Source organism: Papaver somniferum, chromosome 11 (genome assembly GCF_003573695.1).
Source record: "Papaver somniferum cultivar HN1 chromosome 11, ASM357369v1, whole genome shotgun sequence".
NCBI classification, from domain to species: Eukaryota; Viridiplantae; Streptophyta; class Magnoliopsida; order Ranunculales; family Papaveraceae; genus Papaver; species Papaver somniferum.
The window spans coordinates 112177259-112235745 of NC_039368.1; the positions used below are offsets into that span (position 1 = coordinate 112177259).

At 36.9% G+C, this 58487-nt stretch overlaps 2 protein-coding genes, 2 long non-coding RNA genes and 1 other non-coding gene across 5 annotated transcripts; 1 reads left to right on the forward strand and 4 right to left on the reverse strand.

Annotated features, from left to right (window-relative positions):
- The first annotated feature begins 31222 nt into the window (after positions 1-31222).
- On the forward strand, positions 31223-34481 carry LOC113320825 (sodium-dependent phosphate transport protein 1, chloroplastic-like). The gene is made up of 10 exons (XM_026568716.1): positions 31223-31684; positions 31761-31868; positions 31985-32140; positions 32220-32435; positions 32536-32748; positions 32859-32996; positions 33096-33197; positions 33280-33345; positions 33570-33654; positions 33793-34481. The coding sequence occupies exons 1-10, from the start codon at positions 31283-31285 to the stop codon at positions 33888-33890; spliced, it is 1584 nt and encodes a 527-aa protein (XP_026424501.1). The 5' UTR covers positions 31223-31282; the 3' UTR covers positions 33891-34481.
- Positions 34482-34609: 128 nt separating this feature from the next.
- Positions 34610-36441, reverse strand: LOC113320826 (cytochrome P450 86A1-like). Its single transcript, XM_026568717.1, has one exon. The coding sequence runs from the start codon at positions 36353-36355 to the stop codon at positions 34805-34807; it is 1551 nt and encodes a 516-aa protein (XP_026424502.1). The 5' UTR covers positions 36356-36441; the 3' UTR covers positions 34610-34804.
- Positions 36442-38087: 1646 nt separating this feature from the next.
- LOC113321676 lies at positions 38088-38736 on the reverse strand. Its single transcript, XR_003346831.1, has 3 exons — positions 38689-38736; positions 38205-38581; positions 38088-38118 (listed from the first exon to the last, which is right to left on the reverse strand). It is a non-coding gene; the product is annotated as an uncharacterized LOC113321676 (long non-coding RNA).
- Position 38737: 1 nt separating this feature from the next.
- On the reverse strand, positions 38738-39605 carry LOC113321677. The gene is made up of 3 exons (XR_003346832.1): positions 39517-39605; positions 39320-39429; positions 38738-38855 (listed from the first exon to the last, which is right to left on the reverse strand). It is a non-coding gene; the product is annotated as an uncharacterized LOC113321677 (long non-coding RNA).
- Positions 39606-45861: 6256 nt separating this feature from the next.
- Positions 45862-45965, reverse strand: LOC113325590. Its single transcript, XR_003348057.1, has one exon. It is a non-coding gene; the product is annotated as a small nucleolar RNA R71 (small nucleolar RNA).
- Positions 45966-58487: the final 12522 nt, after the last annotated feature.

Below are 58487 nucleotides of genomic sequence, written 5' to 3' on the forward strand. Positions count from 1 at the left end.
TGTATCTGTAAGTAATTATCAATTTTTAGTTTTTTTTTTCTGAATAATTCATAGGGTTTCAATTTTTAACATTGCAATTATCAATTTTTAATTTAAAAATCGTTGAGTAGTCATAGGGTTTCGATTTTTAACAATCTATGTTTTTAAATTTTACTATATCATTGTTATTTATGTTTATCATTTCAAATTAGTGTTGATCTATTCAAAATTCAAAAATCCTTACTCTGTCATGTTAGGTTGTTGTTCTTCCTTTGATTGTTGTTTGGAAAATTCATTTTTGCTTTCTTAGGAAGCACCCACCTCCAGTTGTGGAATTCTCATCTTGGTATCTTAGTGAAGCAAGATGTTAGCGAGATGGCTAAACTAGATGACAATATGGAGGTGTTGATTCTCATCATTAGTAGTAATTAGATACTCTTTAGAGATTTAAGACCATTAGATATGCAAATTCATGTACAAATCTATAAGAAAACTCTCAGATGGAGATGGAGCCATTAATAGTGTTTTTTCCTATGGACAAAAATCTAAAGGAGGGTCAAGATTGTTGCAGTTACAAATATTATTAACGCTGGATTTGTTCTTCTATATACTTCAATGCAAAACCGTTCCGCTAATATATTCATAGTAGAAAGGAAACACCTATTGCCCTAATCCATTTCATAATAAAGAAAACCCTCGGACGCTCATCCACTGCACAAATCTATTATCCAAGGTATGATTCGTAGTTACTTTGGTTGATTAATAAAATTGTTTTTAATTTTTCCCAATTTGTTTTAATATTTTCCCTCGGGTATGTGTGATTGGATGGTTTCAATCAAGGCACTGAATACTATATTTTACTTAGATGGTTTTAACTTTCAATAGTCCATATTGTAATAAGCTATACTACACTGGAAAGATCTGCTTCACATTTTGAGTATGTTTTTAAGAGATTTAGAGTACGTGAATGACCATCTCAAATATCTTTTTATCACCGTTATTAGTTTCATGATAAGCTTGATATAAACTCATCTGCTCTTTCTAGTGGTTATGTAAGCCTTGCATTTTGATTAATAAATGTTGTTTTCTGCCTTTTTTGCTCTTACCATCATCAAGATTACTAAAGACGTTTGTTTTCTAACAAAATCTTCTATTGTTTAGGTTCTAGAATGTGTCACACAACACTTCATGACAAGAAAATGTATACATATAACCAACAAGCCATTTGTATCAGCTTCCTCTCGCAACTTAATTTTCTACATTATCTGGATGGGGATCAATAAATGAATTGATTGTATTTTTCATTTTTGTTCATTTGTATTGGAGGATCCATCATATTATGTAGATCGAAGGATCCCTTATATGTTGCCTATCTTTTTATGCAGATTTATCTCCTAACACCAATAATAGGCTCCGGTAAAGCTTCGCTAATACAACAAGCCGTATCCATGTATCCTATGTTCAATCAGGGTATTGAATAGACGTAGTTACCAAGGATTACATAACCAGAAAAACCTCTCTGAAATTTTGATGGAAAGATGGGACCCAAACTTGGTGCGTTATCCCGTCCAAATTGGTTGTATGTGATTGCACATTTTTACAACCATTTCTGAACTAATGTTTACCATTTTTGGCAGTGGGTCCAAGATATAGTTTGCAGAGCCTATGCTACCAAAATAGTTTGCGAGAGTGTGTAGCACTATCAAGGTTGCCGTATCTGCCGTATGGAAGTATTAGCGGAAGAATGTTATCTTTGGTGCAATAGGTGCGAAGCTAGAGTCCCTGATTCACCCAGGTAACACATAAGGTGTTGATACTCTAATTTGTAAAACCATTTTTGCCCTCTAAATCCAGTGTTACCTGCACATAAACTGTTAAAATGACTACACTCGCCTTCAAGGTACCTAATTCGCTTTGAATTCTTACACCACGCTAGCACTCCTGCTATACTCGGGGCCTTTTGACTCCGTCACTAAAACGATTATCTACCGCCCAGAAATGGACATGGTTTTCTATATTTTGGAGATAGATTAAATGGTTTTTGATTTTGTTTTCATTGATATCTTTTGAATGAATATTTCAGAAGTCTGTACTATTAATTTAGATTTATATGTAATTTGTAGTACATAAATATTAGGATGATTGTAATTAAAGAAATTTAGGAGCCTGTAACATGTATTGTGTGTTTTCTCATGAGTAAACTACAGATCTTTATAAACTGAAATTATTTCTATACAGGGTGGATGTCGGGCAAGAATGGAATAGTTCCCTATGCATATGGTTATGATCTTCAAGCCATATAACATTTTATTCTATTTGGCTGGATGGCAGGTAGGTTTAAGTGTGGTTAACAAAATGATGGTTTGGTTTCTTACAATTATTATGAATACAAATCCTTATTTTCTCGTTGCTAATCTTTTTTTTTTTGTCCTTTAGATTACTGCCTTATGACAAATTCTTGGAAGTTGCGGTATGTTAAAGAGACACCTGAATGAGCTATTTACATTTTTTGTACCACTTTTTATTACTTTGGCTGGCTTAATATAACAAAGTTTTCGACTTCTGAATCAATTCATTAGAAATATGGAGAGCAAGGTAGTGTGATTCATACAAAGTACAAGGAATGCAAAGTGTGATTCTTTTGCATAGGCAATCTATATATAGCCTTTTGTTTTTCATGTTTTCGGTATCTTTCGTGGTTTGTGGTTCTTAGATTTAGCTGGTACACACGGTGTTATCATCTGTTTATTTTTGTAGTCGGGTCCTTGGATTATTACTTGATGTAGCACCAGGATTCCAGTTTCTTTTATCTTTACTGCAACGACTATGGTTGGATTGATGTCATTAAAATTCTCTTCCTAGCACATTCCATGCCATCAATACCTCCATCATCAAGTAACTATGTATGTGAAAAAAAGTTGTAAAAAAAGTGGACTCGAGCATACCCGATTATTATTTTTAGAAACAATACGCATAGCTCTTTAGCTGAAATGCAGCTGAAATTTACTTTGTGCCAAATTTATGTAGTTCTTGGGCCAAACAATACCTATAGCTCTTTTGTTGATGGCTCTCTTTCTTCGGGTTTTAGTTTATGGTTTATAGTGGAAAATGAAGCAGCTTTGCTAATTGATTTTGGGAAAACTTGGCCAAAATTACACCTCTGGTGTTCATAATTTCTCTTCGATCAAGTAATCTACAAGGAATACTTTCAAAGAAACAACTAAGAGTTATCGAATTATATTGCTGAAATAACTACAAATTACTAAGCATTTTGTTAATCCGTTTTTGCAAATGACTTACACTTCTATTTTTCATGCGAACTATCTATCCCCAACGTTGTGCCATTTTGGTCAGACAACATACTCGACTACGTCAAGTCCAAACAGGGACATGAGAATTGAGTTCGAGAGAAATCCAAGACAGCGGAAACTTAACTTTCAAGAATAAAGAGTCACTATAATCATACGGGAGTACCATCAATATTTTAAGGTGTGAAACATGGGTGACTTTTAACAAAGTCTCTTGCTGATTTACTGCTTTGGTGAGTGGGGTTCGTTTGATATATATAATTCATCAACTTACTTTTACAATCTTACGGAAAATCCAGTGATACATAAATATGTGGTGTCTATTACTAAATTATAGGTTTATGATCTTGATTTTTAAACAAATACATGGAGTGAAGTATCTTGAACCAATATAGAAACATCCGATAAAGTCACACTTTGCAAGAGCAATAACAATCACGTGCCGTCACGATACGGGTCACATCCTAGTATATATATATATGAGTAATGAAAATTATTGCTTAATGTGAAAAAATATCAGCAATGTAAAATTCAGAGAAAGCCAACATACTCCAATTTCTTTACGCAAGTAAAACATGTATATGCAATACGCACCACCTTTGAGGTAACAGCAGTTACATTGACAAAGAAACATAAGATTTGGAATTATCATAAGGCTGCAACCAGTAACACCACAAAGGGATGTAGCCAGAGCAACACTACATACAGAAAGTACACAAAGATGACCAACCATCATCATCGATACAACTTGTAGTAGATACAATGATAAGGTAACAACAACCATTAGACCAACAATACAACTAGAAACGTTTGGTTCTTGCGCAAATACACCCGACGCTAATCCAACCTCTCTTCTTGATGAACCCTCGCTTACATTCAACAACCAATCCTCATCCTCCATATCTCTGTTTCTTGGAAAAAAAATGCAAATGCATGTTTTTATATCTTTCGTTTCTCGACGAAATTTCTTTTTATGAGGCTATCAATTTCTTTATCGTTCAACTCTCTGCAATTTTGTGCTCTCTGAAAACAAAGTTAAAATTCTGTTATTTATACACAGTAGCTAGGATCACGGGATGTGTTGTTTCTTTGCTTTTAGTGAAGCTTGGAACCGGTGTAATTGTACTTTCCCGAACAATGCTGTCTATCTAATGATTCTAATCGGAACAGACTGATTAACTTAATTTTTATTGTTAATAAAAGAATGAATTTTACTAATCGGGAGATTTTTCTAAACTTAATTAATACAAGTTCTCTATCTGCCAGTTATATAGCCAAATATACTGTAAAACTTGCAATCAACACAGCAGGTAGGGATGGAAATTATCTTCTAACTTCCAACCTTAAAGGCATCATTACGGGTTGGGCCACCTCCCATTTTCTCTTTATATGCAATATGTCGTCCCACTATCCTCCTAGCATCATTTTGAAAAGGATTTTAGTCACCAATTAAGAAAACTATGGTGATGTATCTATCACAACAACACAAAAGGCATGCAACTATTGGATTCGTCATCTCCACCAATATGGATCCAATGCTCACCCTGGTCCCCATGATAATACAATATATCACGTAAACATGTTTTTTTTGTGTTTTTTGTGTTTTTTGTGTTTTTTTTTTTTGTTATATAAGAGCAATAAAAATTATTGCTTAATGTGTAAAAAATGTCAGCAATGTAAAATTCAGAGAAATCCAACATACTTTTATTTCTTTACACAGGTAAAAAATGTATGTGCAATATGCACCACCTTTGAGGTAACAACAGTTACATTGACAAAGAAACATAAAATTTGGAATTACCATAAAGCTGGAACCAGTAACACCACAAAGGGACGTCGCCACAACAACACTACATAAAGAAAGTACACCAAAAAGACCAACCATCATCGTTGATGCAACTTGCAGCAGATACAATGATAAGGTAACAACAACCATTGGACCAGCTATACAACTAGCAACGTTTGCTTCTTGCGCAAATACACCCGACCTTAATCCAACCTCTCTTCTTGAAGAACCCTCTCTTACGTTCAACAACCAATCTTCCTCCTCAGTATCTGTGTTTCTTGGGGGGGGGGGGGAAGCAGAGGCATGTTTTTATATCTTTCGTTTCTCGAGGAAATTTCTTTTTGTGAGGCTATTAATTTCTTTACCGTTCAACTCTTTGCAATTTTGTGCTATCTGAAAACGAAGTCAGGCAACATTATGTTATCTATAATCAGTAGCTAGGATCATGGGATGTGTTGTTTCTTTGTTTTTAATGAAATTGGGACCCGGTGTAATTGTACTTGGCCGAACATAGCTGTCTATCTAATGATTCTATCTGAACAAACTGATTAACTTAATTTTTATTATTAGTATCGAAAGAACTACTTAAAAGAATCGACCATGGTTTCAAGTAACATTTTATATTTGTCAAATCAGCAAGTAAAAAGAATTTAGAAGTTTCATGTTTTAAGACCAACTCAATACAATCAGCTTTATATAGTTCTGAGGAAGAGTATTTCTCATCTGAGACAAGTTGGTAGAGTTAAAGCAGATGTAAAATCAGAACCATATAATATTACAAAAGATATTAAGTCTATTAAAGATTCATTATCTTCAGAAGATGAGTTCGATAGTAGTACAATTCCATGGTGGGAAGAGTTTCTGAAGCGTTGGGTGATTGTTATTCTATGTTTTTTTAGCTTTTCTTTTGTGTAATATGGACAGAATAAGTCAATTTAATTTGTCATAGTTAGCTTACAAGCATTTTCATAGTTATCTTTTATTAAATTATATATTCATCAACATGAAGAGAATGGGACACTACTGTAGCACACTTGGCAATTGATACCCCAATTATATCTTCCTTATTAAGACCCTTGTTCATCATTCAAGATGATGCCTCCATGCAAATAATGAACAATAAAGGGGATAAAGGGTATGATGCCCTAGTCCATTAATAGAGCTAAAACTTTTGTTAGTCCATTTAGAGAAAATGAAACAATGTTAATGCGTCGTAACTCTATCCAATAATGAATAAAACCAGCATCAAACCCAAAATTTTAAGAAACCTATCTTGAAGCATACCGATCTTTTTTGAGGCATATCAAATAGGAGAAAAAAAAACTATATTGAGGGAGGTTGCTTCTATAAAGTCATCATTTTAATTGGTTAATATCCAAGAAGGAGTTATGGACTCTAGATTATGGATGGTCGGGGATAATAATAAGTCAGATGCATATTCGGTAAAGAATGGAGTTATTTCTCTTAGTAAAACAAATGTTATAGATTCCCCAAGCGAGATTATTTGGAGTCAGTTATATCCTTATAAATTTAACTTCTTTCTTTGGCTTCTCTCTCATGAAAGTTGATGACGACCGATAAACTTGTTCGAAGGGGAATTGATGTGGATAAGACATGTAGATTTTGCGAAGAAGGAGATGAAACAAGCTCTCACTTGTTTTACGAGTGTTGGAGAACTAAGAGAATTTGGACGTATTTTGTTGTAGGATGTGATTTCCGTTGGACCTACAATGATCATATCGCCACAATGATTCAAACTCGGAGTCATGATTGAGGTGATAAGCACATTAAATGTATATGGAACAATTTTCCTACCACAATATGGTGGTGTATTTGGAAGAAAATAAAATGTAAGGATCTTCAACAACAAAAGGAAAAGTCTAGCAAGTATAATTAGAGATGTCAAGGTTCAAGCTTTCTTTTGGCCGGAATCAAATACCAAAAGGCTAGGCTTAACGGCTAAAGGGGAAATCTTGTATGCGCTCCTTCGATGTCGTTCTCGTCCTTATTTTTCTTCTTCTTTTTTCGTGGGTGACCGATTCCCACATTGGTTTCCATTTTTTTCGGTTGTTTTTATTGGGTTGAGGTACCCACAAAAGTACATATTATCCAATAAAATTTCTTTTTACCGATCAAAAAAAAAAAATAGAGACAAAATAGTGTAACTAAGTAGTATTCTGAAAGCCCATTATCCATATATTTTGTTAATAGAAAAACTTACATTATTCATATATATATATATATATATATATATATATATATATTTTATTTTTTTTACTGTTTTTTTTTGTAAAAATATTAACAGATAGTTTATTACAAGAAGCTAGTCGGCATCCTAGCTACAAGTTGCGTGCCGACCGCTTTTTGGGTGACTAGTCCTATTATATGGAAAAAGTGGTTTCTTTTTTAAACTGTATTTTTTTTTTGGTATTATTTATAGTTTGTAACGGGTATTCTTCATAGATAATGAGAAGTTCGGTTGATAACTTGTTAGTTGAACCAATGTGTTTTGAGAACATACCTAGGTTCGACTGAAAAGTTATCATCCCAATTTCACTCTGTAATTGCCAAACTTAGGTTCGGATGACATATTATCAGCCGAACTTCAATATGTAACCGCCAATCTTAGGTTCTGCTGGTTCGAGCAAAAATGAAATCCAATTATCTTTTCTATGTTTAATTATCAGCCAATGTAATTAAGGGAGAATGGGAGAAAAAAATTCCTTTTTATAATTTAAGAAAAAAACAGAAGTTCAAAAAGAAAAAAAAAATTAATTAAAAAAATAAGTATGATTAATCAAGAATAACTCAATAATTTACCTATCATAGGATACCCCTTATAAACATACCCTAGATAGGCATATCATTTTGTATGCCTCAAAAAATTAAGATATGCCTCAAAACATGCTTTAAATATAAATATTTTAAGAAAAAAGGTTAACTAAGTCCATCATTGCCCAGATAATTGTTCTATAATCGATTCAGATGGTTTAAAATTGACGGGCCATCTCATCATGGCTAGATGATGTTAATTGATAAACCATGGGCCATCTCATCATAGCTAGATGATGTTAATTGATAAACCATGAACCCTCTAGTAGAGCATGTTTGGGATCTTCTGGATTTCCAAATTTGAACAAAAAGAAATCACAACTAAAATCAAGAATTTTAATGTTGCCTATAATTTTTTTATAATTCACGAATTTTTGAAGTAATATGTTTAAATCCAAAAGTTTTGCCCATAACGTTACCGGGTAAATAATACTTCCATGGTTGAATTATTCTTCTCCAAGTTTGAGCATCAATATTTACAACCAGAATATCTTTACTTTTTTCATCAGCCAATCATTCTCCCCAATCTCCCGCCACTGGTTTGCCTTTCATATCCCAACTCTAAAAGCATCCATCCCAGTCTTTTTCTCCCTATAGTTTGCAACATATCTATATAAGAAAAATGAGGGTTCATCCTAAATCAATCACTTCTTTCTTCACTATGAATTCCGTTAAAACTTCTGATATCCCTTTGCTCCAAATCAGCGCCATCTACAAATCTATTCCAAAATTAAAGTTTCCCTTTATCACTCTGGACTCCTCCAGGATCAATTCTTTATTTTGGAAACTTGAACCTGGAAGATTGCTGCTATAGTTGAACATTCAATCAAAAAAATATCAACTCAGTTAGCCGATTTGAAGTATTCTGATTCGCAGTCTATTTCTCCCATTTCTAGATATAAATCATGTTATTTTGTGGGATTAAGATTTTAAATCGGGGTCTCATTTTTTTTCCTTCATATGCACATATTTGAATAAAATGGCGAAGTAACACATAAATTAAATAACTATGAATAACTCATCAATCAAATAACCAAATATTTACATGCACAAATAAAGAAAAGACAATTTTTTATATCTTTAGATATGTTTGCTCATCGTTGTTGTTTTTTCCCTTTTGTTTTGATCAATCGGCTGGGGTTAAAGGGACCCTTACAAGCCAAAAGAAAAAGCAAAATAGACAAAAGAAAAAAGAAGAAAAAAACTAATCACGCCGATATGGATACCAAAAGGTTGCGTGATCACAGTTCTTTTTTGATTTGCATACGGGTATGTGTACTGATCCATTTCACGAGTTAACAGATTTATATAGGATGTGCATAAGGATATACATACCAAAAATCTGTTTGTCGACATATAGTTACTCCACTATAATACGGCTTCAGACTTATAACAGTTTTCCCAGTTTGTAAGACTGATAACACTTTCTTATATTTGAATCTATAGTAGTTCTATATTTCTCTCTAAATATCGGTTCGAAACATTCCCGAATAACATCAATGACTCATATCACTGTTCCAGGCTATTTTCGAATGATAAAACATGAATCATGATTTTGATTGCGAACAATAAATTTTCCTTAAACGAAATTCATTAAGTATGAACAAATGTTTATTAAGCTTAGTCATTATGTTTCGAGAACTAATTACCAAGATAAACTTGACTCGAAATTCTTGTATATGCATAATAGTCTAATTAGTTATGCAACATTGTCTCATAGATAGAAAGATGAATATAATATGAGAAATAGGCGGTTCAGTCTTCACTTACCTTTTGTTGAAGAAGTTCTCCAAAAGCTTCGGTTGATCTTCGCCTTCAAACGGTAGAATGCAATGATGACTGCCGCGATATCCGTTTCTCAACTACACTTCTATGCTAATCCAAGACTTAACTAATTGTAAACCTGAAATCAAGATATAGTTTTGAAAATTAAATTTAACAACAATCTTGAGGTAACAACACTTGTGAGTTCAGCCGAGCAATGCTCTAACACATATTATTTTGCAGTTTTATGTGAGTTTGAATTAGAGTTTGCTAAGATGGGAAAATTATGGATGTTGACATAATTTGAATATGTGTCCAATTCTTATTAATAATTGTTCAAAGATATTCTTTTATGCTCAAGGTGATCCCAAACCAAAATATTGAGAAGCTTTTAATTAGGATTTTCGATTATATATGTTTTAATTTCCAGTAATTAAAACATAGCTCTGTAAAAGGAATATTAGTTAATGTGCTAAACTAATATTGGAAGTTTTTCTATGAGAGATTTCGGAAATATTGTTTGACAAAAATTGGAAATAGGAAAATCGAAATTAGGTACTTACTATATATCTTGAGAATATTTTCGTTTTTGGAATTTCCTTGTTTTCCAAAAATCCTTGGTCTATAAATAGTTGAGTTTGCATTTCTTGCAAACTATTCTAAGATCCGGGAAAACTTCATTCATGTTGTTTCTGATGGAGCCGTCTATCCGGAGAGGAATGTGCCCCAATTAGGTGAAATCTCTTAAAATTGCTCATTTAAAGATTTCTGTGGGATCAAGAAGCTATACGAATACCGTTGGTGGGAAAGTACATACTTGCTTTGTTATTTTAGTTTTCGATTATTAATTTGATTGACTAACGGTTGTTGAAACTTTGATTGCACCTAATTTGATTATTCATGAGAGTCTTCTTGAAAACGTGGGGGTAGCAAAATACTCCACCAACTTTTTCTTAGGCAACCTGTATGGACTAAACTCAATCACAATTCAGAGAGTTCAACTTATTGATTCTCAATCAGGAAAGATATGAAGAGCTTATATTTATTTTTCTCATCATCATAATGTTACAGAGAATAGTCCGTGAACCTGATTATACTGTGAGAGTACTTGAACGATTTCAAAGATCAATATCCAATAATCAATCAAGTCGTATCCAACAATTTCGATAGACTTATCTACTTGAATTGATCTCAACGTACAACCAGTGATATTTCAATTATAAAGATAAACAATATAATGCGGAAAAGAAATAACACAGACACCCGAAATTTCGTTAACGAGAAAACCACAAATGCAGAAAAACCCCGGTACCTAGTCCAGACTCGAACATCAAACTGTATTAAGCTGCTACAAACACTAGCATACTATCAAAACTTTGGTCTGGAATGTAGTTGAGATCGAATTAAACCGTCACAACAATTCAGTTATAGTCGCGCTCCTTACGCCTCTTGAATCCCAATAGGAATCTGCGCAATAGATTCCCTTAGTTGAAGTCCTTTGCATCCTAAGAGTTGCTTCAGCTTAATTGGAGACTTTAAACCAATCTGACTACCACAGATAAGCCTATATGTGATTTCCCTTCTGATCAAAGATCAATGTGAAGTAGGAAATCGATTGCAATAGACAAATTCTGGCAAACCTCAAAATCCGGTCTTATGACTCCTGAAGAGAAGCCTAGATTAATATTCACCTCACAAGTATAAACTTGTGGAATCACAAAGTCTGAGACGAAGAAACTTTGTGATTTTTATCTATTTTGTTTGTTGGAGCAAGACTCAACAATCAAACAAGATCAATATACACAAACTATCAAGATAAAGGTAGTTAGATCTGGCTTCACGAATCCCTAAGTGAAGTATTTTTAGTCGCTAAGCCCTAAAATGGTATTAAGGAGAGGAAAACCTAGTTTACAACTAGGACACACAAGAATAGTGTCAGGGATTTGAAGATCCCAGTTGTTTGAGTTTCTCCTTTATCCTCTCACCAATCTCAGGTAACTACATCCTCTTTCCGCCAATAACAGGAGAATTATAGAAACCCATTGAAGCATCACGAATCTTCTTTTTGCAAAAAGGTCAGACCAAACCAAAACAAAGAAAAACCTGAATTCTTCTTATTCGATCCACCCCAAACAGATCTATCAACTCTCCGAAAACAAGAACGAGTATGAGAGGACAAACCACACGGAATTAGTAATCCACCACCCTCATCCATGATGGTGGACAAGTTGAAATCAACGCAAAATAGAAACCTTAATGGCCTTGACCTTTGATCAAAATCACACGGCCAAAGTCAAGACTTTTCATTTCTTGTTCTTGAGTAAATAGTTCATTGCTCATTTGGTGTTGCTTAACTCATTTTACCACATAAATTTCCCATGTTTCCCCGTCCATCAATTGATTAAATAGTAAAAGTAATTTGTAAGAACGCGGAATTGGGGGATATAAATTACTTTCCCCAACCGATAGTGTCTGTTAAGGGGTGTTTTAGGGGAAAAAAATACTAAAATACCCTTCCCTCAAAATAAAAATTAAAAAACAAAATCATATCCCCCATTTCAATCTTCACCTCTTATTAATCTCTTTTACGGTTAGGACTTTGAAATCTGAATATTCCCCACTCCCTTTCAAATTCTAAATTTTCCCCACTCCCTTTCAAATTCTCTTCTCCTTCTCTGCCGGCTTCTCACTTTGCAGATGATTTTTTTTTAACATTCGGAAGTGATGAAGACCATGCCGGTAGTGATAAAGACCATGCCACAAATGATGAATACCATACCGGAAGTGATGAATACCATGCTGGAAGTGATAAAAACCATGCCGGAAGTGATGAATACCATGTCGGTAGTGATGAAGACCATGTCGGAAATTAATTTTTTTTCACATCGCCGGAATTGATGAAGACCATGCCGGAAAATGGTGCCGGCATGCTTGGTAACTAAGATTCAATGCCGTAACTAAGTGCCGTCTTGCTCGATAGAAATCTATTGATGCCGGTAGTCAAGTGGAAAAAAATTCAAGTTTCTGGATACTTTACATCATGTGCCGGCAAAGAAATTCAAGTAACATACCATGCCGGTAGCAGTATCGGCATGCTCGAGGATTAACTGTTTATGCCGGCAGTGGACTGAGAACCAGAAAAAAAATCAAAACGGAATAGGTTTTGAATTTCAAAACCAAAAAAAAATTCTACGAGACGTTGTCTCGCACTCTGCTAGGAGGCGCTGCCCCCTGGATAGCGGTAGGCAAAAAACAACTTTTGTACCGGCATAGTTATTTGGTTGAATACTATGCCGGCTTACATTTCAAAATGGGGATAAGCTCGGTGCCGACATGGATGTGGTATGAATACCATGTCGGTATGGCTGCTTCCGGCATTGTATTCATACCACGTCCATGCCGGCACCGAGCTTTTTCAGCTGCAAAAATAGTGGATTCAAAAAAAAAATAATCAACTTTTCAACCTCTTAGCAGCAATTCTCTTTTCACAATCATCCTCCATTTTCACCAAAATAAATTCCCTCTCAAATTTGTTTTCCCTCCTTCTACTCTCACCTCACTCACCCAAATACAAATACACACTAATCTTTAACAAATACTTAAGTATTTTCCTAATTATTACTAACCACTAAACCTGATTAGTGAGGGGTAGATTAGAATTATATAAATTACATAGATAAGGGGTGACCCTGATTTGATATTTGGATCCACTTTTTGTCCTTTTCCTATATCCCCCAATTAGTTTTACTATCCCCAATTGGGCGTTCATTTGTAAGGCCTAAAGTTAAAACAACTTTTTTTTTTGGGGAACCACTGTTTTTTTTGGGGGACCATGATTTTATATTGGGTAAAGACATTAGAAGTAAATCTAGGTCACCCCATATCTAAATATTTATATTAATACCTAAACTACCCTCTTAATTAATTTTAGGTTATGATTAGTGAAATGATTTAGTTAAAAGTAATTAGTGAGATTAAATAAAAAGATGGGTTTTTTTATTAGATGAGTAGAATTATTGAGAGAGTAAAGTTAGAGAAGATGAAGGAGAAAAATATGGAAAATAAAAAAAAATCCAATTCACTAGGTTTGGGTATTCAAGTGATGAAAACTCATCTGATTATTCATCTCCATCCTCTCCTAGAGTATTTGATAATCTTCACAATGATCCGGATATGAGTTATTTCTTAGATGGTGATTCTATTCTTACCCAGACTAAATCTCAAGATGAAAATGATGGATTTTATCAACCACAACCGGAGGAAGATTATTTGGGTGTCCAGGTATGCTCCAAACTTAGATAATGTATGTTGAATTGGTCAAAACTTTCATAAAAATGTAAAGTTTTCAATTGGATTTTGGACGGTTCGGTTACCTTATGTGAATAAGATGTAACCGAACTCCTCTGAAGGTGTAGTTCGGTTACATCGTGTGAAGAAAAGGTTACCGAACTCTCTATTAATGGAAGTTTCTAGGATTACCAGCGTTATGTTCGGTTGGTTCGCAACAAATTAACAAACCGAACTTTACGTAAACATTAGATCTAACCTAGTGTACAAAGTTCGGTTGGTTCGCAACCAAATAACAAATAACTAACCGAAGTTACGTACAAATAAGAGTTAACTTAGTGTACAAAGTTCGGTTGTTTCGCAAACTGAATGTTTACGAACTAGATAACCGAAATTTACATAATGTAAGAGTATACTAAGTGTATTAAGTTCGGTTGTTTCGAAAACTCGAAACAACAGCATAAACAACCGAACTTAACAAACAAACAAAAAAATATGAAGTTCCAGGGTTCTATTCGGTTACCTTAGTAAAATAGGAAGTAACAAAACGTTTTATTTGTTATTTGTTCGGTTACATGTTAACTTTGCTTTATGAATCGAACCTTGAGTTCGGTTATTGCGATAAAATGTACAAGTACCCGAACGCTAATGTAATTCCAATTGATGTTGTTACATTTCTTGTAGATGGAATGCCAACCTATACCAATGGATGATCAACCTTATCCGGTTAATATGTTGTTCGAAGATACATCTCATCACTATGCTAATGAGTTGGTAGTTGACTGACCTATTGATGCAAATAATTGGGCTGGAAAACATGCTAAGAGAGTCAAGTGCGTCTTAGTTTTGAATGGAAAAGAAAGCCAAACTCGCTTTGAAATGGTTTGTGAGAGAAGTGGAGATCCCGATGTTAGTCACAAGAGGAAGGGTTATGAGTATAAAGGAAAGACGACGAGGAAGAACACAACATGCTCAAAGAAAATTAAATGCCCGTTCAAGCTAGTATTTAGTAAGATCAAATTAACGTCGAAATGGTTTGTAGATATGGATAAGGTGGTAGGTCGTCATAACCACCATCGTCCAGAAGATATTGAAGGACATGCAATGGACGCAAGGCTCACTCCTCAAGAAATGGAAAAAATTGCTAAGTATAGGAAAATGAGTATTCCACCTTCTTTTATGCTTTGCTTATTAAAGGAAGATAACCAGGATAATGTATCATCTTTTTCCACCATTTACAATGCAATTGAGACAATTAAAAGGAATGAATGGAAGGATAGACAAGTAATGCAACAATTGTTTTTTTTTGGCTCAAGAGAAAGGCTACGCGGTTCAAAAGAAGGTAGGTCCGGAAGAAGAAATAACTCATCTCTTCATTGTCATCCGAAGAGTGTTTAATTGGCTCAATACTTCCATGAAGTTCTTATAATGGATTGCACTTACAAGACAAACAAATACGAGATGCCATTGTTGAACATTGTTGGTCGTACGTCGACGAAGTCACCGTTTACCGTTGCTTTTTGTTTTATAAAGAACGAGCAAGAACCAAGTTACACTTGGGAGCTACAAAAAGTGAAGGCGGTCTACCAGATGATGATATCCCCGGGGTTATCGTGACGGACAATGAAGTAGCATTGATGAATGCAATAGAGGAAGTCTTCCCATTGACACATAATATGCTTTGTACGTTTCATATATGGTGCAATGTGATGAATAGGTGCAAGCCTCAACTTTGTCCACCTAAGAGGAAAGGATTGGAAGAGATTAGCAAGCTACCGGAAGATGAACAAGCGGATGCAAAAGAGGCATTCAATAAACAATACACCATAAATCACGCTAAATGGGTTGCCTTCTCCGGGGAATGTGAGGCATTGACTTGGTCTCTCACCGAAGAAGAGTATTATCTAAATCTTGTCGAATTTAGAGAACATTGGTCTAGCCCCGAATATCCGGAGGATATAATAACGTATGTGGTGGAGCAATGGTTGGAACCACACAAAGAGCGGTGTGTTTATGCTTTTACCAACAACTATAAACACTTTGGGAATCAAGCGACAAGTTTGGTAAAATCAGCTCACCACCGGTTGAAGAAAAATCTCTTTGGATGTGTCGATAATTTTGTGGTTGTGTTTAACGCAACGGAGAGTTACTTCAACTGCGAGATTGAGAGAATTAAAGAGAAGTTTCAAAAAAGCCGCATCATGAAGTACAAAAAGATTGTAGACAAATGTGGTAACATTAAGAAAATGGAGGGCCTTCGTTATTTCAAGGGACTCCACTATAATGTTTCACATGCTTGCATTAAGAGGTTAATGCTTGAGGTGAATTTGATCGACATATGGGGAACCAAGCCGTACGAGGTGTGTGTTTGTAACATGATGAAGTCTATGGGACTCCCTTGTCGCCACATGATAGCTAAGTATGAACATGGCATAATCCCTTTAAGCGATATTGATCCACATTGGAAACAATTAAGTTTTGTCCCTCCTCCAAAGGGCGATGTTGGAGAAGAGTTTGGTGACAACGAAATGGGAAGAATCGTGATCGAGATGTACCGGAACATGAACAAACTCGAAAGGAAAATCTTTTGGGATGACATGCGGCCAATCGTTTATCCGCACACTTCGGAGAATGTGCAAGAACCGAATAAAGTCAAGGGAAAAGGTAGGCCAAGAACCAAAGAAACAAAAAAAAAAGTAAGAGAATATGCAAAGGTGTTGGCTAAGAGGAAAAGTGAAATGACCCGTTTTACTAGAGATCCTTCGGGGCATGAGCATACCGCGGCGAAGTACCAAGAAGATACTAATAAAAGGGGTAGGAATATTATTAAAAAGTGCGAAACAAGTGAACGGGATATGAAGAAAAAAGGACCGATGTTACACTTACAACCAACTCCACCTACTCAATCGGAACCTAGCCAACCAGCTCAACGATACGTGAAGCTTAAGGCTCCAATATGCCGCATCCAAGAAATGAGTCGACCAATTGATGATACACCACCTCTTGTTGATAAAAGGTACTTGGAAGAGCTACCTCCTTACATTAGAACGTACGTAATATACACCGATGACGTCCCTCTGGATGGTAATTGCGGTTTCCACGTTGTCGTACAACAACTAAGGCCTTTCACTCAAGGTGCCAAGCTATATAATGATAATCAAATCACTTATGTCCGGCAAAGGTTGTTGATGAAGCTAAAGGATAAACCGAAATTTTACAAGACAATGTTGTCCGATGGGGATGCTAGTCCCAATGTGCAGTTTGTTAGGTATCAAATCCATCTCCACGGGGGCAATCCAACCACAAGGGATCATTGGATGAGCATGCCGATATGTGGGCACTTAATCGCCGACGCATTCAATTGCGTGGTTCACTATTTCTCAAAAGGTGCTAGCTTCATATACACTCCGAAAACAACCATATGTGTCGAGAAACTTAAACGTAGAAGAGTGGAGATTGAGTTGGTTAATAACAACCATTTTATAGTGATTGAGTTGGTTAATAACAACCATTTTATAGGCCTCCGGTTAGAAGACATTTGTCAATTTCCTCCGATATGCGGAAAATCTTATTGGCCTGGTTTTAACCCCGACACAATGTTGGGTTGGTGCATTATGTATGAGCATAACATGGAAATGTGGAAAGCTTTGAAGTATTCCGAGAAAATTATACACGAATGGTCAATTAGCCTCGAGGATGATTAAATGTACCATTAATTAAACTAAGTATGCTTTGAACATCATATTATGAATTAAAGATTGTGTTTTTTGGAATTTGGTCTTATTTTTGGATGTATCATAGTGTATTACAGTGATAGGTCCGGTGATATTCATGTATTTGAGATACCACCGAACAGGCAGTTCGGTTGTTTCCGCATAATTACAAACAAACTGAACTCCATGTTCGGTTTGTTATATAACTTGCACAAACCACCGAACGTGTAGGTGGACAGAGCATTTAGACTACTTCGGGTGGTTAAAAGTTCTATAATTTAGTTAAAATCTAAAATCATAGAAAACCAAACAATTAAAACTTCAATAATTAATTAAAATACAACACCAACATAACAAACAAAAGATGAGGGTCATGCTAAAGGTAAAATTACATAACATTTAATATCCGAAACGCGTTATGAAAAAGTCTTTAAGGATGCGGAAATGATCTTCATATTTGAAATCCTTTTTCTTCCATCGTCGCCATTCATTTTTTGCTGTTAAAACAATTTCCTCATATGTTTCACCCCTAAGTCGATACCGCCTTACAATCAGATATAAATCCATAAAATCCACAACTCTCTCTTTAATGTTATCAAATCGAATGAACAAAGCTATATGATCACGGTTATGAGGGTTTGTTGTGTCGGAGAAAAATTTCTCATGAATTTCCTCCCAATAACTTTGACTCATAATACCATTCATTCTTTGTTCTTCTCCCCTCTTTGGATAGTATAGTATGTAGTTTCTGCAAAGAGAAAGATCTTCATCTAAAGTAAACTTAGGACTAGTAGCTGTCATTTTTAGAATATTTTGAACCAAAATGTTAAGTAAGAGACACATATATATACCACTGAGGTGTATAACGGCTAAAAAAATATCCGTTATTTGTGTCAGATCAAGTACACTTTAATTTCAAAATTAAAGTTCGGTTAGTACACAAAATTTCGTAAGCAACCGAACTATGGTATCTCACAGTTCGGTTTGTTCGCAAATTAACGATACAACCGAACTCAAGCTTTAGAGTTCCAGTATAAGGTTCGGTTACCTGGTAAAAATGGCAGGTAACCGAAAAAATTAGTTCGGTTGCCTGGTAAATTTGTGCAGGTAACCGAACTTCAGCTGGCTATGTATGGTTTTGGAACCCTCGGTTCGGTTATATAACATTTTTCGCAGGTAACCGAACAAATAAGTTCGGTTGTCTGCAATTTTTTACCAGGTAACCGAACCTTTCGCTGTAACTCTAGATGTTTTTGCACATCTTGAGTTCGGTTAAATAACTAAGTTGCGAACAAACCGAACTGTGAGATACCATAGTTCGGTTGCTTACGAAATTTTGTGTACTAACCGAACTACCTTTATGTTTCATAGAATTTTTGATGTAATGAAAAACATATGAGTCTAATAGCCGAACTAATCCCTTAAAACACAAATTTGAAACCAAATTATGAAATTCATTGACTAATCCACATAAGTAATTTTTGGAAGCACACGATCATAAGAAAACAAACTACCAAATCCGCAATAAAGTACCAAATCCCTAATAAAACAGTTTTCTAAACCAAACTACTAATTATTGCAATCACTCATTGGAGACGACTGATAGGTTGGGAAACCTACAATAAAATACTGCAAGTGCACAGCGTCTAACTAGTAGACAATGGCAAGTACAGGTCGTTCCCACGAGGAGTGTGAAATACTCTGCTAACTAATACCAAAACTAAATAATCAAATAAGTAATGTTTTAACGATTTTCAAAAGGCCGGAACAAAATGAAATAATAATAATTTTAACAATAAACAAAATGAAAACGGGTTATCAGGGTTTTCGGTTTCCACCAATTAAATCGTGTGAACTCTACTAATTTTTATATATTACTCAAGACAAATATTGAAATTAATTTCATGTCTCGGAAGATAGTATGTTAAATTCCAAAATATTGTTTCTCCGCTGTAAATTCCTTCGCTTCATCGGTAGTGATTCTATAAAGCATTATTTATTAATCCTAAAGCATATCACGTCAAAGAATTTAACCCAAGCACGCCATATCAATTGAAAAGCATAAATAATCAAAATAATCACATAAACAATTATACACCAAGCTATATGAAGTGAAAATACTAATCAATCAAATCATTATTAAAAATATCATCGTAGAGAGTACACAATTGAATTGGTTTCTACCTAAACCCTAATATGGATCTAGTTAGCCATGGCTTTCTCAAAAACCATAAACAAATATCAAATAAAAACAATAGCTAATCCAAAAACGGAATTGAAACAAAACTTCAAACCGTAAACGGCTGTCAAGCCGCAACAGCAGCAGCCTCCCTTCCTTCCTTCTTCTCTGTCTACGGCTCTCGCCTCCTCCCCCCTTCGCATTTTTCTTTTCTTATTTTTTATAGTGCTGCGAAAGAATACAACATAAGACCTAGCAACATTTTCCAAGGCCCAGTCCATTTGGGTCTATTACCAGCTTCCAAATTCAGACCCATTACCAAGATCCGACCACGGCTTCCTATACCTGACCACCTGACATCACCACAAAACCACCGGATATACGAGTACTCTTTGCTGTTTTCTCGGCTTAAAATTCCAGCTGAATCTTCGCCGAAATCTTCACAGATTCACATTCATGCTCAACCTCCTTGGTAAACTCTATCTCTTTGCTTTCCTGACACTTTACACGAGCCTATAACACTCGAGCCAACACCACTTCTCCATGTTGCCGGGTGTTCTCAATTAACTCCAGTTTCAGACTACATAAAACACCAATCTTCAGGCCATTACCAGATACTGATTTCGAAACTAGTTCTTTCCCGAGCATGGCCGCAACTCTATTTTCACGCTGTCTCGAACGATAGCCATCATCACCGATATCATAGACTTCATGTTTTGTCACGAAAACTCAACTGCCAAACTTGCTCAACTGTCACACAGACTCGAGCTCTTTATTTCTCCTTTATTATCGATTACTACAGCCAACTCCGGTCTCGTGCACCGAGGTATATTCTGCTGCAACAGTTCTCGACCACAGCTCCTTCTTGTTAACCGGCAGGCGGCAGCAACATCTCTTTCCATTCCCTGACCTTCTACATCTTGTCAGTTGCAACTTGCAACCAGTTCCACCATTGGTTCATCGACTTCCCATAGCTCAGCCATCAACAACAGATCCATCAGCACTAACAACAATCCGTTCAATCCGAAAAGAGCAACACCAAGTTGAGGTGTTTGACAGAAGGCCATTAAATGCCATGCAATCGTTATCTGCATCCCCACCTTGGACACGGGATCCTCCATGTCGAACTCAAATCAGTTGGCAGACAGTCCATCTCCATTACGTCTGCAGACTTGTTTAACCACCACTGCCACCAGTTGTTTCTATTCTCTGAGCTGCATCTCGTACCTGACTGGTTGCACAAGCTCATATCAAAAAGACCCACTGAGAACTCCGCATTAGCTGCCAACATCAACGGCAGTGAACTCTTCATCTCCTTACTGCTTTCACCCATGAAAACTATTAAAGCCAACAACTTTCTCCATCACTTCATTATCGAACACAACTGATCATAGCAGCTTAATCTCAGCCAACCCATCTTCTCAGCGTAAATACCTTATTCATTCACTGCCTTCAACAGCTGAATCACAGTTTCATCGTTGTTGCTGTATTTCAGTTCACAACCATGAGCATGACAACACCACCAACTCGACTCCATCTCCATGGCAGCTGACATGATGAGAAAGATTTGGGTGCGAGTGAATAATGGCAGCTGCTTCGAATTCTTTCCAAGAAAATGCTCGAAACTCCTTTCTTTTAGAGAACCACCAGCTCGAACGTTGATGAGTAATAAGAATTTCTTTCTCCTTCACAGATGACGAAATGTTGCTTGTATGTTCTGGTATATGGTGGGGAGCTAGCCACATCCACCTTTCTCTTAATGATGAAACACCACCTGCTTGCTTAAGAAATGAAGCTCTTGACGTCTTTGTTCACCTTTTGACCGTGCCAACCAGTGTCAGTGAAATTTAGCCTTTTCAGTTCACGACAACATTTCGACTCCTTTATATTGTCATGGTAACTAGACTGGTTGCTGATACATGGAAGTACCAGGCCAACCCATTTCATCATTCTCGTTGCAAATACTTATTTCTCCAAAAACACCTACAAGACATAAAATATCAAAATAAATAAAATCGAGTACTAATATTACAGAGAATTGAGATTAATATAGACACATAAATGCGTCTATCAAATACCCCCAAACTTATTATTTGCTAGTCCCGAGCAAATCAAAACTACAAAATAAAATCCTAACTCACTTTCGCAGGCATCGTCGATTGCATTTAGCGTATGCAATAAGCCTTTAAACCCCTAGGTGACCCTAGTGGCCGAGTTATAGTCTCGGGAGGGCTTACCAGAGATATACCCACAAAATCTTTACTCCAGACCCTAGCTATCTACGCAGAACCTTGGAAAGCACTAAAGAACCTCCTTGGTTGGCATACTTATTGATTATGGGAGGAAGTACCCTGACGCGAAATTCCAATTGATGTACACGAGTTTGCACTCAAGCATACTAAAATTCATATAAGTGACAGAGCTCTACTAAGATAGTTTCACTATGGACATCATATTCGGAGTCAACAAATCACATGGATAGATTAAGAGATGGATATAGAAAAACATAGATGGTTTTGATGTTGACTAAGTGAACAATGTTTCTCATATCTGTCTGAAGGCCACTTCCAAGATGAACCTATCCTAAATGACTGAGTTACCGGTCTGACTAATATCAACACACTGGCATATACAAGGGAACCAGTGGTCAATAGTCCTAATTCTAGGTCAACACAACTGGCATATACAAGGGTACCAGTGGTCGACTTTATTGAATTTTATTCCGTTTGGTCTAATGGTCTGGTCTCAATTTTTTTTTTCATAACATTTTTTTTTCATAACAATTTTTTTTTTTTTTCATAACTTTTTTTTTTTTCTTTCATAACTTTTTTTTTTCATGGGTATCTCAATCACTCTATTTCACCCTAGCAATGGTAACAACTTGAACCGTGAGCCCCACCTAATCACTTAGAGAAACATAGTTTAAAATGAAAAAAAAAAAAAAACAGAAGTGAAAAGGACTCAACGAGATATGGTGAAACTATCATGTTATTTCTAACACCTGAGCTCTGTGCTTTTATGAATAGACTCTTTAGATGTTTCCATCTAGTCAGATTGGTTCCTCAATCCTAAAACCAACATGCTTCCATCCACTTAGATTGGTTAGTGCAAACCTTAATAGGCATAAATTTCTAGGTTCTGGAGTTTATTTATAATGCAACTAAAAAGTTTCTCCCATACCCCCAAACTTAAATCTAACATTGTCCTCAATGTTCAAAAGATAAAATTAAAAGCATGAACAAGGAGAAACTGTTATCATTCGAAGCAAAAGAGTTAAGGAAGGATATTACCGTGTTGCATGAGCATGGGATACCTCCCAAGAAGTAAAATGTATTTTTTTCTTGCTGTCAGTAGAATGTCCTCAAACAAGGTGGGGATGGTACCCAAAAGTAGACATCCAATCATATATATAGAGTCTGAAAAGTTGAGGATCATCCCAACTAGTCCGGTCGGCTGAAAATATGAACCTGCAAACACTATAAAGCTCCAAATGGATGCGTAAGTTCATTCCCAATAGAAATCTGTAAGTAATATTCAAGTCATGCATGGACAGGATAGGTAAATCACTCCCGTAAGAAATAAGTTCAGATTGTTTGACAGTTTCTATTCGCGGGGCACGCTCTAAATCAGGTTCCAAATCAGCGGAAATAACTTCCACGGCTGAAAGTTCAGTCGTGGAACAAGGGCTCAATAGAGCAATAATATCATGACTCATAGACCCACTATCATCTACAACGGTTTCATTATGAATATTATCAAGATGAGAAAAACCATAACTTGATAGGTCATACAATGGTTTAAAGGTCAAGGTCGGACCTTTCTCGGCTGATGAAACTAGTCGAGTCTCGGCCAATACTAGAGGTTCTATTATGGGCTTCCATTTATTAGTGTCTAGCAGTGGTGTGGAGTCTAATAAGGCATTGACTTCACAAATAAAACTATCATCATCAAAATCATACCCAAAATGAGTTAAGCAAACCTCTAGTAGATCTTCCAATTGGTCCTTGCAAAAGCTTTGTGAATCCATACTTTCTTTTCACCCGCAACACTTTTTAAGGTACCTAAAAAAAATTAAATAAACTGCGTAAAAAGGAACTAAAAAAAAATCTAAAGAAAAACAAAATAAATTATATACAAAAATAAAAATAAAATAAAACAATTATGTACAAGAAAATTGATATCAATCAGAGAGTACTATACAGCCACTCCCCGGCAGCGGCACCAAAAACTTGATAGGTTGGGAAACCTACAATAAAATACTGCAAGTGCACAGCGTCTAACTAGTAGACAATGGCAAGTACAGGTCGTTCCCACGAGGAGTGTGAAATACTCTGCTAACTAATACCAAAACTAAATAATCAAATAAGTAATGTTTTAACGATTTTCAAAAGGCCGGAACAAAATGAAATAATAATAATTTTAACAATAAACAAAATGAAAACGGGTTATCAGGGTTTTCGGTTTCCACCAATTAAATCGTGTGAACTCTACTAATTTTTATATATTACTCAAGACAAATATTGAAATTAATTTCATGTCTCGGAAGATAGTATGTTAAATTCCAAAATATTGTTTCTCCGCTGTAAATTCCTTCGCTTCATCGGTAGTGATTCTATAAAGCATTATTTATCAATCCTAAAGCATATCACGTCAAAGAATTTAACCCAAGCACGCCATATCAATTGAAAAGCATAAATAATCAAAATAATCACATAAACAATTATACACCAAGCTATATGAAGTGAAAATACTAATCAATCAAATCATTATTAAAAATATCATCGTAGAGAGTACACAATTGAATTGGTTTCTACCTAAACCCTAATATGGATCTAGTTAGCCATGGCTTTCTCAAAAACCATAAACAAATATCAAATAAAAACAATAGCTAATCCAAAAACGGAATTGAAACAAAACTTCAAACCGTAAACGGCTGTCAAGCCGCAACAGCAGCAGCCTCCCTTCCTTCCTTCTTCTCTGTCTACGGCTCTCGCCTCCTCCCCCCTTCGCATTTTTCTTTTCTTTTTTTTTTATAGTGCTGCGAAAGAATACAACATAAGACCTAGCAACATTTTCCAAGGCCCAGTCCATTTGGGTCTATTACCAGCTTCCAAATTCAGACCCATTACCAAGATCCGACCACGGCTTCCTATACCTGACCACCTGACATCACCACAAAACCACCGGATATACGAGTACTCTTTGCTGTTTTCTCGGCTTAAAATTCCAGCTGAATCTTCGCCGAAATCTTCACAGATTCACATTCATGCTCAACCTCCTTGGTAAACTCTATCTCTTTGCTTTCCTGACACTTTACACGAGCCTATAACACTCGAGCCAACACCACTTCTCCATGTTGCCGGGTGTTCTCAATTAACTCCAGTTTCAGACTACATAAAACACCAATCTTCAGGCCATTACCAGATACTGATTTCGAAACCAGTTCTTTCCCGAGCATGGCCGCAACTCTATTTTCACGCTGTCTCGAACGATAGCCATCATCACCGATATCATAGACTTCCTGTTTTGTCACGAAAACTCAACTGCCAAACTTTCTCAACTGTCACACAGACTCGAGCTCTTTATTTCTCCTTTATTATCGATTACTACAGCCAACTCCGGTCTCGTGCACCGAGGTATATTCTGCTTCAACAGTTCTCGACCACAACTCCTTCTTGTTAACCGGCAGGCGGCAGCAACATCTCTTTCCATTCCCTGACCTTCTACATCTTGTCAGTTGCAACTTGCAACCAGTTCCACCATTGGTTCATCGACTTCCCATAGCTCAGCCATCAACAACAGCTCCATCAGCACTAACAACAATCCGTTCAATCCGAAAAGAGCAACACCAAGTTGAGGTGTTTGACAGAAGGCCATTAAATGCCATGCAATCGTTATCTGCATCCCCACCTTGGACACGGGATCCTCCATGTCGAACTCAAATCAGTTGGCAGACAGTCCATCTCCATTACGTCTGCAGACTTGTTTAACCACCACTGCCACCAGTTGTTTCTATTCTCTGAGCTGCATCTCGTACCTGACTGGTTGCACAAGCTCATATCAAAAAGACCCACTGAGAACTCCGCATTAGCTGCCAACATCAACGGCAGTGAACTCTTCATCTCCTTACTGCTTTCACCCATGAAAACTATTAAAGCCAACAACTTTCTCCATCACTTCATTATCGAACACAACTGATCATAGCAGCTTAATCTCAGCCAACCCATCTTCTCAGCGTAAATACCTTATTCATTCACTGCCTTCAACAGCTGAATCACAGTTTCATCGTTGTTGCTGTATTTCAGTTCACAACCATGAGCATGGCAACACCACCAACTCGACTCCATCTCCATGGCAGCTGACATGATGAGAAAGATTTGGGTGCGAGTGAATAATGGCAGCTGCTTCGAATTCTTTCCAAGAAAATGCTCGAAACTCCTTTCTTTTAGAGAACCACCAGCTCGAACGTTGATGAGTAATAAGAATTTCTTTCTCCTTCACAGATGACGAAATGTTGCTTGTATGTTCTGGTATATGGTGGGGAGTTAGCCACATCCACCTTTCTCTTAATGATGAAACACCACCTGCTTGCTTAAGAAATGAAGCTCTTGACGTCTTTGTTCACCTTTTGACCGTGCCAACCAGTGTCAGTGAAATTTAGCCTTTTCAGTTCACGACAACATTTCGACTCCTTTATATTGTCATGGTAACTAGACTGGTTGCTGATACATGGAAGTACCAGGCCAACCCATTTCATCATTCTCGTTGCAAATACTTATTTCTCCAAAAACACCTACAAGACATAAAATATCAAAATAAATAAAATCGAGTACTAATATTACAGAGAATTGAGATTAATATAGACACATAAATGCGTCTATCAACGACCGCTACGAGAAACTTTTCTAGTCTTGCGTTTAAGAGATTTAGCTTGTCCTTCGTCACTAGGAGTGTCATCTCCACTGCTTTGTTGTTCAACCATCCGACTTGAACCTTCCCCTTCTCGGCGATCCCTCTTCACCGGCATGGTCTGGCTTGGATCAACAATGTTGGCTGAAAAAACATTAGTCCATTGGTTGTAGAGGTCTGTTTGTTCTCGAGTGTTCATCGGCTCTCCATTCCGGATTTTTTCCATCATTTTCTTCAACAATTTAGCACTTGTCTTCACCTTTTTTCAATCAAAAGCATAAATAACTATTAATTTTCAATATTTTATAACATTTTGAAAATAAAAAATAAGAGTAAATATCTTACGGCCGAATTCCATAGGATCAAGGCCTCATCACCACAGGTAGGGGTATGCTTTATAATTTTCTGAGCCTTCTTATCCACTGCCTTCGCTTTCGCCTTCTCAGCACGGGCTTGTTGGACACTGTTTATTACACGATGATGAGAAAAATGTTCATACCATTGCATATATCCCTCATCAGCAACATTTGGCTCATCAAACGAATCTTGCAACTCTGCAACTAAAACAAGATAATTCCCAAAGTTGTTCCATTGGTCCACTGTGGAGCAGGTTCGTATTTTGGAACAAAGTTATTTTCGGTGTTGTTACTTCCCCGCTTCTTCACCTTGAAGTTGAATTTTTCCTCATTTGGGACACTTTGGACACAAGAAAGTTGTCTTAATACTCTTCGAGGATTATACATTGTACAACCGCCAGGATAAAACAACGGTCCATTATAAGCCGCGATAGGTGAGAAATCAATGGGCTCAACATCTTCCTCTTCTTCATCTGATTGAAGTGTGTATAGATGGAAAACCACATCTTCAACTGTTGTATTATCCAATGTCTCTCTCAACCTCAACACCTTGTTTTTCTTACCCTTGTCTTATGAGTTCAAAAACTCATATTTACCAGTTGTAGGCTTCCCATAAGGCAAAGGAATGTGAGCATAAGACAATTTCAGTTTAGGGAAGTGGTCGTACACCCAAACCTATGAGAAGAAGCCATAAATAATTTATTCAATTATCAAAAACAAAGTTCAGTTTGTTCGCAAATATATTTTGAAACACACAAAGGATAATTTAAAGGGGTACCTCAACAAGGGTGTATAAGCCTCCAAAAAAACAACTCTTAAGCCTCGAAGCTTTTCTAAGCTCCGCTTGAATGAATGAATGAACCGCAATGCCCCAACTGTAGTTGTTCACTTCATCAAGGGGGTCCAATAGCTGGAGGTAATGGGAATTTACCACGTGACCTGAAGTGTCGGGAAAGAAAATGGTTCCTAGTTGATATAACAAATAAGCAGTCACATGGGATTAGTCTTCTCCGATGGCATCACCAACTTACCTTGAGAAACCAAATATTTCGTCCCTCCAAACTCATCTATCAAGGTTTTCATCTTGATCTTTTTCAACTTCTTCTTGAACGAACGGTCTGGGTTGAACTCATTATACTCATCACCTTCCTCGCGCTCTTTTGAAGCTCGTCTAAACTCACATTATGCCTTGTCATCGTTCCATCCTAGACACTTTTCCACCAACTTTTCAAGTAGTTCATAACTCATTGAGGGATCGTAGCCATCTCGAACACTTGTACCCGTAATTGGTAGGCTTGTGATTCGATGACAATCATCCGGAGTTATTGCCATCTCTCCAAAAGGTAGATGAAAGGTATCCTTCTCTGGATAAAGCCTCTCGGCAAATGCAGAAACAGTAACATCATCAAATTTTTGGTGCGCATGTTGTATCGCATTCCATAGTACACAATCAAATACCGCCAACCTAACCTCATCGCACGCATCCTCTATATTCCATATCCTATTCTTTTGACGTTTCAAAACACAAACAACATTATTATGATCCTACAAAAACAACATCATATCTTATATACTAATATATAGCGAAAAATATATGTCAAAATATAATAAAATGACTAAGAAATCTTGATGGTTAAGATTCAATACCTTTGTCGCAAAGATCTTGGCTGCCCATGAGTTTTTGTAGCCAAAAAATACCTCACCTCCATCTCTTGGAGTGCCATAAGTTGGGTTCTTTAGCGTCAAACACAAATTGTCATCAGGAATGTATGCATATCTAGCACAAGGATTTTTAGGCGTCTTTCTAGGTTTTTTTCTTAACTCCCTCGGCTTGTTCCTCTTCCCATTCCTCTCCACCCGAGTCATATTCATTATCTCTATCCTTATCTCCATCTCCCCCATCTCCTTCAACGTCATCATTGTCATCCTCATTTCCTTCTTCTTCAGCAGGTGGATCTTCCACAATCTCTTCCTCATTTCCTTGATTATGTTTTTGATTGCTCATGTATTCCACAATCTCTTCATTAACTTGTTCGATTACATTGTCAACATAATCTCTATTGACATCGTCTTGGATGACAACACCCGGTAATGACCTACCTCCAAACTTAGCATTTTTGGCTCCACGTTTATCGGCTCCTAAGTGTTTTTTGCCTCTAGGCGCGGGAGTTCTCAAATCTTTCAGTAATGGTTGGTTGGATTTCTTACCTTTGCCACAAATAAAGAAAACAAAAGATATTAGGAATAATTCACGTAAAAAAGACCAAATCAAGGAAAAAATTCGTGTTCCAGGGTAGAGTTCGGTTACTCCAGCATTTTTGCAAACAAACCGAACTCCACATATATATGTAATTAGGAAAGAGTTCGGTTTGTCCAGGTTTTTTGCGAACAAACCGAACATATTGGACAGAGTTCGGTTATAAAAGAACTCAACATAATGGGAAAAACGGTAGAGTTCGGTTACATGGTGGTTTCAACGTTTTTAGCGAAACAACCGAACAGATTGGAAAAAGTTCGGTTATATGGGTACTAAACATATAGGGAAAAAAATAGTTCGGTTACATGATTTTTTTTTTCTTTTGTAATACAGGTAGAGTTCGGTTACTTGGAAGTATTAAACATTTATGCGAAACAACAGAACAAAGTTGCTAGAGTTCGGTTATGTGGGTACTAAAAATTTTGGGAAAAATAAAAAAGTTCGGTGATTTTTCATTTTTATTTTGGTAATATGGGTAGAGTTCGGTTACATGGAAGTTTCAACAATTTTTGCGAAACAACCGAACCGCAGTTCGGTAACCTAGTTTTAAATCCTATAGAACTGAACTGTTCTTCGTGTTCTTCATTTCAGGGAGTTTGGTTAATAAACTAGGGCAACAATAAAACACGTTCTAACCGAACTCAACACTGTAACTTCCATGTGAATCCTATTTTGATGATTTCTATTCAATTGAATCAATGAAAATCAAATTAAAATTAATGGGTTTGTCGGGAAATACCTGCGGATCGGTCCCATGACAGATTCAGGGTTCTTGTTGCGACTGTTACGCCGAATTAAGGCTTCACCTTCCGGTTCAAGTTCTTCCTCAATTTCATTTGCTTGATTATCTAGATGTCCTAATTGTGGACCTGCTCCTATCAGTCTTTTGGTTTGCTTTCGAAGAACCATTTATATACTTGGTTGATTAATCTACGATGAAATTTTTATGAATCGACGATTAATCGATAAAGACGATGTTGAAACGAAGAAGAAAAAGAAGAAGAAGAAGAAGAGGAGAAAAAAAATTCTCACAAAACTCGTTTGTGCGGCGGGGGTAGGATAGGTCTGATTTTGTGTTTTTGTTAATAGATTCAATTAGGTTAAATTTATATTTGGGTAGTTATTAGTTTAGTTATAGTCTTAATTAGGGTTTGGGGGAAAATTAGTAATGTACCTGGTTTTAGGACATCCCTTATAAGTATAGGATAAATGGCCTTATAAAACCATGGTCCCTTCAAAATAACCATGGTCCCAAAAAAGATCGTACTTAAACAACCTACCAAATTTAAAACATAGAATGAGTATTGGGCTTGAATTTGGTGCACTAAATGTTCAGGTAATGGGCTAAGCTACTTAGACTCGTGATGATTTTATAATGCAAGGTAATTGGTGGACAAAATCCTAAAACTTAGTTGGGGTAATGGGTGAACATTGAAGTTTTGTGGGAACTAGGAACGGGTGATGTCAGGTCTAGTGCACTTTCGGCTTCGCCACTGCATCTGTTACTCCTCACTGTTTCATGTAAAACGATGACACATATTCTACAATTTTGTGTAGGTGCCACTTATGACCTACTATGGATCTACGATTACCATGTAAGAAGACTTATCTTCTTCATTTCTTTTTCGAAGAACGTAGTTATTGACGAATTTCCTTATGTACCCCAAAAATAAAATAAAAATGAAAACCATTGCGTGCGAATCCAAGATTTTGCAGGGGTCTAATTTCTTCGGTCCAAATAAATAATTTTCTCTATTTTGGCGCCAATGACACGTGTGATATCCACAACCAATCCTCACCCCAAATAATATCAGTCTCCTTCCAAAGTTAACGTAGCCTCAAAAAGAAATTTCTCTCTGAAATAAAAATCATTCTAGTGGACTAAAAACAACCTCATTTTTTGAAAGCAGCCATGAATGCGGGAGGGTTTCTTCTCCCTGCTGCATCAACTTCATCATCATCTCTTCATTATCGAAAGAACTACTTGAAAGAATCAACCAGGGTTTCAAGTAACATTTTCTGTTTCTCAAATCAGCATGGGAATAGAATTCAGATGTATCCTGTTTTAAGACCAGCACAATACAACCAGCTTCAAATAACTCTGAGGAAGAGTATTTCTCAGTTGAGAGAAGTTGGTAAAGTTAAGGCAGATGTGAAATCAGAACCATATGATATTACAAAAGATATCAAGTCTATTAAAGATTCAGAAGATGAGTTTGATGGTAGTACAGTTCCATGGTGGGAAGAGTTTCCGAAGCGTTGGGTGATTGTCATTCTATGTTTTTCAGCTTTTCTTCTGTGTAATATGGACAGAGTAAGTAAATTCAATTTGTCTTTCAAATTGTGTAATTTAAGATTAGTTTTCTTAAAATTTTATCTTGGTTTGGCAGGTAAATATGAGCATTGCTATCCTTCCCATGTCGACGGAGTACAATTGGAGCCCTACAACTGTTGGATTAATCCAATCTTCTTTTTTCTGGGGTTACCTTCTCACTCAGGTTAGAGCTAAGTTTGTTGTGGACATCCAATTCAATACCAATTGTAGCAAGCAGTTTGTGCTCCATATAATAGAGGCTAGGTTAGTATCCTCTGACTGGTATGATGCATATGATAGATTGCTGGAGGTATATGGGCAGACACAGTTGGTGGGAAAGCTGTCTTGGCATTTGGGGTAGTTTGGTGGTCTATTGCAACAATTCTTACACCTGTTGCTGCTCAGCTTGGATTGCCATTCTTACTAGTTGCTCGTGCATTCATGGGTATCGGCGAGGTCAGTATGCTGGTGTACTTTGTCAGAAAACTTATGCCTTGTGATTTTAGCTTCAGGTTAATCTTGTATCTTCTTTCAGGGTGTTGCCATGCCTGCCATGAATAACATCCTATCGAAGTGGATTCCCGTATCGGAAAGAAGTAGATCGTTGGCATTGGTGTACAGTGGGATGTACCTTGGTTCAGTATTAGGTCTTGGTTTCTCCCCTTTCTTGATACACGAATTCGGCTGGCATTCAGTCTTTTATTCCTTTGGCTCTCTTGGAACAGTTTGGGTTGCCGTATGGCTAAGTAAGGTAATTTTTCCTTGATTTCACTCTCCCCAGTGAATGTGTAAGGACTGGAATTATAATTCCATTTTTTTGGACTTCATCCAATTATGGCTGATGTCCGCAGGCACACAGCTCACCTCTTGAAGACCCTCAACTTGGTCCTGCTGAGAGTAGGCTTATTGCTCGCAGTAATGTTGTTTCCAGTGGATCTGTCGTAGAAATTCCATGGAAATTAATTCTATCCAAAAGACCTGTATGGGCTCTAATAGTTTGTCACTTCTGCCACAATTGGGGAACTTTCATCCTTCTCACATGGATGCCGACATACTACAGTCAGGTAAACTATTGCATCGAGCACATTAGACTGTCTTGGTTATAAAATCAACCTCATTTCACCAATATTTCTATAAACAATGATTGATTGCTGCCGTTTTGTATTTTACTCAGGTTTTAAAGTTCAACCTCACAGAGTCTGGCCTTTATTGTGTGCTGCCCTGGCTTACAATGGCTTTTTCAGCCAATCTTGGCGGGTGGATTGCAGATACACTTGTGAGTAAGGGATACTCAGTCACTTATGTCAGGAAGGTAGTTATCTGCTCTCTTCTCTGTTTATGTTTTGAGTAACACATATGTTTAACATTCCCATTGGACTGATTATACACTCTCTCGGGAACAAACTTGCAGATCATGCAGTCAATTGGGTTTTTAGGTCCAGCTTTCTTTCTAACTCAATTGAGCCATATCGATTCTCCTGCGGTGGCTGTTCTATGCATGTGCTGCAGTCAGGTCAGTATCCTTGGAGTTGAGTAAGACTGTAACTGAATCAGTATGCTTGGATCTAACTTTTTAGACATGTCATTTCATATAGGGAGCTGATGCATTTTCACAGTCTGGTCTATATTCCAACCATCAAGATATTGGTCCTCGATATGCGGTGAGTCTTGATATTATTCGTGTATAGTTTTTGTGAGCCCCATGGCTTTATTTTCTCAATGTGCTTCACAAGTGGTTTGCACTTTGGCTTTGGGAACATCTTACGTCGTAATTCTTTGCTAGTTACCCTGTTCAAGTTTAGGGGAGACAGGTTATTTGCTGATATCTGTCCCGGCTCATTTTGCAAGACAGTTAATCTGTTTTCTTCTCCTTATGTCTGCACAGGGAGTGCTGCTTGGTTTGTCCAACACTGCTGGTGTACTGGCAGGAGTCTTGGGGACAGTTGCAACTGGTTACATCTTACAACATGGTATGATCTTATACTCTGGCCTTATTAGCTCTTTTGTTACATAAATATATGAAATCTACTCGAACTTTGCGTTTGTGATCTTTGACACCATTCCTTAATCTGGTTTATTTGTTTCTTCACATGTGCTCATGACTGCAGGTTCTTGGGACAATGTGTTCGAGGTATCTGTCAGCCTATATCTGTTTGGAACCGTTGTTTGGAACGTCTTCTCAACTGGCGAAAAAATCCTTGACTAAGTTAACATATGGCTCACCTAACATTAATGCACTTGCTGTAGCAAGCTACACGTATTCTCGACACCTAGTGAAGCCTAACGAAGATAACAAAAGACTCCTAGTATTTGGCCAGGAGAGGAAGCAGAGTCGATACTCAGAATATTTGACTCACACTGGTTTGGAACTCTTACTGGAATCACAAGAGAATATCTATACACCTTCACAACCAAGATCAATGTAAAATAACCATATCTATGCCTAGACTTTGAAACTCCAACGGCATTCCAGACAGGTCCAATTTCAGTGCCGTGCGGTGCTCACTTCCATCTCATCATGTCCATTATGTTTCTTTGGCGAGGTACGTTTTATCAGTTACAACATGGTCCTCATGATGGACCAAAGTAGGATACGAAAACATGTTCAATGCCCTTGTTCGGGGTACTAAATTCATCCCGTGATACTAAAAAAACTTTAGCATCACTTTTTTTGTGTTAGATTTTGCAACATTTACATGAAATTATTCTGTATATTTGTATTTTATGTCAGCAAAGATATTTGGCCAGAAAGTGAAGCAATGTAGTAGTACACATGTAATTAAAATATTTGACTGCATCAAATTCTTATGTTTGGACGTTATGTGCTTACCATCTTCTCACCTACTTTCTGCTGAAAGTAGATATTGAAACTCAAAAACTGTAGAATTGGTTACCAGAATGCATCGCATTTGCAAGTTTTACAAATTCAAACAAGTAAAACAAACATGTATTAAGAACTGATGAATGAAACAAAAACGATTTCAGTGATTTTACAGGTACCCGAAACAATGATGCGTATTTTCAACAATGACAACAAGAAAAATAAAACAGAAAAAACTGAAACAAATATACCCCCTGACATATAAGGAGCTAATAACCACAGCTGAGATATATAATGGTTCAGAATTTGATGCCGGTGAGAGTTCTTGGATGCAGGTTCACACGAAGCCCAGTCTTCATGAAAAGTGTCAGGGACATCTTCTGCTCGACACGATGGCCAGGTACCAACGATAGACGGTAGCGCAATAGTATAGCTGCAGCGACAGATTTCATCTGCAAGTAAGCCAAATCCTTACCTAAACAAGTCCTTGGTCCAGCATTGAAGGCAACGAATTTATAACCATCTTTCGGTGCTTCGAACCGATCGCCATCGTTCGACAGCCACCTTTCTGGTTTGAACTTCATGCAATCCTCACCCCATATAGTTTCCATCCTCCCTACTGAATATATCGAGTACGTGACAGATGAACCGGCGGATACAAAAGTCCCGTCCGGCAAAACGTCGTCCTTCAGCACGTATTTTGAATCCTCTGGCACGGACGGATATAGACGTAGCGTCTCTGCCAAACATGCTTTTAAGTACACCAATTTATCAGCCTCATCAAACTCCAAGGGATCTTCAACCCATTTCTCGATCTCGTCTCCACGCGTTTCGTTCAGAACTGTTGATAATTCGTGAATGATCTTCTCTTCAACTCTGGGATGAGTCATGACCAGCCTGAAGAACCAACTCAGTGCAACTGATGAAGTATCACGTCCTGCTAATACAAAGTTGAGAGCAATAGGCCGGAGAACGGAAGTCGGGAACTGGTTTCCGTCGACGTCCTTCTTTTTCATGAAACGGGACAATAAATCATCTGAGGGTCTTTCTTTACGGGCTGTAATGGCATCCATCATGTAATTCTCAACGATTTGTAGGCTTTGTTTTAGCCTCATTTCGGTACCCAGTCCGAATACTTTCTTCAATCTCCACAAGAAACCCGGATACAGTAACCTTTCAAGAGTTGTTTCAGTTGCAGCATCAAAAGCTCTGGAAAATGGATTATCAGGCAAATCTTGTGAAAGCGTCTCGGGGTCTTTACCGAACGTGAGTCCGCATATGTTGTCGAATGTTAAGCGAAGCAACAAATCTTGTATGTCTACTGGTGTATTCTCCCTTTCAGCTTTTGCTAAAATGGCCCATAAACGAAATTTAATCGTCCGGCTTACCCACCGAGCCATAGCTTGTCGAAGAGTCCTTGTAGTGAATTCAAGAGCCGCCGTCTTTCGCTGGATCAGCCATGTATCTCCATCACTGTTGAATATACCTTGGCCTAGTAGATCATGAAAAGCCGCTTGCCATGTCGGACCTTTAGGGTAATTGTCGAACCGTGTACGCAAAATATGCTCGATGTTTTTAGGATGACAAGTGACAGTAAACAAACCCTGTCTACGAGCAACGAATGGTACAGCCATAATGCATGTTTGATAAGTAGCAAGATCACCTGTTGTACGTAAATTACCGGCTATCCAGTCATGCATACGCGACCGGTTAGCAAACAAACCAGGTAAGCTTCCAATGAACGGGTAAACTTTCGGACCGGTAAAATTTCTAGACAGGCGGTAAAACCAGATAAAGTATAGCGAAAGAGTAGAAACCGCAATGGCAAGGAAAAGAAATATGTTTTCCATGATTGGAATTGATACTACTATTTTCAGTTGTAGTGATGATAACAAGATGAAGAAAGCATAGATGTTTTGAGCTACATGAAGAGAAAGAAGAGAAAAGGGAGTTGTATAAATATGATTTTGATTGATGCAAAGAATCAAAAATGTAGGAAAAGTTGTTTAGAAATTTTTGAAAGAGTACAGACACCAAGGGTTGCTGTTGTAGGTTGATGGAAAGGGTCTGTTTTGTGTACGAAAAGGTTTGAAATATTCAGACATTTTGGTTGTCATTACTTGTGGACTGGGTGAATATCTAGAGACACACAGAGAAATAGTAGTTAGAAATCGCTTAACCGAATAGAGAAATTTTTAGGGTAGATATTTTGGAAGAAATGTCTTTGGTAAATTTAAAGGTTAAAGCCCTCCCGCCTCCCCCCATCTCCCTAAACTTAGATTTTTAGCGTGTGCCAGTTTTGTGAAAAAGCAAGATGGGATTAGGGGTTTAGTAGATAGACACGTTGAGGGAGAGAATATTCTAAATTTAGTTTTATTTGTGTTGCTTTATTGAGTTCTTCAAATAAACTAAGTGTTGCTTTATTTTAGTACGGGTTGAGCACATGAATCATATGCCACCCAATATCATGATTTATGAAGAAAACCGAAATTAGCCGAAACCATTTGAATGACCTAATATTAATATTAACTCCGTTTTTCAAAAAGAGATAATTTCAAATTTTTTCATTTGAGCCTAAAAATATGTCAAATTGAAAAAATGGAAGCATATTTCTTCAAAAATGGAGGGAGTATTTGTTATTGTATGTAATGATATTATCCTGCTAAAAATCATATCCCTTTATAAATCTTGGCATATATGTACATGCATACGCCATTTGGACTTGTTCTTGAGGAAAGATGGAACTTAGGAACAAGTAACAAGCGCAATAGCTAATTACACATAAGAAAACTTGTGCTTGATTTAACATGCAACTACTTTCGAGACTAGGCCCGTCAGTTCGATTGATTGATTTAACATGCAACTACTTTCCAGACTATGCCCGTCAGTTCGATTGTCGCGCGGTCAAAACTTTTGCCTTGTTGAGGCAAGTGCGAAACCCAATGTAGCTCATGAGAGGGTCTATAGGGCCCCTAAAATTACTGAGCTACGGCCTGCAAAGCGCCGTTTAAACAGCTTAAAGAGGTCTATAGGAAGATTATTCCTGCACTTTCATGGAAGTTTAAATAGCTTAACTATGAAAATATTAATGAAGTCTCTTTTATTTTGGGAACTTTGTCCTTTATCCAAAGGCAAGAAATAGTCCGACTGCTAATTTAGATTTAACTTGTACTGGAATCCAGATAGTCAGGAGGTTTTTTCTTGGAAAGGTCACAAATTGAGTCTGTTATTAGCAGCTCAGTTAAGATCTAGAATATGGTTAGACTTTGCAGCTAAGTTTTCATATATCAAGATATGGCAGGTTTTGGTAGTGACATTGGGATTAAAGTCTTTACTACCGAACACTTTTGGGTCTCAGATGCATCTTCTGTGAAGTGATAAACATAAACCAAGCAATCCCGAGTACCCAAGTTCTTCTCCTCCTCTAGAATCTGTAAGAATGAAAACTGGAGAAAATAGACGAATAAGGTCAGATGTTGGACTTCACTAGATTGCACAATATTTTAGAAGATAATCCAACAATAAACGGATCACTGTTGATCAAAAAACCTAAGGAATACGAACGGCTGCTTACTGTACTTTTGCTTGGAAGTCTAATTCGGTGAATGACAGTCTGCAAACATATCATTCAGAGTTAATTAGAATTACAGACTGAGCATGATTCAGAGTAACTTACCAATGTGGAATATGCTTACTCACATCTTTTTTTGCATGATGAAAAGATACATTTAGAGTTTTTAAACCTTCCAACAGTGGTGGAGGGATGTCCAAGACTTCGAAATACAAAATATCAGATTTCTGTCGGAAAACCCTTCAAGGAAGTATCAGCGACGCATTCAAATGTAATAGTTAAGTTGACAAGATCGAGCAAGCCTTAGAAAGCTAGGTTCAGAGTGATGAATTACCTGATTGTGGTGAATCAACATCTCAGACAAGTGGTCAAAACCATGGTACTTAATGGCTGGAGCTATGGGTTGCTGCAAGCAACAGTGGTGAGGAGTAAGTTTGATTTTGGTTGGGTCATCCAAACCAAGATGCCGAGCAACTCTTTCCGTGACATTATCAAAAGTTATTACCTTATACATTTATAAAAGAAGAAGAGACACATAAGTTACTGCAAGAAAGAAACAAAAAATTCAAAAAATAAGACAGCAACAGACATTTGGAACATGAAAGTACTTACAGCTCTAGAGAGAAATCATCTTCCTTCAGTTTCTCCAGATAATTCAAGCATCCAACCTAACACAGCAGAATAAACAATGTTTTCAATTATTGCATATCAATGTGCTCAAGCTTCTTCAACTGGGTTTATTTTCCTTCTCATAGTATAGTTGGCCAAATTCCTACCATCTACATTTAAACATTACCAGAAAAAAGTGTGAGTCACATATACCCAACGATTCAGAACATAATCTAGAAAAGAATGAACGTCTGGATAACGGCATCGTGTCATAGTATCGGCTGGAAGGGGTTTCTGGAAACAAATAATGTCTCCATCGTCAAGCTGAAAGATGTAGACAAAAAAGGCACTATAAGCCAAAATAGAAACAAAAATTAACAGTGAGAAAAAAAAAAGAATATTTTTTTTTTTTGCAGAAGCTAATGATGCCATTAAGGATAGTGTGGAATGTGAATTCCTTGTATATGTGCTCACATGTAACTGTGGGCTCAAACTTTATTTCCTACCATCAAAAATGAGGTCTTATCAGATGCTTGCATCAATAAATAACTAAAACTTGCATTTCTGGCTAGAGTACAGAACAAAAAACTAAGCAGACAAACACGAGTCACAGAAATATCAAAGAAGAACAAACCTCAAAAAGTTAAATCTCTTCATCTGGAGAGAATCCAGCCATCTCATTAAGCTTTCTAAGAATTTCATAGGCTTGCCACTTCCCTTCACAAAACGTGTCCCCACATATACCTTATAAATAATAGAAGTGTTTCAAACTCAAACAGCGTTTGAATCTTATCTGATAAAAAAAATGGCAACTCAAACCTCAATTCCTACCGCGGTGCCGGTTGTTCTTTTTGCGGATCGTACAGTTTGAAGAAGAGGTATATCTTCTTGTGTTCTGTCAGGTGGAGGAATAGGATATAATTCCTGTAGACTTGTACATAAGTCAGAACACTGAACAAGACAAGAACCATAATCAGTAAACCAATTTCCATATCTAAATTCCAAAACTAATCAGGCGGAGGGTTTTGTATGCCTTGGCAAGAGGATCGGCGAAGTAGGTCTCAACAATAACATTAAGGCCGGATAGGGTAGATTTTAGCTGAGAGTAGGCATCAGTGAATGCATTCAACTCCCCACTATCAAGATGCATCACTAGTTTGGGTTCATCAAACTGAATCCATGAAGCACCAGCTGCCTTCAATTCAGCAATAACTTCCCTCTAGGATTCACAATTCACATAACCAAATAGATAAGAATCATAAGATGCACAAGGAAGTATAGAAATGCATGATGCTCTGTAGCAGGTAAGTTTTCCTTACTTGTAGACTGGAAGAATGCTTCCAAGAAAGGAGAGGTTTCCTTACTTGTAGGGAAGAATGCTTCCAAGAAGGGAGAGGCAAGAGAAGGATTTCTCAGCATCCTTGGCAGGTTTTAATAGCAACAAGATTGCAGGGTCAACAAGGACTAGGACTGTGTCAATTCCAAGCTGTACATTAAAGCAACAAAACAGTTACTCATAATGGTTGTTGAAACAAGATTTTTTAGCAAAAACTTGAAGTTCCTGTTCTCATGTTGCTACAAATTACACATGCATTATTAACCAGATTCAATATCAAAGAATAAACAGTGCAGTTTATCAAGTACTAACAACAATAGAACTTTGTATAAACAAAACCAACAACCAAATACTAAATCTGAATGCAACAAAATTGAAGTTCCTGTTCATATGTTGCCACAAACTACACATGCAACAAAGAATAAGTACATGGATTCTCACTTATACTAATAACAAAAAAACTTGGTACCAACAAAATAAACATAAACAACAACTAGATACTAGAGTTTGTTCAATAACTTTAATTCCCATCCAACTCCTTCAAAAATTCAGTTCAGATTGACCTCTAAATCATCAACAGACAGGCAACCAACTCTCATCATAATCTAAACCCTCAAATAACATTCCCGAATCATCAATAGAAGGCAACCAATTCGGAGCATCATCATAGGCATCTGATAATAACTTTTCCAAATCATCCTCCAACAGAGAAGAATCCTCCTCCATCTCTCCAACAGTACAAGTACTAGTAGTAGTAGAGGTAGCAATTGGTTCTGCTGCTGCTAGCAACTCTTGCTTTCTCTGTGCAACCTTCTCTTTCACATCAAGTAATTGATTCCTTACAGCCGTCAACTTTTCAATACTATCAATTTCTTCTGGGTTTAGGTTATTCCACCAAAACCCATCATCAGAAACCCTAGTTCTCTCATCATCAGCAACTTTTACTTCTTTAAAATTAATGGTATTTTTAACCTATAATTTAAATCATTCCAAGAAATAGAAGAAGAAGAAGAAAAAGTGTAGGGGTTACCACCAGGAGAGATTACTAACAGAGAAATGTCAGCACCGGTAAGACGGCACAAATCAGCGGCTTTATTGAATAGGCCGTGGCGTCTCTTAGTGAAGCACACATTTCTTTTCTGCCTATCTTCAATCTTCTTCATCTCAATCCTTCTCTTACCCATAACTACAATCGAGATTAAGCCCAAAATTGAAGATTTGATGGTAGGGATGATAGTGCAACCGCAGAGATGTTGTTGTTGATACAGGAAAGGAGAGTCTAATCTTTATAGAAACAGAGCGGGAAAGATTTGATGATACTGTAACTGCAGAGATGATGATACAGGAATGGAAACTCTAGTGAATGAAGTTTTATAGAAGGAGATGATGAGGAATGGAAAGTCTAGTTTATAGAAACAGAGCGGGAATAATAACGCGTTTTCTTTTTGTTGTTTGCTTGGGCGTATCCGCAGAAACATTAGTGGAGGGCCGAAAAAAATAAGAAAGGGTCGTCAAATAGCAATCTTCCGAACTCATTGTCCTACTACTTTTGTTAATTGCTAATATGTTGTTGATTTAAGTAGTGCTAATGACGGTGATTAACTAATTAAGATTGGCGATTGAATTAGGGTTGTCGTGCTAGCCTATGAGCGAGGCTCATGAGGAACCAGCCAAGGGGACCGAAGCAGATAGAGGTTGATTATGTCGCAAGTGGGACAAACTAACTCTACCTTTCATGTCAAATTATGAAACATTGCGCCATCGGGACTTGAACCTGGGATCTCCTGGAGTGCATGAAGCCTTTGATTATCGGTGATGACCAACTGAGTTAGGTACCCGTTTCCTATCAAGAATACCTCTGATTTAACTCTCATTACAATTTTGTTGCTTTTAATCGTGTAAAGTGCGTACAAAATTTGATTTTTTTTCGGAATTGCATATCATAAAATCCAAATCGTAACACCAGTATACGGCTGGGAAAACATGACCACCCAGCTGTCAACAAAAAAGTCTACGGCTAGGAAAGAACTCTCGGTCATAAGTATGATATATAGCTGAAAAATGAAAATATTCTAGGTGTAAATATGAGTCACTGCTGGAAAATGTAAACTTATCGGGTATGATTTGCCATTCTGGAGGTGTTTTTATTCATATCGATGTTAGCTTAGATGCTGACGTTTAGTAATGGTTAATTCAGTTTTATCGTCTTTAACTTATACCTGTTGTGGAGGTGTTTTTATTTTTCACATTGATTTCAGCTATTAATATCGGGTCTGTTAGAGCATTGCTTGGTTGAACCCACCAAGCGTTGGTATGTCAAGTTTGGTTGTCATATTTTAGTGAACCAAAACTCAATTAAGAGTCGCTTGATTATGTACTAGAGTCAACTTCGTATAGGTTAAACTAGAAAGTTATTAGGATTATGAGACATACAAGTATTACTCAAAGACTTGAAGAATGTGAAGAAGTAAAGAGCTACATCGACGACATCATCCTTTCTCTTGAGGTTAGTAATATTTGACTTGAATTGTTTCATTCCTAACGTATCTTTCATGTCGTGCTATATTGAAACATTACTGCAAACCTATGGATAATTATACTCTAGTAGATAGACGTAGTATTAAGGAATTACAATAGGAAGTATAATGCTTATCTTTTGAACTTCGTATATAAGACATCGACATAATCGTACGAATGCTATTGTGATTATGTGTATGGGTAAAGGTGAAGATTTCATCCTAGGAAACAATGTTTACATTCTTCGTTTAAAGGAAGTACATTCATAAACTTGTTTTGTGAATCGAAACGGAAATCGCTAGGCTTATTGGTATTGTTATTCATTGCATATCTTTGGATTACCAATATGTGTGATTAGTATAACAGCTCATAACTTGTTATGTATCTTGGTAAAACTACTCACAATGCCTGACTTATGTATTGGTATGACTTTTATTAGTGAAACCGATCTTAAGTAATCACCTAAGATGGTATGATCGGTATTTGTAATTGGTGTGACCGATCCTAGTAATTGGTGTAACAGATCCTAATAATTGGTATGACCGATCACAAAAGAGTTGTATAATCGATCCTTGTAATTGGTATAACCGGTCCTAGTAATTGGTGTAACCGATCCTAGTAACTGGTGTGACCGGTCACAAGTAATACCGTGGGTATATAACCGGTCCTGGTACTTGATGTAACCGATCCTGGTAACTGATGTATCCGGTCCTAGTAACCATATGGAGGTAGAACCGATCCCTGTGTTTGGTAGAACCGTAAACCCATGATTAATGATTTGATAATTGATATTGATCAATCACATATAGTTTTTGGAAATCGGATGAACCAAATCTAAACTTGTTTGGAAGTGTGGCAAATCGGTTCCAAGATCGTAAATATGAAAGAGGATTTACAAAGATAAAGATGTCGACATACTTTGAACACGTGCAGTAATTCTTACCTTCTATTGTTCAAAGATATTCCTTAATAACTAAAGAAGAATCCTGGACCGAAATAAATTGAGAATCTTTTAATTAAGGTTTTTAGTTTTATATGCTTTTAATTACCAGCGATTAAATGCGTATCTCTGGAAAATAAAAATTGGTAATGTGCACTTACTAATTGAAGATTTTCTAGTGAGATTTCGATAGATATTTGGACAAAGCATTTCCAGGAATTATGAAAACCGATTTGGGAATTATTGCATATCTTGAGAATAATATGTTTTGGAAATTCCTTGGTGTCCAAACTTCCTTGGTCTATAAATACCTAAGTTTGCATTTCGAGCAAACTAATCCTCAGAGCCAGAAAAACAGACCATTAATGCTAGGAGTTAGTGATAATCTAAGGGATTCACAAAGCCATATTAGTTAGAGACCTAGACCCTAAATGACCTGTGATTGCATGCTTTAATCAGATAGGCAATGCTAGGGGTTATCCAAGGACTTTAGGTAGTTAACTAGCCACATGACAGGGATGTAACCAAGGTGAACTAGCTAGGTGAAGGAGAATTCTCATCCATATCCATACACTTCATTCCCATCCACAATTTCTCTCCCATGTTCTGTTTTGGTTAAGTTTTTCTTATTCATTGCCACTGATTTTTCTTTGTTCCTTTGCCACTGTCATTCACTGCTTCTTTGGTTTACTGTCACTTGTTTCTTCACTTCAATACACACCCAAGTCTCTGTGGTTCGACCCGTACTTGCACATTTGCCACTTTCGACACCGTGCACTTGCGGTTATAATTTGTAGGACCTTTTAGAAGCCTACCAAGTTTTTGGCGCCGCTGTCGGGGACTTGGCTGCTGTTTTGTTGAAGTTTTTCTTGTATCTTAGTTTGCTGTTTTTGCATAACTTGCTGTGCATCTTACTGTTTTGCATTGCATCTTAGGTTAACTGCATCTTAGTGTAACTTGCATTAGCATCTTGCATATTGCATATTAGTTTGCATCTTAGTTTGCATATCACTGCTGTATTGATCCCTCATTGCTTCTTTTTCAAGAGAAACTTACTTCTCTTTTTGAGCCAACAGGTGTTGCTGCTGCTGCTGCTTCCTGTTGCTGCTGCCAGCCTCTGCTGATGTACTCCTGCTCTCCTGCTGAGCTGCTGTGGTGCTCCTGCTTGTGCCAGGCCAAGACTGCTACTGAGCTGCTGTGGCTGCTGTTGCAGCCTGTTGCTGTTGAACTACCCCTGTTGCTGCCCTTGCTGCCTGCTGTTCTAGCTGAATTTGAAGCCTGTGAGCTGCTGGGCTTGATGCTGTGCTGCTAAGGCTGAAACCTGCTGAACCAAAGCTGCAGCTAGAACCCAAGCCAAACTGGTCTGTAATACAAGCCAAAGAAGAAAGACCAAAGCCCAACTGGGCCTTGAGTGTTGAAGCAAAAGTTTAGGAAGATCCAAAGCCCAACTGGGCTTGTGCAACTTAAAAATAGGGACCAAAGCCCAACTGGGCTTCCCTCCAAAAAGGTAAGCCTAAACCCAAACCCAAATTTTTTGGGCTTGTAATTTTTTTCGGTTTGTATTGTTATTCTCTTTTGGGCTTGTAATTGTAATTATCTTTTTGGGCATGTAATAATTATTTTAATTTTATTTCTTTCTTTATTTGGGATTGTAATAATTTTAGTTTTATTTTTATTTTATTTTTTATTTTTTTTTGTGGGTTTGTAATAATTAGTTTTATTTTTTTCTTTCTTTATTTGGGCTTGTAATTTAGTTGTTTGTTAGGCTTGTAGTTTCTTAATAGTGGGCTTGCTCTAAACTTAACTTTTTGGATTTTGGGCTTGCCTCTTTTGTGAACCAAACTTAACTAAATTTTGGGCTAAAAAAAAAAAAAATTGCTTCTAATTTCAAAAACCAAATTTTTGCTCCCCATCTTTAAAAACCAAAATGGGCTTTGCCCCTTGCCTTTAAAAACCAAATTTTCATCAACCAAATAGTGGGCTTTATGTCACACTAGTTTCCTTTTTTTCAAATATGGGCCAACCTCATGCCTTCTATGAATACATGTTTCCCACAATAAAAACTCCATTATCATGTATTGTCTTACCTCAAACCGATAACTTTTTTAAAATAAATGCAAGCATGATACAAATACTTCCAAAATTTCGAGGGTTCGATTCTGAGAACCCCTACACTCATGTAAGAGAGTTTGAACAAATTTGCCGGATTATGCAACCTGAACATATGTCCGAAGACTCTCTGAAATTGCGTTTGTTTACTTTTTCTTTAAAGGAAAAGGCCAAAACATGGTTTTACGGTTTGAGACCACAATCAATCACCACTTGGGAACAACTCACTAATCAATTTTTCCAAAGATTTTTTCCACATCATAGGACCATCGCTATTCGTCAAAATATCAATTGTTTTGTCCAGTTGGATGAGGAAACTGTTTTTGACTATTTTGAACGTTTTAATGATTTGTTGAGCGAATGTCCACACCATGGATTTGAGAAGTGGAGACTTGTCGCTATCCTCTATGAGGGACTAGACTTTAAATCTCGAGTCATGGTTGAGTGTATGTGTAATGGTGAATTTCTTGATAAAACTGTGGACGATGCATGGAAATTTTTAGCTGAGATTGCAGAGAAAACCCGTCAATGGGAATCCATTAGGGAAACTGAGACACTGTCACATGATATAGGTAATAATGAATTGAACTTTGAAAATAGCATGTTTAGTCCTTCCCATGTGTATGATATTGAATATGAACCTAATCTAGAGGAACATGAGTTGACTAATGACACCACAACTGCTAATAGGGACAAGTATGCATATTACTATGATGATGATGATGATAATGTTATGTTAGAAGAACATGTCTATGCTGAAAATGTTGTGGAACCTTTGGTTTCAAATACATTAGGCTTTTCTGCCCCGACCTTCATGAATGATATTTCTTCTAGTATTCCATATGCATGTGATGTTGATACTGATTTAGATATTGTGCAATTATCCTGTGAAGAGCGTGACTTAGGTAAATCTTCTGTTGATACTAATGATCCTATGCATGAAAACATAGTTGATGTGTCTGATTTCATACTTAAGCCACAATATATTGCTTCTGTTGATGATAATTTGAATATATCGGATAACCATGATTCTGAATTAGGACTTGTGAAATTGTGTTGTGATGATGAGCATGCTACACAACTTGATTATGATTTAGAAAATGCTGATGTGACTGATAATATTGGTACTTTTGATCTCATGCATGTGAGAAACTTAGATGTCACCTTCTTGCCTAAGTCACAGATTGAGATTATTCCACCCAACCTAGATTTGGTTTGTAACAAAAATTTTAAACCAACTTTTTGAAGATTTCCAACCTAGGATTGGAACTGTGTGCCTCTCAAGTCCTCTTGGACTATTTTGCATCTAAATACAATACTTTTAAGGAGCCACAGTTGGAATATGCATGTTTGTCCATCCCAAACAAAGTCCATTTTGAGTTAGACCTTGTGAATCATGCACCCCTAAAATGGAAATTTTGTGCTTAAAAGTAAACCTGCTGAAAATTACAGGTTTGGGGGTGATTCATCCGGTTTTTCACTTTCGCTCTCATTTCAGTCCAATTTTAGTGTTTTGAAACTGTCTATGTTTCAACACTTTGTCTTTTGGGTTGATCCTCAACTCTTTAGACTTTATGTATATAGTGAATTTTTTGTATATAATCTGGTAGGTAGTTTTTAGTGAAATTTATGTTTTCTTTATATTTTGCTACTCCATGGTGATCGCGGCTGAAATATGTTGGATTCTAACCATGAACAATGGAGTTCGGTTCTTTCTTTCGTCAAATCGGGTAATCTCTTTCCTTTCTCTCAAAAATCAACATGTTCTTCTGATTTGTCCAAGTTATGAATATGTTTATCATTAGAAACATTGAGGACAATGTTTAGTTTAGGTTTGGGGGTATAGAGTAGATACCACGATAACATGTTATAATTGAAAACAGAACTCCCTCTTTTTGAAAAAATTTAAAAAAATTCCAAAAAAAAAAAAAAAAAAAAAAACATAAAAATGGAGCTCATTTACCTTGAAATGTTGACTCTTGTGCAAATATGTAAACTTTAGGAGTCATAGTCTAGATATTTAGGCACCCTGATTCTAGCACAATTCACATAGTGATAAGAAACTTGCACGCGCACGATCTACCAATACATGTATAGCCTCGATCTTCAAGGTGTTTGATAGGAAGTTAGATTGCCAATCACTTTAGAATACTGAATGAGACTTGACTATCTTGTTCTTTGGTTGGCTGGGATAGAAATTGGAGGATACGTTAAGAAAAGCAACCATAGAATTTGACCGGATGCATTCGATAAGGGCCACCTCTTGCTAAGAGTCATGTAATTATGTTTTTCTTTTTGTTCATGTATCAAAAGTGTCACTATGTTGTAAAGATCAAAGTTATTTCTTCAAAAAAAAAAAAAATCAAAAAAATCAAAAAAAAATCAAAAAAAAATCAAAAAAAATCAAAAAATAAATAAATAAATATCAAGTATTTATTTATTCCATGTTTTGTCATGTTAAAGACAATAGTTCTCTCTTGTTCCAAAAATAAAAGAGAGTAATCAATGTAAATAAGAGTCATGTAAAGAGTCATCTTTTTGTTGTAAATAGTCTTGTAATAAGCAAGGAGGGTGCAGCCATCGATGTATAACGCGGGTAAACTGAAATATCACCAACTCATTGGGTGAAAATTCACAATTCTCGTAAAGCCGGACAGCTAGCTTGGCTTAGAATTCGGTTCTTAGCCTAAAAACTATCTCTTCGTGATTAGTAGTCATAACTTCAGGTCATTCTAGAAACATGTGTAGATACACTTTACACTCTTATCACGTGTCTTTAGTTGTTATCAGTGCTAGGATTGTGCCTTAGATAGCTAGATTGACATCTCCATTTTGCTGTGAGCTTCTACTGTCTTGCACATGTCACATTTGATGGAATCTGAGCTTATATTTTGTCCTATAACTTTGTAGGTACGTTCTAAGCAAACCTTCACGAGACTTCACTCGTCCACTAGGGACACTTAGTGGTTTAAAAGGCTTAGTGCATATGCTAAATGCATTCGAGAGACCAGCGACAGTGGTATAGGTAGGATTTCCTTAGTTTTGTTTTACTTGAGGACAAGTAAAATTCAGGTTTGGGGGTATTTGATGAGTGCTAAAAAGTGCATATTTCTATATATTTTTCTTGGCATTTAACTCATCTTTTGTGCGTTAATTCTACATTTTATCCCATATTCTGTATTTTCTTTGTTTTCAAGAATAAATATTTTATTAATTAATTTTGCATTTTAGGTAATAAATAAAGTTTGGATGAATTACGGAGCGAAAAGAGCAGAAAAGTGGTGGAAGCCGAGAAGAATTACGCAAGGAAGCTGTGAAGAATGTTGTGTGCAAGACCAAAAGGCTAGAAATGGGCTCAACAAGGAGGAAATCGATCGTAAAGAATAAATGGGCTCGGAATTACCCCAAGCCAACTTATCTCCCACACCAAAACCCAAATTCACAACCCACTTCTCCTGTAGCCGTCAGATTGGATCCTCATCTGAATCCAACGGTCGCTTCATCGCCAATACATAAATTTTCTACAACCGCTTCACACCACAGCACCTTACTCGATCTTGAGCCGTCAGTTTCGTTGTATTTTTGCATCCAACGGTCGCTCATGATCTGTCTCCATCTCGCCGTTAGATCCGTTCCAGAAGATGTTACCCACGGCTCAGCTTTGCAAGACATCAAATCTTGATGTTCCCGATACACACCCTAGAACCCTAACATATTTTCCCAAAACAAACAACACCTAATTCATTCTATCGGGTTTTTCTCATCTCCACCTTCTTCTTCTTCACAGCGCCTCCACCAACTCCACTGCACTGTCGCCATCACTACCACTTTCTCCGCCACCAACTCCACCTCAATCACCACCATACCCACCACGTATAACAACCAAACCCATCACTCTACCTACCTATTACATCAACCTCTCGATCTTTCTTTCTCTCTGAAACCCTAGTTTTAGGGGTTGATGATATAGGTTAGTTAGAGAAGAAATCAAAGGTATGGGAAGATAGAGAGAAGATATGGAAGCATGGGTCGACGAAATAGAAGAAGAAATCAGAGAGTTAGGTGAGTGAATTTCGTATTTGGTAAAACCCTAGTTTCACTGATTTGGGGGTTTTTGATTTTTTTGAGCTTGCATGTATAAATTGAATGCTTGGGTGACGAATTGACGCATGCCTGGACTAGCCAGTGTGTCAATTAGGTTTAGTTTTAGATTTCTTTGTTTTCCAATTTCAACTTATGCTTCACTGTTTAGTTCTTAGGTTTTGTTTAAATGTTAGTTTCTTCAATTAAATATCAGTTTCATCATGTGAATGTATTTTTCATGTTATGTTTGTGTTAAGTTCTATGTATGTAATGTTTCTTCACATGATCCTGTAATTTCCCTGTTTAAATCTTAGAGAAGACAACTGAACTTTGTGGTTAGCCATTTGGGTTAGACCCTGTTGAGCTCAAAAATCAGCCATTGAATCTCCCTAGAACACGTTCAACAATTTGATCAAAAATCTGCAGAAGTGTTCTCCATTTTCCGGCCAAAAATATTTTTTTGAATTTGCGAAGAAGGTCACCCCTTATCCGTGGTTGCCCCTTTATCCGTTGCTGGAGTCCGAATAACACATGCATTGGGGTGCCTTTAGTAATTTTTCTGGGGTGTTTCTAACACTTTTTCTGGGTTCCTCCGGTGCATTTCTGGGGTGTCTTTAGTACAAAAAAGCCTACGGCTGGGAAAGAACTCCCGGTCATAAGTATGATATACGGCTGAAAAATGAAAATATTCTAGTTGTAGATATGAGCCACCGCTGGAAAATGTAAACTTATCGGGTATGATTTGCCATTCTGGAGGTGTTTTTATTCATATCGATGTTAGCTTAGATGCTGAAGTTTAGTAATGGTTAATTCAGTTTTATTGTCTTTAACTTATACCCGTTGTGGAGGTGTTTTTATTTTTCACATTGATTTCAGCTATTAATATCGGGTCTGTTAGAGCATTGCTTGGTTGAACCCACCAAGCGTTGGTATGTCAAGTTTGGTTGTCATATTTTAGTGAACCAAAATTCAATTAGGAGTCGCTTGATTATGTACTAGAGTCAACTTCGTATAGGTTAAACTAGAAAGTTATTAGGGTTATGAGACATACAAGTATTACTCAAAGACTTGAAGAATGTGAAGTAGTAAAGATCTACATCGACGACATCATCCTTTCTCTTGAGGTTAGTAATATTTGACTTGAATTGTTTCATTCCTAACGTATCTTTCAAGTCGTGCTATATTGAAAACATGACTGCAAACCTATGGATGATTATACTCTAGTAGATAGACGTAGTATTAAGGAATTACAATATGAAGTATAATGCTTATCTTTTGAACTTCGTATATAAGACATCGACATAATCGTATGAATGCTATTGTGATTATGTGTATGGGTAAAGGTGAATATTTCATCCTAGGAAACAATGTTTACATTCGTTTAAAGGAAGTACATTCATAAACTTGTTTTGTGAATCGAAACGGAAATCGCTAGGCTTATTGGTATTGTTATTCATTGCATATCTTTGGATTACCAATATGTGTGATTAGTATAACGGCTCATAACTTGTTATGTATCTTGGTAAAACTACTCACAATGCCTGACTTATGTATTGGTATGACTTTTATTAGTGAAACCGATCTTAAGTAATCACTTGTCGAGTCTCGCTCATTCACTCCATATAATTCTCTTTAACTCGGCAGTAAAGAAAATATTTCTGGGAATATTTTCTTTCCTGTTTCATCTTCTCACGCGTTTTCAAGCCTCCAAATTACCATATTTAACTCCTTCACGCTCCAACAGGCTGTGAGGGTCTTCCATGCACGCACAAAACACGTTGAATCTTCTCCAAATCACGTGAAACCCGTGATATACACGAACTGCCCTATTTTCAACCCGTGAATTGTTTAGATGATTTTAGCCAATTCTGGTCGAACCAAACGCCCACAGTGTGTTTAATAGGCCATATCACAACTATCTACCAAAAATCAGCCATTGAATCTCCCTAGAACACGTTCAACAATTCGATCAAAAATCTGCAGAAGTGTTCTCCATTTTCCGGCCAAAAACATTTTTTTGAATTTGTGAAGAAGGTCACCCCTTATCCAGTGGTCGCCCCCTTATCCGTTGCTGGAGTCCGAATAACACATGTCCATTGGGGTACCTTTAGTAATTTTTCTGGGGTGTTTCCAACACTTTTTCTGGGTTCCTCCGGTGCATTTCTGGGGTGTCTTTAGTACTCTATCCTAGGGTGTAAAACACCACTTTTCGACCCAATTTCGCCGCAAGAGCTTATTTTTCCAAAAACATCTACAAAGATATAAAATAACACAATAAGTATTTAGTCGAGTCTAACAATACAGAACATTGAGAACAAAATAGACACATAAATGCGTCTATCAAATACCCCCAAACTTATTATTTGCTAGTCCTCAGGCAAAATTCATTTTTGAAAAGTGACCGAGTTAATCTCGGGTGGGTTTATCAGAGGTGTACCCACAAAAAACCATTTACTCCAAAACCTAGCTATCTACGCAGAACCTTGGAAGGCACTAAAGAATCTCCTTGGTTGGCATACAAACATTGACTATAGGAGGAAGTACCCTGATGCGAAATTCCAAAATTCATATATAAGTGACAGAGCTCTACTCAGATAGTTTCACTATGGACATCATAACCGGAGTCAAAACTAATCACATAGATAAATAATGAGATGGATATAGAAAAACATAGATGGTTTTGATGTTTACTAGGTGAATGGTGTTTCCCATATCTGTCTGAAGGCCACTACTAGGATGAACCTATCCTAATGGACTGAGATACCGGTCTGACTAATATCAACACACTGGCATATACAAGGGAACCAGTGATTGACTACATAGAACAATATTTTATTTTATTTTGATTAACGGCATGAATAGATATTTTGGGGTTAATTATGTCGCAAGTGGGACAAACTAACTCTACCTTTCATGTCAAATTATGAAATATTGTGCCATCGGGACTTCAACCTGAGATCTCCTGGAGTGCATGAAACCTTTGAGAATCGGGGATGACCAGCTGAGTTAGGTACCCGTTTCCTATAGAGAATACCTCTGATTTAACTCTCATTACAATTTTGTTGCTTTTAATCGTGTAAAGTGCGTACAAAATTTGAAAAAAAAATTCGGAATTGCATATCATAAAATCCAAATCGTAACACCAGTATACGGCTGGGAAAACTTGACCACCCAGCTGTCAACAAAAAAGCCTACGGCTGGGAAAGAACTCCCGGTCATAAGTATGATATACGGCTGAAAAATGAAAATATTCTAGTTGTAGATATGAGCCACCGCTGGAAAATGTAAACTTATCGGGTATGATTTGCCATTCTGGAGGTGTTTTTATTCATATCGATGTTAGCTTAGATGCTGAAGTTTAGTAATGGTTAATTCAGTTTTATTGTCTTTAACTTATACCCGTTGTGGAGGTGTTTTTATTTTTCACATTGATTTCAGCTATTAATATCGGGTCTGTTAGAGCATTGCTTGGTTGAACCCACCAAGCGTTGGTATGTCAAGTTTGGTTGTCATATTTTAGTGAACCAAAATTCAATTAGGAGTCGCTTGATTATGTACTAGAGTCAACTTCGTATAGGTTAAACTAGAAAGTTATTAGGGTTATGAGACATACAAGTATTACTCAAAGACTTGAAGAATGTGAAGTAGTAAAGATCTACATCGACGACATCATCCTTTCTCTTGAGGTTAGTAATATTTGACTTGAATTGTTTCATTCCTAACGTATCTTTCAAGTCGTGCTATATTGAAAACATGACTGCAAACCTATGGATGATTATACTCTAGTAGATAGACGTAGTATTAAGGAATTACAATATGAAGTATAATGCTTATCTTTTGAACTTCGTATATAAGACATCGACATAATCGTATGAATGCTATTGTGATTATGTGTATGGGTAAAGGTGAAGATTTCATCCTAGGAAACAATGTTTACATTCGTTTAAAGGAAGTACATTCATAAACTTGTTTTGTGAATCGAAACGGAAATCGCTAGGCTTATTGGTATTGTTATTCATTGCATATCTTTGGATTACCAATATGTGTGATTAGTATAACGGCTCATAACTTGTTATGTATCTTGGTAAAACTACTCACAATGCCTGACTTATGTATTGGTATGACTTTTATTAGTGAAACCGATCTTAAGTAATCACTTGTCGAATCTCGCTCATTCACTCCATATAATTCTCTTTAACTCGGCAGTAAAGAAAATATTTCTGGGAATATTTTCTTTCCTGTTTCATCTTCTCACGCGTTTTCAAGCCTCCAAATTACCATATTTAACTCCTTCACGCTCCAACAGGCTGTGAGGGTCTTCCATGCACGCACAAAACACGTTGAATCTTCTCCAAATCACGTGAAACCCGTGATATACACGAACTGCCCTGTTTTCAACCCGTGAATTGTTTAGATGATTTTAGCCAATTCTGGTCGAACCAAACGCCCACAGTGTGTTTAATAGGCCATATCACAACTATCTACCAAAAATCAGCCATTGAATCTCCCTAGAACACGTTCAACAATTCGATCAAAAATCTGCAGAAGTGTTCTCCATTTTCCGGCCAAAAACATTTTTTTGAATTTGCGAAGAAGGTCACCCCTTATCCAGTGGTCTCCCCCTTATCCGTTGCTGGAGTCCGAATAACACATGTCCATTGGGGTGCCTTTAGTAATTTTTCTGGGGTGTTTCCAACACTTTTTCTGGGTTCCTCCGGTGCATTTCTGGGGTGTCTTTAGTACTCTATCCTAGGGTGTAAAACACCACTTTTCGACCCAATTTCGCCGCAAGAGCTTATTTTTCCAAAAACATCTACAAAGATATAAAGTAACACAATAAGTATTTAATCGAGTCTAACAATACAGAACATTGAGAACAAAATTGACACATAAATGCGTCTATCAAATACCCCCAAACTTATTATTTGCTAGTCCTCAAGCAAAATTCATTTTTGAAAAGTGACCGAGTTAATCTCGGGTGGGTTTATCAGAGGTGTACCCACAAAAAACCATTTACTCCAAAACCTAGCTATCTACGCAGAACCTTGGAAGGCACTAAATAATCTCCTTGGTTGGCATACAAACATTGACTATAGGAGGAAGTACCCTGATGCGAAATTCCAAAATTCATATATAAGTGACAGAGCTCTACTCAGATAGTTTCACTATGGACATCATAACCGGAGTCAAAACTAATCACATAGATAAATAATGAGATGGATATAGAAAAACATAGATGGTTTTGATGTTTACTAGGTGAACGGTGTTTCCCATATCTGTCTGAAGGCCACTACTAGGATGAACCTATCCCAATGGACTGAGATACCCGTCTGACTAATATCAACACACTGGCATATACAAGGGAACCAGTGATTGACTACATAGAACAATATTTTATTTTATTTTGATTAACGGCATGAATAGATATTTTGGATCCAAGCGCATGCTTCTTGTCAGCAGATTACATGATAGTTCCCACGGGTCCTAGCAGTGGTGACAACTTGAATCGTGGGCCCCACCTACTCTCTTAGAGAAACATTGTTTAGAAACAAAAAAAAATAAGAATAGAAGTGAAAAGGACTCAACGAGATATGGTGAAAATATCATGTTATTACTAACACCTGAGCTCTGTGCTTTTATGAATAGACTCTTTCGATGTTTCCATCTAATCAGATTGGTTCCTCAACTCCTATAACCAAGATGTTCCCATCCACTTAGATTGGTTAGTGTCAATCTTAATAAGCATAAATTTCTAGGCTCTGGAGTTTATTTATTTATTCTGCAACTTAAAAGTTTCTCACATACCCCCAAACTTAAATATAACATTGTCCTCAATGTTCTAAAGATAAAATTAAAAGCATGAACAAGGAGAGAAATTTTTACTATTTGAAGCAAAAGAGTTAAGGAAAGATATTACTGTGTTGCATGAGATTGGGTTACCTCCCAAGAAGCGCTAAGTTTAAAGTCTTCAGCCAGACATCGGAAGGAATTAGTCATCTCATATAATCAAAAAGTAACAGTCGAAATAATTGTGGGTCTTCGAAACCAAAAAGAGCTGACCAAAGGAAACTACAATAACCCAAGAAAGTGAACAAGGATAACATGCCCTTATCTAGTTTCCTTATTAAGATATTTATATCTAATTGTGGTTCAGGTTCTATGAAAGGGTCTAAATAAAATATTTTCATTGGTTGCGTTTCTTCATAGGTGGGATCCGAATCATTAGGTCCTAGAGTCTGGAAAAACTCAAATAAGAACTTAGAAGCACAAAACAAGAACCTAAATAATTGAGGATCATCTAAGTCAATCAGGTTTGACTTACATAACTGACCACAATGAGAGTAGTGGTCATTCTTAAGAAAATGTGTCGATTATATCAACCTAAAGTACTTAGGCTTAGTCTCAGAACTTAATAAGTGACACAATTGAAATTTATACGTTCCCACAATTGGAAGCAAATTATTTGCTGGTAAAACAAATTTAATATTGGTATTATTGCCTGGGCAAACCACATCAACCAGAGGATGGGTTTCTAATGACTGAACTTCTTCCTGGACATCATTAGGTTCGGGAAAACGAGTATGAGGTAATCTTGTAAAATGGTCGAGGCAGAGATATCAAGTCCAAAATGAGGGATCTTTGTAAGAGCTAAAGGTATGGCACAAGGAGAATGATAATCACCCCCAAACTTAGATTTTTGGGTATCTCTAGATAGACTAGCTACAATTTCCTTAATTTCTAGATCATTGGAATACTGAAAATAGTCAATTGCTCCTTCGAGGTTATACTCAAGCGACGCATCCTTACTCATATTTAATAGCTCTACGAGTTCATTTTCTTCGTCTAAGACTATTGTTTCTAAGTCGCTAGACTCTAAAACAGCATTTTCGGAATAAACCCGTTCCTCTAAAGCATTATCGGCTTCGTAATCAAAAGGAAAAACTACATCGTCTAAAACAGTGGTATCCCTAATCAAATCCTCGTCCTTTTGAATAGGTGAATAATCATAAAAATTATTTGGATTTGAACTAGAATCATTGTAAAGCTCAATTGTATTAATAGATTCCTGATCACTATGCCTACACATTTCAGATTCTTCATTACTACTATCCTCATCATAATAGTACGAAGATGATTGAACCTTATCTAAATAAGTAGTGTCTTTTATTCTAACCTCGTCCTCTAAATTAGGAAAATATTCACTATTGATATCAAGGGTAGAATAAGAAACACTATTTTGGAAATTTAGATCATTTCGAGCAGCATTAGCTAACTGTTCATTTTCTGCCTCTAGACGTGCCTGAATTTCACTGAGCATAACACTTATACGTTCACCACTCTCGTTTATCATCTCAGAATACCGTGTACACTCTTCTTTTAAACTATTCATTGCAACTAAACGTTTATACGTCCTTTTAATCCGTTGTTGGGTCTCTTCTAGAGAAGGAACAGATTCAGAAATATCATAATCAGGACTAGTTTTTAAGTAATTTTCCAAAAACGCGTAACTAGTACTATAATGTTCCTGATTTTCTTGCTCGTAAGACCAATTCGCGTGTGGATAGTAATTGGGCTCACTATGGTATGAACCATAACCTTGAAAAGGATGGCGTTCCCAACCACTATTCCCAACATGGTCATAAAAAGGATGATGTCCATATTCAAATTCAGGTCGATAATCATTGTATTGGCTTCTATCATACCAGTTCGACATTCTTAATTGCAAGGGAATTCTACACAATCACAAACAAGGCTGACTCGACCAAATCAAACCTATAGAATCTAGCAAACAAAAAGCATGATGGCTCCACTTAGATTGTTTTCTAGACCAGCTTCTATTCCTTCGAAAAGGAATTCGTTGAATCGAGGCGAGGGAAGCTCAGTGGAGCTTTGATACCCAAGGCCTCACCGCTATCACAAGGCGGCGCAGTCACGCATTCAACTTACAGAAACCATCAAGAACTTTGAAGTATGCTTAAAAGAGTAACCAATATTTTTCGGAAGATTTTCCTACCAAGCTCGTTACCCTATCGGTCTCGTTCTAATAATATTTTAAGCTTGGGTTCGCATTAGGTTTCATTTACCTAAGGAGGCAAGAAGGGAACGGTGATGAAATCCGAACCCTTATCTTATATGGCCAGTTCTTGCCCTTTACTAGGAAATTAAAGCAGCCGGTTCAGTCCTTAATATATAATCACCTTAAGGCAGACAGTAAACCTGCTGACAGGAGATTCGCGGGTGTTTAGAAGTTTACCTCCCGTACCAGACGGGAGAAGAACCGTTGTAGTCGACTCGGGCCACTGACTCCGGTGTCAGTGTGCGAACCCGAGGGGCCGAGACGATATTGTAACGTCGTCCTTCACTGCAAACAGTTTATATTTAAATTTTTTTTAAATAACCCTTCCGTAGGTTTAAAATTAAAATAAATTGTCCAAAGTCCAGTCCAATAAAAAGAAATACAAAAAATAATAATAATAATTACAAAAAAAATAAAATGGAAAGTCTCTTTTAAAAAAAAAATAATAATAATTCTCTTTTTTTCTTTCTTTTTTCTTTATTTTTTTGCTTTGTCTTTTTTCCTTCTCTTTTGGCTTTAAGCTTTGATTCCAAGGTATTTAATATCCAACTTCAAACCTGTAATACAAAGACACAACCAAAGAGACGTAAAAAGAATAAATGGAATAATAAAAACCTAAAAATTCTACCTAAGCACAAATCCTCGTCGGCGGCGCCAAAATTTGATGTATTTTCAAATGGTTGTAGTGATAGTGGTAAAAAGATTCGTTTCAGACTTGTGAAGGAAATGGAATTTTTGAT

Excerpts from the sequence above, each read along its gene's own strand:
- LOC113320825 (XM_026568716.1), top strand. The coding sequence starts at position 31,283 with ATGAATGCGGGAGGGTTTCTTCTCCCTGCTGCATCAACTTCATCATCA. Across the intron at positions 31,869-31,984 it reads GGGGTTACCTTCTCACTCAG|ATTGCTGGAGGTATATGGGC; the intron begins GTTAGAGCTAAG and ends TGCATATGATAG. Across the intron at positions 33,655-33,792 it reads TGGTTACATCTTACAACATG|GTTCTTGGGACAATGTGTTC; the intron begins GTATGATCTTAT and ends TCATGACTGCAG.
- LOC113320826 (XM_026568717.1), bottom strand. The coding sequence starts at position 36,355 with ATGGAAAACATATTTCTTTTCCTTGCCATTGCGGTTTCTACTCTTTCG.